The 57,221-nt window shown below is 40.4% G+C and overlaps 7 protein-coding genes and 1 gene segment (V, D, J or C); all 8 read left to right on the forward strand.

Moving 5' to 3' along the window:
* Nucleotides 1–2,694: 2,694 nt before the first annotated feature.
* On the forward strand, nt 2,695–3,745 carry LOC311491610 (uncharacterized protein; the record flags this gene model as incomplete). Its single annotated transcript, XM_084549583.1, has 3 exons — nt 2,695–3,394; nt 3,482–3,519; nt 3,629–3,745. Coding segments are annotated over 3 exons (855 nt in total), but the record flags the coding sequence as incomplete, so codon positions are not given.
* Nucleotides 3,746–7,217: 3,472 nt separating this feature from the next.
* LOC311491619 (Ig lambda-1 chain V regions MOPC 104E/RPC20/J558/S104-like) lies at nt 7,218–7,901 on the forward strand. The segment is given in 1 exon: nt 7,218–7,901.
* Nucleotides 7,902–11,872: 3,971 nt separating this feature from the next.
* On the forward strand, nt 11,873–12,652 carry LOC311491630 (immunoglobulin kappa light chain-like; the record flags this gene model as incomplete). The annotated part of the gene is made up of 1 exon (XM_084549603.1): nt 11,873–12,652. A coding segment is annotated over one exon (780 nt), but the record flags the coding sequence as incomplete, so codon positions are not given.
* A 5,883-nt stretch (nt 12,653–18,535) lies between these two features.
* Nucleotides 18,536–31,280, forward strand: LOC311491639 (uncharacterized protein; the record flags this gene model as incomplete). The annotated part of the gene is made up of 6 exons (XM_084549614.1): nt 18,536–18,635; nt 18,736–18,855; nt 25,862–26,104; nt 30,159–30,512; nt 30,599–30,715; nt 31,243–31,280. The coding sequence occupies 6 exons, from the start codon at nt 18,536–18,538 to the stop codon at nt 31,278–31,280; spliced, it is 972 nt and encodes a 323-aa protein (XP_084405740.1).
* Nucleotides 31,281–34,212: 2,932 nt separating this feature from the next.
* LOC311491648 (immunoglobulin alpha-2 heavy chain-like) lies at nt 34,213–35,422 on the forward strand (the record flags this gene model as incomplete). The annotated part of the gene is made up of 3 exons (XM_084549626.1): nt 34,213–34,267; nt 34,364–35,071; nt 35,367–35,422. The coding sequence occupies 3 exons, from the start codon at nt 34,213–34,215 to the stop codon at nt 35,420–35,422; spliced, it is 819 nt and encodes a 272-aa protein (XP_084405752.1).
* A 4,012-nt stretch (nt 35,423–39,434) lies between these two features.
* On the forward strand, nt 39,435–40,638 carry LOC311491657 (uncharacterized protein; the record flags this gene model as incomplete). The annotated part of the gene is made up of 3 exons (XM_084549639.1): nt 39,435–39,489; nt 39,619–40,332; nt 40,437–40,638. The coding sequence occupies 3 exons, from the start codon at nt 39,435–39,437 to the stop codon at nt 40,586–40,588; spliced, it is 921 nt and encodes a 306-aa protein (XP_084405765.1). The 3' UTR covers nt 40,589–40,638.
* A 7,594-nt stretch (nt 40,639–48,232) lies between these two features.
* Nucleotides 48,233–49,911, forward strand: LOC311491666 (uncharacterized protein; the record flags this gene model as incomplete). Its single annotated transcript, XM_084549651.1, has 2 exons — nt 48,233–48,243; nt 48,709–49,911. The coding sequence occupies 2 exons, from the start codon at nt 48,233–48,235 to the stop codon at nt 49,568–49,570; spliced, it is 873 nt and encodes a 290-aa protein (XP_084405777.1). The 3' UTR covers nt 49,571–49,911.
* A 3,773-nt stretch (nt 49,912–53,684) lies between these two features.
* LOC311491676 (uncharacterized protein) lies at nt 53,685–56,585 on the forward strand (the record flags this gene model as incomplete). Its single annotated transcript, XM_084549661.1, has 4 exons — nt 53,685–53,696; nt 54,110–54,869; nt 54,952–55,059; nt 56,443–56,585. 4 exons carry the CDS (start codon nt 53,685–53,687, stop codon nt 56,583–56,585), a joined length of 1,023 nt encoding a protein of 340 aa, XP_084405787.1.
* Nucleotides 56,586–57,221: the final 636 nt, after the last annotated feature.

The raw sequence follows: 57,221 nt of genomic DNA on the forward strand, positions 1-57,221 counted from the left end.
TGGAACAATCCAAGTTTCCCACTGTAGTATTCAGCACCTTACAATTTACAACAAATTCTAACACTGAACACCCATGTAACAAGAAGTGTTTTTTAGTAGTCATCCAGTGCCGTATATGGCGAGGAGAAAGGCCGGTTAAGGGGGTTGTAGCGGTTTATCTCTTCACATATTGTCACTGGACTGTAGATGACCTTACTGTACCTTAACTGGAGCTTTCCAGTGAGGAGGCATCCGACTCATTCCTCACTTAGGTTGGATATTACAATAACTATTTTAATTTGTGTATGATGACTACTTTGCATAACAGTTGTAAATATTGAGATACTGTATATGTAATTATTTCTGTAAATGAGACATACATAAATAAAGCTGTTATGCATGAATGTTTTTTCCACTATCTGGAACACTCACATCTAAACTTGCTAACATGGCTGCAAAATACCTGCATGCTAGACATTGTATACATGTTAGCATGTAGCTTCAGCATTCAGCACAAGGAACCACTGTGGCCACTAGAATGGCAGATGCGTCTGTATTTTGTCTGTCCGTGTGGTAACCATGTGGTTCTATATGTATCTAACTGGACAAAATTGGACAGTCCTACAACCAATCAGATGCCTGTTCTTAGTGTTTATTGGAGTTAATATAGAGAATGCTGACTCACGCCGGCATTTCATGGTTCAAGAGGAGCAAACCTATCATGGCTTCAGAAATGAGTTCCTGTGAAAGGGTCCTTGTCAATCATAGAGTCCCCACATTTCCCTCACACCAACAAGGGGATATAACACCCTGAACTAAGAAAGACAAATAACCAACCAATAACACCCATACCAGGTAACACCAATCCTGTGCAAACAGTTCCATAGAGTGAGTTTCATCATCACTTACACTATTAACCACATCCTGAAACGAGGTTCCATTTCCACTGCTTTTTTCTTTGCCTGTGTGCCACTGTCGACTGATCTGTTCTTAGTCAGTGTGTTGTGTGTTGCAGCAAGCAATATTAGTCGAGGAGGGGTTAAACCAAATGCTTATAATACTTTTTCAAAGTACCATATCGATTCAAAATTAATCATTTTCTTCACCCTCACTCCACTGTGTGACTGACAAACCAGTGATGCCTGCAGATCAGAGGGCGACAACAATACTCAGAGAATCTGGGGTTACGCTACATAACCAACGTACCACTTCCTAAAGACCTCTTCCTATAAGAATGATCACTGTTGGGATAAAGTTGTAGTGAGATACCAAAAGTATACAAGCAGGTAACACGGTAACGCAAATTGTAAATATCAAGGACAAAAGGTTGACATGCAAAAAGAGAATTAAAGTGACTGTCAGACAACATATGCATTACTACAAGAGTACAAAACATTGAACTCTTACACCTGTTTTTTCTCTAACTAAAACTGATGAAAGCTCTGTGCTAAGGAGGGGAAATCTATCAAAGGCCATCAGTGCATTACCCACTTTGTGAAAATGTGAAGGTGTGACTGGCTCCCACAGCTGCAGGGAGTGGCCGCGAGCCTCTACATGTGGGGAACATGTGTCTGAGTAAAGACGCGTGCAAAATGCTCAGCAGGAACAAAAGCAGACTGAGAGAAAGCAGAGAGTGACTGCAAGGTAAGTAGGCAAGGGCTGAATTAGATTTTTGGATGCTTTATGTTTCCAGGTGAGTGACTGCTACCATGATGCACTCTGGCCCAAACTATGAGCACAGTAGATGAGCCAGCCGGCGGCCATCGTGATTTTCTGTGTGCTTACACGCCCACATACTGTAGATACCTGATCATTCAAAGATAATACTCAGGTACTTTACTTACAGTAAACAGACAAAGACTGCAGGTTTTATCATTTAGTTTTGATACGTGAAGATAATAATGCTATTAATAGTTAGCCACCAATACTAGTAATGGTTTTGTTTCACTTTGATTGCCTGCTTAGCGAATGACTGATGATTTTTAAAATGCTTTTTGGATATTGATAGCTAATATATAAATATAAAAAGATCTCTCTTTTCAGTATCTCATACAACCTGGAATACATTTTGAAATTAAGGTTAACTATTCTATATCAATAATTACAACAAAGTACTGCTACATTTGTTTTAGGATTGATGTCAAGATGAGGAGTCATACTAATCTTCATTACACATCTCTTACATCTCAAATACTTGACTGCACTTGGCTGCACTGAACATGTGATCATGGTCTACAGGACATACAGTGTCATTTCTGTCTGGCCAATCAGACGCCATTCTTGTCTGTTAAGAGCGGAGAAACGCTCCATCTTCTTTCACTCAGCGCAGATATTTGAACACGATGGCACCTTTGGTGTTTGCTTTCTTTCTTTCAAGTCTATCTTTGGGGAGAATGGGTAAGTTAAATTTTTTTGTGACTTCAACTTATGTTTGACTTATGTCTTAGTGTATGGTCACCCACCATCCGCAGTTTATTACATTAACTTTGGAATTGCTTTGTCTTTCATTCCACTTTAGTTCAAACAGCTGACTCAATGGTGTCCTCATCTGTTCATCAAGATATGCGTTTTGTAGCAGCTCGTGTTGGCGACAGCGTGACATTACAATGTTTCTATAAGAGTAATGTTGTTCCATATCTTTACTGGTTGAAGCAAACTCTGGGACAGAAACCAAAAATCATCTCTACTTTCTATTAATACACAAACGCCACCTTTTATGACGAGTTCAAGAACAATACACGCTTCACTCTGCATACGGAGAATGGCAAAAACCACTTGACGATTACAGATTTGCATATTTCAGACTCAGCCATTTACTACTGCGTTTATAATTTACGAACACTAGAATTTCTAGACGGCTGTATTGTCAGTGTAAAGGGTTCCGGTTTGAACATCCAAGCATTGGTCCAACAATCAGAATCTACGACCGTCCAGCCAGGAGGCTCTGTGACTCTGAACTGCACAGTACACACTGGGAGCTGTGATGGAGAACACAGTGTTTACTGGTTCAAGAAAGAAGAGGAATCTCATCCAGGGATAATTTACTCTCATGGAAACAGGAATGATCAGTGTGAGAAGAAACCCAACACACAAACACACACCTGTGTCTACAACCTGCCGATAAAGAGCCTGAATCAATCTCATGTTGGGACCTACCACTGTGCTGTTGCCTCATGTGGACACATACTGTTTGGAAATGGGACCACGCTGAAGTTTGAGGGTAAGAAACAGAGGACCTCTTATTTAGTAGTCCCCCGTTGTCAAACTTCTGAAATTTCTGCTCCTCATTTCTTACTCTCTGCAGATGAGACAAAATCTCTTGTCATGGTGTATGTCTTGAGCGGAGCCTTGGCATTCGCCACCACCCTGGTTCTCTTACTGTGCAAGACTGGGAAGAGGAAAAGCTTCCAATCAGGTACAGACAACTGGTGCAGCATAAATCCAACAACTTGTACTCACTAATTTTTTCATTAAAATTGCTCTTTCTGTGTTTCACAATCAGATTCTTCTCAAGCAGGATTTTCAGCACCCCATACTGAGGTAAATTTGATTTGATTACTCTGAATTTACATCCAAACTTATTTTTATTGGACGGATAATACTAGTTTCAAACAGGAGCCATATTTTGATCTATGTTTGCTGTTAACAGGGTAACCAAGCGGGAGACAACCTCCACTACGCTGCTTTAAGAGTAATCCAGCCGACTAGATCAAGAAGACAGAAGAACATCGATACTGAATGTGTTTACGCTATGGTAGCACGGTAGAACTTGGACATGTTACGTGTATTTCCAATGTCAGTAAAATGACTAATTGAACGTGACTTTGTGTTTCTGGACTTGAAAGAGATCTGATGATCATTACATTTTCCATGCAAAGCCAATCACAGTAGACTTACAGTGATGTAAATACAGTATTTCAGAAGAGATTCTTAAAGTTTTCAAAGACTTTCAGATTATGCTGTTCTGCCAGTCTGGGAAGATGTTGTCTGGCTTACCTTAATGCAGCGTTTGTCACCATTAAAATTATTGTTTGGGCTATGGAGCAGAATTCTATGTCGTATCCCAACACCTAGGGACCCATAAACCCAGGAAACCAAAGAATTTTGCTTTTGTCTTATGTGACTTAAAAAATGTCTAAAATACTTTTTTTCTTAAATGCAATATTATGTTGTGTTTGACATTCTTACATGCTGTACAACAAGCCTTCTTTGTGCTTTGAAGACTATGGCAGAAATAAGCAGCATTTATTAAGTTTAGTCGATCTAAACAAATGATGTTCCTTGTGCATTCCACACCAACTAATAAAAAGCAGATCTGTTTATGGAAATTAAACTTGGAATCTGGACTATGTGTGTGACCCTTTTTTCAGCCATACCTGGCTTGTGCTACAGGATGTACCGGAGAAAGCATGTGAATGAATGAATGAATCATTTGCAGATAGATTCTGTCCAGTAGGACCTTGGGGTGTTTTCTTATATGTTTTTTTAATCTTATATGCTTTATTTTAATTGGTCTGCCCTTTGTTTGATTAGTCGACCAAGCTACTTTTTAAATTATCTTCTATTGATTATTTTATGGGGCGAGTGGCGAGGTGGTTAGCATTGATGCTTCACAGCGATAAGGTCCCGGGTTCGAATCCATGAGCCGACTGGGCCCTTCTGTGTGGAGTTTGCATGTTCTCCCTGTGTCTGCGTGGGTTCTCTCCGGGTACTCCGGCTTCCTCCCACCGTCCAAAGACATGCTCATTAGGTTAATTGGTGATTCTAAATTGGCCGTAGGTGTGAATGGTTGTCTGTCTCTCTGTGTTAGGCCTACGATAGACTGGCGACCTGTCTAGGGTGTAGCCCCGCCTCTTGCCCGATGACAGCTGGAAAAGGTTCCAGCAGACCCCCGCGACCCTTAACAGGAATAAGCGGGTACAGAAGATGAATGAATGAATGATTATTTTCTGAAAAATCCTTTAAATCATATAATAACCATTAATTCCATCATCTTTGTACACTTTCTTTTTGTGGGGTATGAAATATATAAATGAGAGTATCATTTTAAAACTTGAATTTATACACAATGTTATTTATGTGGTGCAGGCCTCTGTTTACATGAAGGTGATGAATCAGCATGGCTTTTCAGGTACAAAGAAATTATCGCACAGAAAACAAGGCTCATCTCCACCTTCTACGTGTTTGACACAAGAATCAGCTTTCACAATGAATTCCAGAACAATTCACGCTTCAAAGTGGATACAAAAAAAAAGCACATGTCACTTGACGATCACAAACGTACAATTTTCAGATTCAGGTACCTACTACTGTGCAACTAGCTATACATTTGCCTTAAATTTTTCAGAAGGGACTATTGTCAGTGTAAGAGGTTTGGGTTTGAACATTAAAGCTTCAGTATATAAGTGAAAAATACTTCTGTATGCAACTGGACAGTCCTACAACCAATCAGATGCCTGTTCTTAGTGTTTATTAGAGTTAGTATAGAGAATGCTGACTCAGCTGGCATTTCATGGTTCAAGAGGAGCAAACCTATCATTGCTTCAGAAATGAGTTCCTGTGAAAGGGTCCTTGTCAATCATACAGTCCCCACATTTCCCTCGCATCAACAAGGGGATATAACACCCTGAACTGAGAAAGACAAATAACCAACCAATAACACCCATACCAGGTAACACCAATCCTATGCAAATAGTTCCATAGAGTGAGTTTCATTATCACTTACATCAATGCTGCTCCCTGTACTAAGCTGGTAATATAGTGAATACCGCTATTAACCACGTACTGAAACTAGGTTCTATTTCCACTGCTTTTTTCTTTGCTTGTGTGCTACTGTTGACTGATCTGTTCTTAGTCAGTGTGTTGTGTGTTGCAGCAAGCTATAATAGTCTAGGAGGGGTTAAACCCTAGGAGGGTGACGACAATACTCAGAGAATCTGGGGTTACGCTACATAACCAATGTACCACTTCCATTAAACTGACTGTCAGACAACATCACCATTACTACAAGAGAATGAAACATTGAACTCTTACACCTCAGCTTCCTCAGAAATGTAACTAAAACTTACAGCAACGCAGGTCGCACCTAGTGCCACTGGTCAGAAATGCATTTCCTCTTCCACATCAATCAGGGAGTGGCCACGAGCCTCTACATGTGGGGAGCATGTGTCCCAGTAAAAACACCTGCAAAATGCTCAGCAGGAACAAAAGCAGACTGAGAGAAAGCAGAGAGTGACTGCAAGGTAAGTAGGCAAGGGCTGAATTACACTCCAGTCACTCACCTGGAGTGACTACTATTATGGTAGCAGTGACTGCTAACACTCTGGCCCAAACTATGAGCACAGAAGATGAGCCAGAAAGTTTGTGGTTTGCAGCAGGATGTGTGCTTACACACCCACATACTGAAGTACCTGATTATCCAAAGAGCACTTACACTAAACAGACAAAGACTGCAGGTAATATCATTTATTTTTGATACATTAAGATACTGATGCTATAACTAGTTAGCCACCAATGCTAGTATTGGTTTTATTTCCCTTAAACAAGTGTCCCACTTAGTGAATGATTGATAGCTAATGTGTCTGTGAAGGTCCTCAGTCATCCAGGTCATGGTACATCCAAAAAGCTTTTAAAAAAAGGCAACTTCTTAAGACTCTACAAGTCAAGTTGCCTTTTTAAAATGCTTTTTGCATATTGGTAGCTAATATATAAATATAAAAATATATCTCTTTTCAGTATCTCATACAACCTGGAATACATCTTGAAATTAAGGTTAACTATTGTGTATCAATAATTACAACAAAGTACTGCTACATTTGTCTGATGTCAAGATGAGGACTAATCTTCATTACACATCTCTTACATCTCAAATACTTGACTGCACTTGGCAGCACTGAACATGTGATCATGGTCTACAGGACACACAGTGTCATTTCTGTCTGGCCAATCAGACGCATTCTTGTCTGTTAAGAGCGGAGAAACGCTCCATCTTCTTTCACTCAGCGCAGATATTTGAACACAATGGCACCTCTGGTGTTTGCTTTCTTTCTTTCAAGTCTATCTTTGGGGAAAATAGGTAAGTTACATTTTTTTGTGACTTCAACTTATGTTCGACTTATGTCTTAGTGCATGGTCACCCACCATCCACATTTTATTACATTAACTGGAATTGCTTTGTCTTTCATTCCACTTTAGTTCAAACAGCTGATTCAATGGTGTCCTCATCCGTTCATCAAGATATGCATTTTGTAGCAGCTCGTGTTGGCGACAGCGTGACATTACAATGTTTCTATAAGAGTAATGTTGTTCCATATCTTTACTGGTTAAAGCAAACTCTGGGACAGAAACCAAGAATCATCTCCTCTTTTTATAAATACACCAACGCCACCTTTTATGACGAGTTCAAGAATGACCCACGCTTCACTCTGCATACGGACGATGGCAAAAACCACTTGACGATTACAGATTTGCATATTTCAGACTCAGCTACTTACTACTGCGTTTATAATTTACGAACACTAGAATTTCTAGACGGCTATATTGTCAGTGTAAAGGGTTCAGGTTTGAACGTCCAAGCATTGGTCCAACAATCAGCATCTATGACCATCCAGCCAGGAGGCTCTGTGACTCTGAACTGCACAGTACACACTGGGAGCTGTGATGGAGAACACAGTGTTTACTGGTTCAAAAAAGAAGAGGAATCTCATCCAGGGATAATTTACTCTCATGGAAACAGGAATGATCAGTGTGAGAAAAAACCCAACACACAAACACACACCTGTGTCTACAACCTGCCGATAAAGAGCCTGAATCAATCTCATGTTGGGACCTACTACTGTGCTGTTGCCTCATGTGGACACATACTGTTTGGAAATGGGACCACGCTGAACTTTGAAGGTGAGTAACCTTTCCAGCAAGAACAGTATAACTTAACACATTTTTATGTTTACTTTCCAAACAATGTCTTTATTAAAACCAAGAAGGATTCTGACTGCTCAGTGTCTGACCTGTCAGGATTCGCAAGTGAGGTGAACGGTCTGGTGTTGGTGTATGTCTTAAGTGGAGCTTTGACATTTGCCACCATCCTGAGTGCTTCTCTGGCTTTCTTACTGTACAAGAGAAACAAATCTACAGGTAACCGGTGTTTAAAAGAGCTGCAAGCTTAAAAACGTTTTCATCTCATTTGGCTTTTAATAAAAACAATTTTAATTTATCAGTTTCGCAACCAGATTCTCAAGCAAGATCTTCTTCTCCTGCCACAACAAATGCAGAGGTGAAGTCTCGTTTATTAACTGCTAAATTGATGTTTTGGAACCTTTTGCCTCACAATTATATGTTGTGGACATTGTTTTTATGCGTATGTGGAACCACATCTGTGATCTACTTTTTTTGCATATTTTGTTACCAGAGTAACCAAGATGCGGAAAGCCTCCATTATGCTGCTTTAAATGTTAACCTGCACCACACATCAAGAAGACAGAGGAACAACACCAAGAATGAATGTGTTTACTCCAGTATTAGAGCTTAAAGATGGACATCAAGTTTACTAAGTGAGTGAGAGAGAACTAATTCAGAACTAATTCCCTCTTTGCTGTTTTTGTCTGTGTGGTCTAAAGCATGTCATTATTGTTACCTTTTCTATACTTTCCTGCCTTATTTTTTGGTAACTGAGGTAGCACAGATTATTTTTTGCTTTATAAGTGGCAACTGTTGAGCCATGAGATCCAGAGATGAAAAATGGAATTAAAGGCATTTCCGTGCACATTTCACATCATTACTGATCAAATAACCCTATCTATGCAACACTTTTAGACATTATTTTGATCTTATGTTCAATCTGTGGTAGTGACATGGCTAGCTTTGTTACACATGATACTCTGTGTACACATTTACATTTATCTACCCTCAGGTAGAAGTAAAATGTAGTTAAAGGGCCTCCCATGCTTTACAACCATCTTCTCACTGTCCTTCATTCGTGTTTGAATCATTAGCATTGTAGTACTTCTCAGTTTTTTTTTTTTACTGAATCATATCGTAACCTTTGTTTTTAATGTCTTATTTTCTACATCTCATATTTTCCTTTGACAGTGTCACAACCAAAATCCAAGTCCCCTAAAAGTCATGGTGTAGAATTTTTTATTTTGTAAATGGGACCACGCCATGACGCCATCTAAGCTATCTAGAGGTAAATCTCCCTGCTCTATCCCCCAGTAGAAAACAGACAGGTTGTTGTGGTTAGCACACTGTAGACAGCTTTTACTATCAACTGCTTGTGCAAGTGGATTCTGTTAATGTTAATTCACTGACAAATATGTGAACCCTCAATGCCCAAAAAGTTTTTAAAAACAGAAAACAGTTACTGGTGTTATAGAAAGTTAAAAAATATATATATGTCAGAAAGCTGAACAGTCTGGCTACTGTGATTAATTGATTGTGATCCCAGGCCTACGCCACAGCTGATATGGCAGCTGAAGCAACAAGTGACTGCCAGGAATCGATAGCTGTAGATTATGAAGTAAGAGTGGAAGCCAAGAAGCAGCCAACATGCTGCTGTAGGAGGTACAGCTAGGTGAGGTTGACACAGTCAACACACCAAGTGCTCCCATGGCTCAAGATGATTGTCTGTATAAAACTTGACATAATGCTCACTTAATATCCCATCTAATGGTACAGCTTGGTATTACAAGACAAGACAGGCACTAGCTGTTAGCACGCTAACTTAAGTAGATATATCTACAATACAGTAATGTCCATATCACTGACATAGGATCATAGCTATTACTTGTTCTATACTGTGCTAATTAGGGGTCCATGCAAATGAAGTTGCAGGATCCCTATTGGTTTTGTTCTTCTTCTTGTTATGATTAGTCTTATTCTGCGTAGCTAAAGTGTCTGCCCAGGACAAACTGCAAGGGTGAAAGGCATCAAACCTGGTAACTTGGTAGAAGTCCTAGCATGTCACTTTGCCAAGGTGTCAGTACACATGGTTGCAGCTAGGTGGCGCTACAATAAGCCAATTTACGTTTTGTCTCATAGCTCTAGAACCTTGTGCCCTAGAAACAATTTTTTTTCTCCCTCTGATTCCTTATATAGCCCTGGTTCTAATGGCTAGGCCACGCCCATTTCCGCCCGCCATTTTTTAAACTCCTCCTAGCCCGTTAATCCAATTCTCACCAAACTTGGTATGTATCATTTATGGACAAAGATAATGAAAAGTTCTCAAAAGAACTTTGGCAGGAATATTGATTACAAAGTTAATGGCCAATTAATTTTGATAGTGTTGCACAATATAACTTCACAGCTAATATTTTGTGAAGTATATACCCAAACCTTATCAAGCTTCATATCATTGATAATAATATGATTCTGTATAAGCACCCCAACTTTTGTGACCCTTGGTCTCTAGGGGACGCTACACAAGCAACATTTCAATATTTCAAAAACTGCAATAGGTAACTTCCTGAAATTAGGCATACGCAATCAGTAACATATTGTGTAGACGCCCATCAAGTTGCATGACATTACGTCTACAGGGGGCGCTATAGGTGACATGGAAACATTTCATGAGCCCTATAAGCCCTATAACATTTGAAGTATTCACCCAATCCTTATGAAACTTAGCGACCGTCACTGTAATGCTTGTGTACAATCATGCCAAGTTTCGTGAAATTCGGGCTGTAGGGGGCGCTACAACCACTACATGTTTATATCTCACAAATCACCACAGTAAACTGCTTGAAATTTGACAACAATAATGTGTGGATGACTCCTTACAAGCCCACCAAGTTTCGTGCAGTACGTTCTATAGGGGGCGCTACTGGCGACTTATGCCTCTGCATCCCGCTCGGGGACGATTTGGCCACGGCATGGACCCCTTTATGATCACTTGCAATCATCTAGTTTAAGATTTTTCTTTAAAGCTACAATGTGGGGCATTTACGTATAAATAAACTTAACGTTGAATTCACACAAGGTTGAGTGAAATAATCAATGCCAAGTAGATCACTTTGCATTTTGCAGTATGCCTTGTGCACTGCTGCAGTGGTAGAAATTTGTTTTAAATCAACCAGCGTCTGTAGCAGCAGAGATGCAACAGACATTTGAAGCAGCCCATTTCAGAGAAACTAAGGTTACAGATGTAATGTCAGATCTATGAATTCACTCTCTCTGGCATGACACTATGAAATCCAAGAAAGGTTTCGAGAAACAGAAATACACATGCATAACTACTTAAAAGGGATACCTCACTTAAAATTCAAAAAATTGTCCATCTTCACTTTACTTTCTATTGTTTTTACCTTACTTCAACAACAAGAACTGTGTGCCTGTGGATCCCAAAGATGAAATTGTACGCTTCACTATTCTGTGTTAAAATAAAAAGGTGTTTAGTCTATCATACTTTCACGCGAGAATCAAATCTTGCACATTGATGTCTCTAGTGTATTTAACAGGTACTGAGTCTGGCAATGCTCTACTTTGCTCTAGTGTTTGCACAGCATACGTTCATACTGATCATTTATTTAAAGGGAAATGCTAAAAACAATAGTATTATGTTCTAAATACTGTCAGTATGTGATTCTATTTATGGAACCAAATCTCAGGGTAGGTGGTAGTGAAATTGTTTCCTATATGGGCCATAGAGTATGATGTGACTTCAGACTGGCCAATCAAAATCAGTCTGGTGAAGTGAAGCAAGTGTGAAGTGAGGAGTAAAGTCAAAGTTCTCTTCATTCAACACTGCGCTTTGACCACGATGATACCTGCCAAGTTTTTTTTGTATTTGACATGGCTGTTCTTGAAGAAATTTGGTGAGTTACATTTTTTCTGATTCTAACACACGTACTTTATGATCACTCCTCCATCTAAATATTTTGGGTGAATTTCTTTTGGTAAATGTAATGTCACATTTGCTTTGTCTCATTTCTTATCAGCTCAGGCGACTAATGAGAATTTCTCCTCATCTCTTCGTCAAGAGAAGCGCTTTATATCAGCTAATGTTGGCGAAAGCTTGACTTTAAAATGTTTCTACGACCACAAGGATGCAACAAGATTTTACTGGTACAAGCAGGCTCTGGGACAGAAACCGAGGCTCATCTCTACTGTCTATATGTTTAACAAAAATGGAACTTTTAATGATGAATTCAAGAACAATCCACGCTTCACAGTGGATACTCAAATCGGTAACAATCACCTGCATATAACAAATTTGCAAACTTCAGACTCGGGTACTTATTTTTGTGCAAGAAAGGTCTCATTAAGTATAACATTTGCAGAGGGCACTATAGTCAGTGTAAAGGGTTCAGGTTTAAGTGTTAATGCTTTAGTCCATCAGTCAGCTTCTAAGACCGTCAAGCCACTAGGCTCTGTGACTCTGAACTGTACAGTGCACACTGGGACCTGTGATGGAGAACACAGTGTTTACTGGTTCAAAAACTCTGAAGAACCTTATCCAGGACTCATTTACACCAATGGAGACAAGACTGATCAGTGCAAGAGGAAAAACAACACACAAACACACAGTTGTGTCTACAACCTGCCGATAAACAGCCTCAATCTGTCTCACACTGGGATCTACTACTGCGCGGTTGCCTCATGTGGATATTTGCAATTTGGAAATGGGACCAAGCTGAAGCTTGAGGGTAAGATACATTCAAGCAAAGGACCTCTTATTTAATAGTCCCCCGTTGTCAAACCTCTGAAAATATTGCTCCTCATTTCTTACTCTACAGATGCGACGAAATCTCTGGTGTATGTCTTGAGCGGAGCCTTGGCATTCACTACCACCCTGGTTGTTGTAATGGTTCTCTTACTGTTCAAGATTAGGAAGAGGAAAAGCTCCCAATCAGGTATGGACAACAGGTGCAGCATAAATCCGACAACTTGTATTCACTGATTTTTTCATTAAAATTGCTCTTTCTGTGTTTCACAATCAGATTCTCAAGCAGGATTTTCAGCACCCTATGCTGAGGTAAATTTGATTTGATTACTTTGAATTTACATCCAAACTTATTTTTATTGGACAGCTAATACTAGTTTCAAATAGGAACCATATTTTGATCAATATTTGCTGTTAACAGGGTGACCAAGCGGCAGACAACCTCCACTACGCGGCTTTAAGAGTAAACCAGCCGAACAGATCAAGAAGACAGAAGAACATCGATACTGAATGTGTTTACTCCAGGGTAGCACGGTAGAACTTGCACGTGTTACGTGTATTTCCATTGTCAGTAAAATGACTAATTGAACATGACACTTTGTGTTTGTGGTCTTGAAAGAGATCTGATGATCATTACATTTTCCATGCAAAGCCGATCACAGTAGACTTACAGTGATGTAAATACAATATTTCAGAGAAATTCTTAAAGTTTCAGATTATGCTGTTCTGCCAGTCTGGGAAGATGTTGTCTGGCTTACCTTAATGCGGCGTCTCTCACTATTAAACTTATTGTTTGGGCTACGGAGCAGAATTCTGTGCCATATCCCAACACCAAGGGACCCATGAAGCAAGGAAACCAAAGAATTTTGCTTTTGTTTTATGTGACTTAAAGGATGTCTAAAATACTTTTTTCTTAAATGCAATATTATGTTGTGTTTGACATTCATGCCGTACAACAAGCCTTTTTTGTGCTTTTAGGACCATGGCAGAAATAAGCGGCATTGTTAGGTTTCCTTAGAAGATCTAAACAAATGATGTTCCTTGTGCATTCCACACCAACTAATAAAAAGCAGATCTATTTATGGAAACCAAACTTGGAATCTGGACTATGTGTGTGACCCTTATTTCAACACCTATCTGTCATTTTGGCTTTTGGCTTGTGCTACTGTATGTACCGGAGAAAACATGTGAATGAATGAACGAATGAATGAATCATTTGCAGATAGACCTTGGAGTGTTTTCTTATATGTTTTTATTTTAATCGGCTTGTTTTTTTGTTTGATCAGTGAATTTAATATCGGGTCCATTAGGTATCTATTTAAAGGGGAACTACTGTTTTTTACAACCTGGACCTTATTTCTGGCATGAAATACGATCATTTATTCACCCATATAACTTTGGTGTCACTTGGAGTCGTTCGTCAGATATTTAGATCTGCGTATATATCCATATAGTGGGAGTGACTGGGGCACCACAATGCAGCCTCTAAATTACGCATTATCTGCCGCGAAACTCTTTAATTTCACCAATATTTTGTTATGATATGCTAGCGCTATTCCCCGTTGAGTCAGGAGTTACCTGTTATCATCATCCGGGTACTGTAGATTGACCTACTAACCTCTGACCTTTACCTGTAATTTGCTACTGCTATTTTTTTGCAACATGGCTGAATATTTTTCCGATTCTGAGGTTGTGGACGATGACTTTGTTTATGATGACATCTTTACCGTTTTGAGCCAGAGTATATGGATGAGGAGATCGTTGAAAGGAGGATGCGGAGGCAGAGAGAGGAACAGCTGGCCAAAGAACAACAAACAACAATTTGGCGTATTAGGTATCTAGTTAAATAATTCCTTTAGTCCTGCTGTCCTATGCCTATTTTTATCAGACGAGCAGGAGGGCTCTGGCTCAGACAGCGTTGAGTGTTTATCGAGGCTAATGACTTCAGTCATGGGTGAACAAGAATGGGCCTTTTGTAGAAAACTATGGGTTCATAATGCAAACGTGCTGGTTTGGGAGGATTCTTCCTGAGTATGGGTGTAGCAAATAAGCAGTGTTTTCCCCTCAACATCCATGGACTATGACCAGGGCACCTTGCCTGACAACGTGCATTGCCAAACCTCTTTGTGTGTTTGTAGGTATGGGCTGAATGCAGAGCAAATTTCCATGAGTGGAAGTGTATGGACGATAAAGATTCTTCTTCAAAACCAAAAGATAAAGGGTGACATGTAAAGCAACTGTGCTTCTGTTTCCTGAGGAAGCGAAACTGGCTGTTTCCATGTTGTCACTATGAGACGGCAGATGCCATTTGCATGAAGTTGAACTTTTCTCAGCTCAACAACTTGCCTCAGCTTACATGAGCATCGCTTGCTTATTTGGTTTTTAGATCTTTGTGGTCGACAGGATGTATGGGTGTGTGTACTTTCACAGTGTCAATGCTCCGTAAGACGAAGACCACTTAAACACTCGAAAACAGTGTAGTCCCTTTCCAGTAAAAAGCATCAAACATAACACTGCTTCACCTGCTGCATACAAAACTAAAAGTACTACTACATATAGAAGAGAAAACGTATTGCAACCAAAAACATTTGATCAAATAACATCCCATTAACCTATACTATATCTTCTGATCACAGTCCTGTCCAGCTTTATCCCGATGAAAACAGCCTCTGTTTCCCTTCACTACAGCCAACATCCAAAGCACAGTTTCGGTGAATGTAGTTTTGTTGCAGCATTGGATAAAGAAAAGGGTCTGAGTGGCAGGCTAACATTCCTAGCCCTGTCAATGATGGTCCTTTGGGCAACACTAAAGTTACTGTTGTTTGCTTTTGATGTGGACTGAGTACGTGGAGTCTAAAACACCACCTGCTAGCCAAACACACAGCTAATACCAAGTGCCCTCCTTCCCCTCACCAAAAGCAGACTGCGGCAGGTAGTTTGTTTAGATAGATGTTTAGATGTTATAGATAGATAGATAGATAGATAGATGGATTAAAAACAGATTAAAAAATGTGCAGCTGCAGTATGGACAATAGTAGCAATTAATCGCAAAATCAGGCGATTAATCGCAATTAAATATTTGAATCAACCCACAATCCTAGTTAATTTACTTGTATTGAGACGTATCGATTGCTTTTCATGAGTTTCTCTCATTGCAACAGCACATATTACCATCATAGTTCCCTAAACAATTAATTTATATAGTGAGTCACAGGGCTGTAGTCAAGACCACCTTTGTTGAGTCCAAGACAAGTCCAACACCAGGACTAGTCGAGACCAAGTCAAGACCGAGTCCAAAGAGGTTCGAGTCCGAGTCAAGACCGAGTCCAGGACAGAAAAAAACAAGTCGTATGCATGATGACAGTATCAAGACTATCGTTTTTGGTTATTATTAGTTGATCTAAAAGCAAAAACAGTGTCACAACTTTTAAGTATAAGCACTCCCCTTGATATCATCTAATCCAGGGGTCCCCAAACTTTTTTTGGGTGAGGGCCACATCAGCTTTCCTTTCTGTGATGGGGGGCCAAAGTGACAACCAGTACTATTGTGGAGATTATAATGATCATTTGTTGCAGCGGAAACAAATGGCCTTGGCACCACTTGTTGGTTTGCAAAAAATGTCATTGAAAGTCTTCACATGTTTATTTGAAGTACCACAGATACTCCTTTTATTTTATAGAAAATAAAAAACAAAAGTTGATGCCAGGTAACAATGAGGTGATGTGATTTTGTAACATGTACAGGTTAATTAACAATTGGTAGGTATTTACAGGTAGTTAATATTAATACAGAATAATAATAAAAATCAGGTGAAGTATTCTTATCTAGGTGAGCTGACTTAAGGCCACACAGTGAAATAATAGTAATACAGAATAATGGTAAGAATCAGGTAGTCTTATCTTGTTGAGCAGATTTTGTATTCTTAGATAAAGGTGACTTAACAATAGTCAAATTTTTCATTTAACAGATATGTTTACTAAGGCTACAGTGAAATAACAGGCTACAGCCCCACTAGCCCCCACGACTCACCGTCTGTTGTGATGCTAGCCAGCTTAGACCAGTCCAAATCCAACTCTTCCATCGTTTGGAGAACTTTACAAAAAACATCCTCTCCTGTGGTTGTATCTGTGAGACTATGTAGAGCTGCCAGCTCCTCAGAAACTTCAAAAACTGAATTGATCCTCGAATAAAAATCAGCAGTTGTGCTGTGTGCTGCACGTCATTGCTCTCGTCCATTGCCAATGCAAAATACTCAAAATCTTTAGCTTTGTTGATGTTAAATTCTTTGAACACCGCCACTGTCTCTTTGCAGATTTGACAAACTGCCTTTTCCTTGCACTGGACAAAAAAAAAAAATCATCTGTCCACTGCTGTTTAAAAACTCCTGCACTCTGAATCTATTTTCCGTTTCCCCAGAAGTTTCGACATTTTGACGTCTAGCTTTCTCCCGTTCTACTCGCCCGCGCAGCGTAGCGCACGCACTTGACGCTTGATTACGAGCGTGACCACGTCGGAATATACCATTGTGAAGGGGGGTGAAAATTAGCTACTACTGTAAATAGTTACCTTAATCATTGAATTCGGATATTTTATAATTTTAAAAAATAGGTCATGTCTAAAGGGATTGTTTGGGATCGTTAAGCGGGCCACTCCAGTTCTTTAGGCGGGCCGGATGTGTTTGGGGACCCCAGAACATGATAAAGACACCTGGACTCGGCCGAGACCAAAAGCCATATTTGGCAAGACCAGTGGCCGAGAGACCGAGACAAGTCCGAGTCCAAATACCAGCGAGTCCGAGACAAGTCCGAGACCATAGAAAACCGGTCTCGAGTCCGGACTCGAGTCCAAGACCGGACTCGAGTACTACAGCCCTGGCGAGTCATTTACACTACTTTTTTATGTTCTTTAATGTATTAAGCAGTTATGTTCTCCATACATCTCCCTGCAACTGATTCTACTCATGAAGGAAATTGACACTGCAGGCGTCACTGAACACATGTGTCCTCTCTGGCCAATGGAAAATGGTCTTGTCTCTTTAGAGTGAAGAGAGTATTGAGATGTTTTTCATTCAACACAACAGTCTGAACACAATGACATCTCCAAAGATTGTATTCAGTCTCACGTATCTGCTCTTGGGTCTAATGGGTGAGTTTTTGTGCTTCATATTCACATGTTTTAGAGTTTATGGTAACTTCTCATGATATAGCTTAATATTTGTTCATTCTGATTACAATTTCCTTCTTTACTCCTTTACTGTGAAAATACTGTAATTTGATTTGTTTCATTTAACTACAGGACAGATGACTGAACCAAAATTGTCCTCGCCGTTACATCAAGAGAGAAGCTTAGTGTCAGCTAACGTCGGTGACAGGATAACTTTGCAGTGTTTTCATGAAGGTGACGCTGCAAGGCTTTACTGGTATAAACAGAGTCTGGGACAGAAACCAGTTCTCATCTCTACCTTCTACAGATTTGAAAGAAATGCTACCTTTTATAATGAATTCAAAAATAATCCCCGCTTCACACTGGACATCGAAAACAGCAAACACCACTTGAAGATATTAGATGTGCGTGTTTCAGACTCAGCTACCTATTACTGCGCAAGTAGCTACGTATTTATTTTGGAATTTGCTGAGGGCACTACTGTCAGTGTACAGGGTTCAGGTTTAAACGTTAAAGCTTCAGTTCATCAGTCTTCAACTGAGACCGTCCGGCCAGGAGGCTCTGTGACTCTGAACTGTACAGTACACATTGGGAACTGTGATGGAGAACACAGTGTTTATTGGTTCAAAGACTCTGAAGATTCTCATCCTGGGATCATTTACACCGGTGGAGGCAGGCATGATCAGTGTAAGAGGAATCCCGACAAACCAACACACACCTGTGTTTACAACCTACCAATGGAGAACATCAGTCTTTCTCAAAATGGGATCTACTACTGCGCTATTGCCTCATGTGGACACGTAGTGTTTGGAAATGGGACCAAGCTGGACTTTGAGGGTAAGTGTTTTAGTTTTGTATTTAATATGGAATGGTCTTATCTGATGAACTATGATTGCAGCTCGTATTAGATTAACCATCTCCATCTCTGGATTTGAAGTTGAGCAGGATCGTCCTATCTTGGTGTATATCTTGAGTGGAGCTTTGACATTCACCACCGTGTTCAGCGTCTTGTCAAGCTTCTTAATGTACAAGATGAACAAGAGAAACGGCTCTGCAGGTAGGTAGTGCTGTTTATGTCTTACATTTCCAATTTAGAATGCATTAAGAATGGATTTTAAATGAATAACGTCCCCATCTTTTCTCCCCAGAGCCTGAAGCGGGATATTCTGTAAATTCTGAGGTGAGTTTCAAATCATTCTGAAAGTCATGTGTGTAGGACAACAAATTTCTGCTGGTCCAGTATTTCAATTTATTTGGTAACCAGGACTGCCAAGAGAAGGACAACCTCCATTATGCTGCTTTAAGGGTAAACCAATCTAACAGATCAAGAAGACAGACGAGCAGCACTAGGAATGAATGTGTGTACTCCAGCGTAAAACAATAGAACTGGACTTCTCATTTGTATGTAAGTTTGATTAACATTAGTATCTGATTGATTTAGACTTAGATTTCAATTTATCTTCCTTTTGTTGCTTCTTTTATGTTAGAACTTGCATAAATGAAAAAAAATCGCTCTGTCTTTCTCTTGTAGATGGACCAGGCATTTGATTTGGTTCCTCCCAATTCTTCTTCTCCAAGGTTTCATTTAGTTCTTGGTTCGCCACAATCTCTGCAAGTTGATGAAAAGCACCTGACTTGTATTTTTCTGTGCTTCAGACTAGCTCAATAGTTATATGGATACATGGCTAATGTCTCTAAAGCGTGCTTTTTTGTGTTATGCCACCAATGCTTGCGTTACTTCTTTAGCAGTGAACATGTTGTTTTTGTGATCAAAGTATTATATGTAAAATGCCAAATTCAATGACTCTGCAGAGCAAGTGTAACAATGTAATATGCACTTAACCTGTCGCCATTATGTACATTTTCTGTCAATAATCATATTTGTGATTTAATGTCACCATTTGACTCCTTGACAAATTTCAGTTTTAAGCGATTGGATATGTTTTTTTGTCAAAAACTTTCTTCGTCTTGCTATTCTGTCACGTAAACAAGACATATGGGTAGTTGTCTGTCAGTCAGTTGTTGCAGGGAGCAACCGATAGCTGCCAGAAGGAGCTGCAACTCATTAGATGTTGTCGTTAGTCTCTTGACAGCGTCCTCTTTTCTCAACAATTTTGAAGGGGTGTCCAGTTTTTGAGCATGTCAGTGTCTTGCCATATGATTAGTTTAATTGTCCTATTGCCTTTGTGCCCCTGAAAAAGGGGAACTGAAATTCCATTCCATTTCATATGATATTTAATTCAATCTCACCATTAAAGCTGAAAGTGTGCGCCCTATATACCTTGTACAACTATAACATTAACATGATTTTGTAAACAGCTAAAAATAGTTGAACATGCTAACAAATAAGGGCTAAACGCTAAAGAGCTGAAAAGACAAACAAGACATCCTCCGAGTATTATCCATGAGCCAAAAACAGATAAAGTTCTGTAAGAAGTGATATTTTACAACACATCGTAGGGCATTTTGAATCACTTGTAATAGTTAAGCAAGGATATTTTTATTTTTATATATGGTCAGAATCTGTTCCTTACCCAAAGCACATAACGACATACAGTGGTTACTGTTAACTATTATCATTGTATGCTATTATTATTTAATACTAACTAGAAAAAAACACCTTAATATATACGTTAGACTAACCAAACCAAATTTACTCAAGAAATAAGAAATAAGTCTTGCTAGTTAGATCAGTATGTGCAAATGACCATGGTCATATATATTTGTTCATAAGTGAATAAACCTGATAAAAACTGAGAATCCATTCATTGCTTCATTACCTCTCACTACATAATTCTTCTCAGAAACTGAGCTTCACTCTTTCGGTGGAAATGAACACGTGATCAAGTTTTTAAACAGGAGACACTGTGTCACGCCTGGCTGGCCAACCAAACACAGGGCTGACGGTGAAAAGTGAACACACGATCGAGGTTCTCTTTATTCAGCACGGCACTTCAAACACGATGGCATCTGCAAAGGTTGTCCTCTACCTGACCTTGTTGTTCTTTGTGAAAATGGGTGAGTACATGAATGCTTTTTGTATCTTTTAGAGTGTATTACCACATTTTCAGATGTGATTAATGGGTGTTTGTCTCTCATTTCACTTCAGGTCTGTGCTCCACATCTGTTTGTCAAGAGAACAGATTTGAATTTGTTAAGATCGGGGGCAACTTGACTCTGCATTGTCAAGACCGTGCTGCTGCAAGGTTTCACTGGTATAAGCAAACTTTGGGGCAGAACCCAAGGCTCATCGCTACCTTCGACACAAATTACACAAATCCTCTGAAATACAATGAATTCAAAAATGATTCACGCTTTTTACTGGATACAAAAAATAGCACATATGGCTTGATAATCACAAATTTGACAATTTCAGACTCTGCTACTTACTACTGTGCAACTAGCGCAACCACAAACACATCAGTCCTGACTTTTGAAAATGGGACTATCGTCACTGTATGGCAGGAAGGTCTTAACTCTGACACTTCATCTGACACCACCCAACCCAAATGCTCTGTGACTCTGAACTGTACAGTACACACTGACTTCTGTGATGGAGAACACAGTGTTCACTGGTTCAAAGTCTCTGAAGGATATTATCCAAGAATCATTTACTCTCATACAGGCAGGACGGATAAGTGTGAGAGGAAAAACAACACACAAACACACACATGTGTCTACACTTTACCAATGAAGAGGCTCAATCTGACTCATAATGGGATCTACTACTGCGCTGTTGTTTCAAACGGATCCATGGTGATTGGAGACAGGATTGAGTTGGACTATAAGGGTAAGTAAGTGGAGGAGCTGTCTCATTTTTTAAGTATAATACTCTGTATTAGCGAGAAGCTCTGTAATGTCTCCCGGTGTCTGACTCTATGCAGAAGAGCTGGGCTTTCTTGTCTTGGTGTATTTCCTGAGTGGAGCCTTGGCATTCACCACCTTTCTGATTCTTTTATTGGCATTCTTAACGTGTCTGATCAACAAGAGACGCTGCTGCGTACGCACAGGTACTGCAACTGTTTTTGTTTTCTCTCTTTACTCTCTTAACAAAGAATTATAGCAAGAGCGCTTCCTTTCTTTCAGATTCGGATTCAAGAATTTCACCCCCTTCCACAACAAATGCAGAGGTATGTTTTGTTGCGTTGAAGTATTGCATTAGCATTCAATCATTTTTGTCGTGCAACATTTCCCATAGATTTTTTTCCCCCCTCAAGTTCATATTGTGATTCTCTATTTTCTGTTTTATCATCAGGGCGAAGAAGACATCCATTACGCAGCTTTGAGTTACCACAAAAGATCAAGAAGACAGGCAAAAAACGTAGAGACAGAATGCGTGTATTCAAGTGTAAGGCAATAGAACGGAGGTTCCTTTATGCTGCAGTGCAGGGCTGTCCAAACTTTTTTTCAGCGGGGCAGATATGGAAAAAAAAAATACAGAGGCGTAGGCCACTCAGGTGAGGTATATCTATAAATAAATGTAGGTAAATTATGCTTGATACATGGTAATGCTTTAAGAGAAAAAAAGCCTGCACGACAGCTTTCCATTAAAGGGTTGTCATTTATTTTGTTACAAAAAGAGCTGGCAGTAGCTTCAGATTGCTTCGTAGTCAGGGAGATGGGCGGAGTGTATATTTTAAGCTCGTTATGCTAATGAGTAAGTGGACTTACTGACACCTGAATACTGTGGAATATATTTTTAACTTTGTTACTGGTAACAGTGTTGTACTCAGTGGGAACAGTGATGCTGTGCTTTAGTGCATTTGTGTGTGTATATATATATGTCTATATAAACATATGACCACTATGTTCAGTTTTCTGTAAAAGACTTTTTGCAGTTAGCCAAAAATGCTTAATAGTTTTGCAGAATTTCTAACAGAATCTCATGTCAGTTATTGCTTTACTTTGCCTATGTGTTTGATAAAGGAATGTTTACAGTCTTAAATGTGTAGTTTCTGTCAACGCCTACAGCTATTAGGGGTCATTCTCTGATGACTGCAGACAAGCAGCAATTATGTTACCCGACAAACGTGTAATTACGTTACGTGACAAATCACCTGCCGGTGACAGCTTGAGCACTGATGGAATGACTAGGAGACATTTAACATCTATCTACTCATAAATTCACTATTATGTGTTTCTGTACATTCATTGATCTTCTGATGATATGGGCCACTTGTCCACCTTTTATCGGGCGTGGGCTATCTGGCGGGGTACACCCTGGACAGGTCGCCAGTCTATCGTAGGGATAACAGGAGCATGACTTTGCACGATGGCAGAGTACCTGGCCCAGACAGAACCCACGCAAACACAGGAAAACATACAACTCTGCACAGAAAGGCCCCAGTCAGCCCATGGATTCAAACCCGGAACCTTCTTGCTGTGAGGCATCAGTGCTAACCACCACTCCACTGTGCCACCCACTGTACATTCAAAGAAGTCAAATACTTCAATGCTACAGGATGCGGTTTACATGTGATCATGCTTTCTTAATAAGACATACCATGGCACGTCTTGTTAACCAATGAAACACAGTCTCCTCTGTGAAGAAAGGAGTGAAGAGAAGAGAGAATTTCTTTTCATTCACGTGATGGCGTCTGCACAGGTTTTCTTCTGTCTGGCATGTTTGTTCTTGGGGAAAATGGGTGAGTTTTGTTTGTGTGACTGTTTATTTCCAATCTTTAGAAGAAAAACTCAAGCTCATTTCTGTTTTCTAATTCTATGGATCAATTGTTTACAACCCCTACGGGCTTTTAGACAGTATAAATGAGTTCCATGTATTCCTTGATCTCTGTCCTGTCTTATCATACGGGAGAGACACTGAAAAAAGAGGCTAAAGTACACTATATTACCAAAAGTATTCGCTCACCCATTCAAATGATCAGAATCAGGTGTTCTAATCACTTGGCCTGGCCCCAGGTGTATAAATTCAAGCACTCAGGCATGCAGACTGTGAAACAAGACATTTGTGAAAGAATGGGCCGCTCTCAGGAGCTCAGTGAATTCCAGCGTGGAACTGTCATAGGATGCCACTTGTGCAACAAATCCAGTCGTGAAATTTCCTCGCTCCTAAATATTCCACAGTCAACTGTCAGCTCTATTATAACAAAATGGAAGCGTTTGGGAAAAACAGCAACTCAGCCACGAAGTGGTAGGCCACGTAAAGTGACGGAGAGGGGTCAGCGGATGCTGAAGCGCATAGTGCAAAGAGGTCGCCGACTTTCTGCACAGTCAATTGCTACAGAGCTACAAACTTCATGTGACCTTCAGATTAGCCCAAGTACAGTACGCAGAGAGCTTCATGGAATGGGTTTCCATGGCCGAGCAGCTGCAGCCAAGCCACACATCACCAAGTGCAATGCAAGGCGTCGGATGCAATGGTGTAAAGCACGCCGCCACTGGCCTCTAGAGCAGTGGAGACGCGTTCTCTGGAGTGATGAATCACGCTTTACCATCTGGCAATCTGATGGACGAGTCTGGGTTTGGAGGTTGCCAGGAGAACGGTACATTTCAGATTGCATTGTGCCAACTGTGAAATTTGGTGGAGGAGGAATTATGGTATGGGGTTGTTTTTCAGGAGCTGGGCTTGGCCCCTTAGTTCCAGTGAAAGGAACATTGAATGCTTCAGGATACCAAAACATTTTGGACAATTCCATGCTCCCAACCTTGTGGGAACAGTTTGGAGCGGGCCCCTTCCTCTTCCAACATGACTGTGCACCAGTGCACAAAGCAAGGTCCATAAAGACGTGGATGACAGAGTCTGGTGTGGATGAACTTGACTGGCCTGCACAGAGTCCTGACCTGAACCCGATAGAACACCTTTGGGATGAATTAGAGCGGAGACTGAGAGCCAGGCCTTCTCGACCAACATCAGTGTGTGACCTCACCAATGCGCTTTTGGAAGAATGGTCAAAAATTCCTATAAACACTCTCCTCAACCTTGTGGACAGTCTTCCCAGAAGAGTTGAAGCTGTAATAGCTGCAAAAGGTGGACCGACATCATATTGAATTCTATGAGTTAGGAATGGGATGGCACTTCAGTTCATAGAATGAGTAAAGGCAGGTGAGCGAATACTTTTGGTAATATAGTGTATGATATGCTTTAGTCATGGTTTTGGAGCTACGCCAGAAGCCAGAATCTGAATCTCATAGAGTCACACATTTGTGCCATCCACTACATGCTATTGTTCAGGTGCTGCAACAGGGTATTGACAACTTGACAACAGGGTATGTGTGTTATAAACATCACACAGGCCTGTTCCATGTCAAACATTGCAAAACTGAACCTTTTCCAAATTAGTGAAGAAACACGACCACTCTTCATTGGTGTGTTGTCGTTGTACTTAGCGGCTGCCATTATTCCAGCTTGGTGTAAATTGGCAAAACTGATGTCCTGATGACTCAAAGAAAAGTGACGACCCCACTTCAGAGAACTGGCGGCTGTCTGGGTGGCAGATGGAGAAAATGTTTTTATGATTTAGTCCTTGTGAAAGTAAATTTCAAATCAACTGTTATTCTCTTGGAGGGATTTTCTGTGCTTTAACAAAACCTAATATTGAGTATGATCTGTCAGTGACATCTGTAAAGAGTTATCACTCAGCAAGTCCTCCCCCTTGCCCAAATACCAAGCCTGACACTATAGCTGTGGACATGTTACCTTAATAGGACATACAGTTTCACTTCAGATTGGCCAATCAAACAAAGTCTTGTCTTTGAAGAGTCGTGACGCTCACGAGCGAGATTCTTTTCACTCAAGTCACCGATTTGAACACGATGACATCTCTAATGTTTGTTGTATACCTGACATGTTTGTTCTTGAGGGGAAAGGGTGAGTTGTGTTTTTGTGACTGCAGTTTATATCTTAGTGGCATTGTTTCTAATCATTTCTCATTTCTATACTATAATTTAATTTATAATGCATAAAATAAACTGCTTTCTCCCTCCAGTTGCTTCAGCTCAGAAGACACATCAGTCCTCATCTGTTCATCAAGAGAGTGGCTTCAAATCAGTAAATGTTGGTGAAAGTATAATTTTGCGATGTTTCTATGGAAATGATGTGACAGGATGCTTTTACTGGTATAAGCAAACTTTGGGACAGAAACCAAAGCTCATTTCTTCTTTCTACATCTATGATGACGATGGAATATTTTATGATGAATTTTTTAACAATTCACGCTTTACACTGCAAATTAAAAACGGCAAAAACCACTTGACTATTTCAGATTTGCGTATTTCAGACTCAGCTACTTATTACTGCGCAAGTGTCATTTCATCCATTGTTGAATTTGCAGAAGGCATTACAGTCAGTGTAAAAGGTTCAGGTTTAAACATCAACGCTTCAGTTCATCAGTCTTCATCTGAGACCATCCAGCCAGGAGGCTCTGTGACTCTGAACTGTACAGTACAAACTGGGAGCTGTAATGGAGAACACAGTGTTTACTGGTTCAAAGACTCTGAAGATTCTCATCCAGGACTCATTTACACTCATGGAGACAGGAATGATCAGTGCGAGAGGAAAAACAACATACAAACACACACCTGTGTCTACAACCTGCCAATGAAGAACCTGAATCTGTCTCATAATGGGATCTACTACTGTGCTGTTGCCTCATGTGGACACATACTGTTTGGAAATGGGACCAGGCTGGAGATTGTGGGTGAGTTACTTAATGTGAAAGGTTGTCTTATTTTTAGTAGTATTTACTCCAACTGTAACACAAGTGAAAACTCTGTAATGTCTCCTGCTTTCATAATTAGCAGAGAAACTGGACTTGGTGTCTGTGTTGGGTGTGGCCGTCACATTCACCACTATCTTAGCGGTTGTCTTAGCATGTGTGATCACCAACAGAAACAGCTGCTTCTGCACAGGTAATTGGTATCATAGTGTGTATATAGTGCAAAATGCATTGAATGTCATTTGTTAATAAAGTTTATTCCTGTTTTTCAGAGTCTCAAGAAAACTTTTCAGATCCATCCACAAAACTTGCAGAGGTAATTTATGCTTAAAAAAAAAAAAAAAATTGTTTTTTATTTCTGTTAAAAAGTTTATGGTTTACTGTTTCCATCACCAGGGTTGCCAAGATGAAGATAGCCTCTATTACAACGTGTCAAGGGAGAACAACAGATCAAGACTGGAGGACGACACCTGGAGTCAATGTGTGTACTTCATTGTAAAGCAGTAGAGCTGAACGTGTTTCTTCTTTGTCTCAGACCTAATAATTTCTCTTTTAACGTGATGTGTAAATTCTTGTCTCGTTGTCATTGTTTCAGCTAAGTGTGATGACTGTATAACCTTGATTTCCAATAAACTTGTTAAACACGCTTTTCAAATATATTAAAGAGCATTTCTACCCCTTGTGATCATGTGCTGATTGTTTGACAGGAAAGAAGCCTTTACGGCTCAAGAACAATTCACAATGAAAGACCTACAACCTACATGAGAACAAAATGTTCGTCACAGTCGCCACGCACAGCAACACACCCAGAGCTCTTTCCTTTTATCGTCTCCATGTGGTTGTAGTCAAAATGTGATAACCTGTGGCTGTGTGAGACTGGTACTCTGCATCATAATCTCTTTCTGCTAACTGTGTCTACAAGCATACAGGCAGAGAACATATTATTATTTTGCTAGTGTGGTGAAGATGGCCTTGTACAAATATCTTGGTTAAAAAACATGATTCTTAGAAACAGAGCACTTCCAGAACAATTTTCTGCCACAACTGTTGATTTTTAACACTTTTTTGACAAACTGAAGGATTACGTGTTCATTTAACAGTTGTTTAGAGAGAAGCACCATTGCATTGCTTTAACTGTATTGATCAGTTAATGCATGAAGTTAATGCTAGACACTTGAATTCTGCTGTAAAGTGCAGAGCATCATCTGGACTTGGATCAACCACAGAAGAGAAGACAGTATTTTCACTTCATCTGGTGCTGTTGTCAATATACTGCATGCTACCTACATTCAAACACTTTGTGAGGCAGATTTAAACGTTCAAGTCAAATTAGTGAATAATCTGGCCAAAGGGGAATCTATAAAACAATAATAATAACCAAGATTAAACGTGTAGTTTCTGTCAACGCCTACAGCTACTAGGGGTCATTCTCTGACGACTGCAGACAATCAGCAATTACATTACCCGACAAACGTGTAATTACGTTACGCAACAAATCACCGGTAGGTGACAGCTTGAGCACTGATGGAATGACTAGGAGACATTTAACATCTATCTACTCATAAATTCACAATTATGTGTTTCTGTACATTCATTGATCTTCTGATGATATGGGCCATTTGTCCGCCTTTTATCGGGGGGGGGCATTTGTCCGCCTTTGAGGGCTATCGGGCGGGGTACACCCTACACAGGTCGCCAGTCTATCGTAGGGATAACAGGAGCATGACTTTGCACGATGGGAGGAAGCCAGAGTACCTGGCCCAGACAGAACCCACGCAAACACATGGAGAACATGCAACTCTGTACAGAAAGGCCCCAGTCAGCCCATGGATTCAAACCCGGAACCTTCTTGCTGTGAGGCATCAGCGCTAACCACCACCCCACTGTGCCACCCACTGTACATTCAAAGAAGTCAAATACTTCAATGCTACAGGATGCGGTTTACATGTGATCATGCTTTCTTAATAAGACATACCATGGCACATCTTGTTAACCAATGAAACACAGTCTTCTCTGTGAATAAAGGAGTGAAGAGAAGAGCGAATTTCTTTTCATTCACCTCAACAACTTGAACGCGATGGCGTCTGCACAGGTTTTCTTCTGTCTGGCATGTTTGTTCTTGGGGAAAATGGGTGAGTTTTGTTCGTGTGACTGTTTATTTCCAATCTTTAGAAGAAAAACTCAAGCTCATTTCTGTTTTCTAATTCTATGGATCAATTGTTTACAACCCCTACGGGCTTTTAGACAGTATAAATGAGTTGCATGTCTTCCTTGATCTCTGTCCAGTCTTATCATACGGGAGAGACACTGGAAAAAGAGGCCAAAGTATGATATGCTTTAGTAGTGGTTTTGGAGCTACGCCAGAAGCGACTATCTGAATCTCATAGAGACACACATTTGTGCTATTCACTACATGCTATTGTTTGGGTGCTGCAACAGGGTATGTTTTATTTTAATAGACTTTTTATAAACGTCACACAGGCCTGTTCCATGTCAGAAAAATGCAAAACTGAACCTTTTTCCAAATCAGTGAAGAAACACGACCACCCTTCATTGGTGTGCTGTCATTGTATTCAGCCGTTGCCATTATTCCAGCTTGGTGTAAATTGGCAAAACTCATGTCCTGATGACTCAAAGAAAAGTGACTACCCCACTTCAGAGAACTAGTGGCTGTCTGGGTGGCAGATGGAGAAAATGTTTTTATGATTTAGTCCTTGTGAAAGTAAATTTCAAATCAACTGTTACTCTCCGTTATTACACTGTCCGTTATTTTACACATTGTAATTAATACAAACATCACCCCTTTTTGAACGTCTCGGTCCCGCCCCAATCCCGTTGAATATTTGCTCTATCTCGTCCCTATCACGTTACCAACAGTGAAAATGACTCCCGTACCGCAGGACACCCACAGGAATACCGTGACTCGCAGGCGTCCTAAAAAACTGTAACCCTCTAATTCGATCCGCGCCCTACGCCCCCCCCTGCAATGGCTCTGCGACCCCCCTAGGGGGCGTGCCCCCCACTTTGGGAACCACTGCCTTAATGGGACATACAGTTTCACTTCAGATTGGCCAATCAAACAAAGACTTGTCTTTGAAGAGTCGGTGAAGCTCACGAGCGAGATTCTTTTCACTCAAGTCACTGATTTGAACACAATGACATCTCTAATGTTTGTTATCTGCCTGACATATTTGTTTTTGAGGGGAAAGGGTGAGTTGTGTTTTTGTGACTGCAGTTTATATCTTGGTGGCATTGTTTCTAATTGTTCCTCATTTCTATACTATAATTAACCTTATAAAGTATAAAATCAATTGCTTTCTCTCTCCAGTTGCTTCAGCTGAGAAGACACATCAGTCCTCATCCATTCATCTTAATAGTGGCTTCAAATCAGTAAATGTTGGTGAAACTATAACTTTGCAATGTATGTATGGAAATGATGACTCAGCAAAGTTTTACTGGTATAAGCAACCCTTGGGACAGAAACCAAAGCTCATTTGTTCCTTCCACATCTCTGATAGCACTGGGACATTTTATGGTGAATTTGTGAACAATCCACGCTTCGCACTGAAAGTTATAAATGGTAAATACCACTTGACTATTTCAGATTGGTGTATTTCAGACTCAGCTACTTATTACTGCGCACGTACAATTTCAGAAAATTTAGAATTTGCAGACGGTGTTACAGTCAGTGTAAAGGGTTCAGGTTTAAATATTAAAGCTTTAGTTCATCAGTCTTCATCTGAGACTGTCCAGCCAGGAGGCTCTGTGACTCTGAACTGTACAGTACAAACTGGGAGCTGTGATGGAGAACACAGTGTTTACTGGTTCAAAGACTCTGAAGAATCTCATCCAGGACTCATTTACACCAATGGAGACAGGAATGATCAGTGCGAGAGGAAAGACAACACACAAACACACACCTGTGTCTACAACCTGCCGATGGAGAACCTGAATCTGTCTCATAATGGGATCTACTACTGTGCTGTTGCCTCATGTGGACACGTACTGTTTGGAGATGGAACCAAGCTGGAGATTGCGAGTGAGTTACTTAATGTGAAAAGTTGTGTCATTTTTAGAAGTATTTACTTCAGTAAATACTAAGTATTTACTGTATCCTGCTTTCAGAGTCCACAGAGGAACATGACTTGGCGTCTGTGTTCAGTGTGTCTGTCATATTCACCATTATCTTAAAGGCAGTCTCAGCGTTTGTGATCACCACTTTCTACAGCTGTATCTGTACAGGTAATTGGTGTCATAATATCTATATAAAGCATGTGCACTGCATGTTAATTGTTAAAAAGGTTTACTCCTGTTTTCCAGAGTCCCAAGAAAGATTTTCAGATCCATCAACAAGACATGCAGAGGTAATTTATGGCTCTGTATAATTTAAGTGCTCTCTCACTTATTTCTGTCAACAAGTTTATGGTTTACTATTTCCATCACCAGGGTTACCAAGATGAAGATAGCCTCTGTTACAACGTGTCAAGGGAGAACAGCAGATCAAGAAGACTGGAGGACGACACCTGGAGTGAATGTGTGTACTTCTTTGTAAAGCAGTAGAGTTGGACGCGTTTCTTCTTTGTCTCAGACTTAATAATTTCTCTTTTAATGTAGAATATGACGTGTAAATTCTTGTCTCGTCATTGTTTCGGCTAAGTGTGATGACTGTATGACCTTGATTTCATTTCCAATAAACATGTTAAATATGCTTTTCAAATATATAAAAGAGCTTTTCCAACCCTTGTGACCATGTGTTGATTGTTTGACAGGAAAGAAGCCTTTACGGCTCAAGAACAATTCACAATGATAGACCTTCAACCTACATTAGAACAAAAAGTCGCCACGCACAGCAACACACCCAGAGCTGTTTCCTTTTATCGTCTCCATGTGGTTGTAGTCAAAATGTGATAACCTGTGGTTGTGTGAGACTGGTACTCTGCATCATAATCTATATCTGCTAAGTGTGTCTACAAGCATACAGACAAAGAACATATTGTTATTTTGCTAGTGTGGTGAAAGTGGCCTTGTACGAATATTTTGGTTAAAAAACATGACTCTTGAAACTGAGCACTTCCAGAACAATTTTCTGCCACAACTGTTAATTTTAAACATTTTTTTGACAAACTGAAGAATTATGTGTTACTTTAAGGGATTGAGAGAATCCCCCTAATCTTTAAACTAAGTACACATTTTAATGACCGTCTTGCATTAACTAAAAAAAAGGCAATGTCAAAACAACAGGGCTTTTCTGAGTTCATGTAAAGTTGACTTTTTAGACATGGATGGTCTCACAGAAAAGCAATGCTACAAATGTTACATGATAATCGTACAAGATATGTTGCATGGCTGCAGATTAACCTACCCAACAACATAGAAAGTAGTTTACATTTCCCTTAGTAGTGGCATATTTTCATAGTATGATATTAGGACCTTTACTCAAGCAAAGGGTCTGCATACTTCTTCCACCACTGCTTGATTAGCTGTTTAGAGAGAAGCACCATTGCATTGCTTAAACTGTATTGATCAGTTAATGCATGAGGTTAATGCTAGATACATGGATTCTGCTGTAGAGTGCAGAGCATCATCTGGACTTGCATCAACCACAGAAGAGAAAATAGTATTTTCATTTCATCTGGTGCTGTTGTCAATATACTGCATGCTACCTACATTCAAACACTTTGTGAGGCAGATTTAAATGTTGGAAGCAAGTTAGAGAATAATCTGGCCAGCGGGGAATCCATAAAACAATCATAATAACTATATTTTTCTAGCAGTGCAGTGCAACCAGATATAACATACTCTCAATGTTGTGCTATGGCTACGATATAAAATCACTTTTGTTTCCAGTGTGATAAGTGATTCAGGGTTTTTTTCTACATGACCTCAGTAATCAAAAATGACTTGTAATTTAAATTTGTATTCATCATAAAGGTTTCCAGTATGCCCACTTTCAGCGGGATATAAGTTCATGTAGCCGTACACCGCCTTAAGTGACCATTCTTCTACAATAAAGTGAAGCTGCTGAGCTGAACATGAACACTTACAAGATATGAACCATCAAGTCACTGAGTCTTGATGGTCTCTTCTTAGCCAGGGGGACGAAGCTGTGTTTAAGTCTGTTTGTGCCGGCTCGCATGATTCTGAGCCCGCCAGAGTGAAGGCTGGTGAAGTGTCCTGGGTAGGCGGGGCGTCCCAGATCTTTGTGGCCAGACAGAGGAGGCGGCTCGAGTAGATCTCCTCTAGGTGTGGGAGTGGGGAGCCAATGATTCACTGAGCTGTTTTGATGACCCTGCTGAAGTTGTTTCTTCTGGGATGCAGTGCAGCTGGTATACCACACTGTATGTACATAGGCCAGAACACTCTCTATTATGCAGTGGTAAAAGTTTTTCAGCAGAGGTGGAGGGAGTTTGTTCCTCCTCAACGTTCTCAGGAAAAAGAGACGCTGCTGGGCCTTTTTAATAATGTGGGTGGTGTTCACAGTCCAGCAGAGGTCCTCTGAGATGTATAGTCTGAGAGACTTGAAATGTGTGGCCCGTTCCACTTCTTCCCCATTAATGCTCAGGCCATGAGCGTGTTGGAGCCATGGGTGGCAACGCAGTCATGGGTGTACAGTGTGGGCAAGGTCATCCTGGATCTTTGTGGCCCATTGGAGGAGACTGGACAGCAGTGTCTCTCAATGACAGCAGTGTCCATACACCAACAGTTGTCAAAAGAGACACACATGCCCCCTCCTCTACTCGAGTCCGATGTGCGGTCTGCCCGGAAAGTTGTACGGCCTTCTAGCTCCACAGCTAGGTCCAGGATGTTCTCATGCAGCCAGGTCTCCGTCATCACCATGATGCTGTTTGTCTGGTTTACAACCCCTACAGGCTTTAAACAGTAAAAATGAGTTGCATGTCCTCCTTGATCTCTGTCCTGTCTCATCATACGGGGGAGACACTGGAAAAAGAGGCTAAAGTGTGATATGCTTTAGTCATGGTTTTGGAGCTACGTCAGGAGCGACTATCTGAATCTCATAGAGACACACATTTGTGCCAATCACTACATGCTGTTGTTCAGGTGCTGCAACAGTGTTGTTGTGCTGCTATGTCTTATTTTAACAGACTTTAGATTTCACACGGCACACAGGCCTGTTCCATGTTAGATATTGCAAAACTGAACCTTTTTCAAATCAGTGAAGAAACACAACCCCCCTTCTTTGGTGTGTTGTCACTGTATTTAGTGGCTGCTGGTATTCCAGCTTGGTGTAAATTGGCGAAACTGATGTCCTAATGACTCAAAGAAAAGAGACTACCCCACTTCAGATCACTGGCGGCTGTCTGGGACATAGATGGAGAAAAAGCATTTAGATTTAGTCCTTGTGAAAGTAAATTTCAAAGTCAACTGTTATTTTCTTGGAGGGATTTTCTGTGATTTAACAAAACCGAATATAGAGTATGATCTGTCAGTGACATCTGTAAAGAGTTACATGGGTAAGAATTCGTAGTAATTTATATTTTGGTGATTTAAAATCTAAGGGTGATTTAAAGAGCCATTATGTTCTTTAAATAGCTCTCAACAGGTCTTAGGTCCTGCCCCTTGCCCAAATACCAAGCCTGACACTGTAGCTGTGAACATGTTTCCTTAATAGGACGTACAGTTTCACTTCAGACTGGCCAATCAAACAAAGTCTTGTCTTTGAAGAGTCGGTGAAGCTCAACAGCGAGATTCTTTTCACTCAAGTCACCGATTCGAACACGATGACATCTCTAACGTTTGTTGTCTACCTGACATGTTTGTTCTTGTGGGGAAAGGGTGAGTTGTGTCTTTGCGACTTCAGTTTATATCTTTCTCATTTCTGTACTTTGATTTACCATATAAATTATGACATAAATTGCTTTCTCTCTCCAGTCGCTTCAGCTCAGAAGACGCATCAGTCCTCATCTATTCATCAAGAGAGTGGCTTCAAATCAGTAAATGTTGGTGAAAGTATAATTTTGCAATGTTTCTATGGAAATGATGTGTCGGCAAGATTTTACTGGTATAAGCAAACTCTGGGACAGAAACCAAAGCTCATTTCTACTTTCTACATCCGAGATGACAATGGAATATTTTATGATGAATATAACAATTCACGCTTTTCACTGCAAACCAAAAATGGCAAAAACCACTTGCTTATTACAGATTTGCGTATTTCAGACTCAGCAACTTATTACTGTGCATGTAGAATTTCAGTCGTTTTTGAATTTGCAGAAGGTGTTACAGTCAGTGTCAAAGGTTCAGATTTGAATATTAAAGCTTCAGTTCATCAGTCTTCATCTGAGGCCGTCCAGCCAGGAGGCTCTGTGACTCTGAACTGTACAGTACAAACTGGGACCTGTGATGAAGGACACAGTGTTTACTGGTTCAAAGACTCGGAAGATTCTCATCCAGGACTCATTTACACTCATGGAGACAGGAATGATCAGTGCAAGAGGAAAAACAACGCACAAACACACACTTGTGTCTACAACCTGCCGATGGAGAACCTGACTCTGTCTCATAATGGGATCTACTACTGTGCTGTTGCCTCATGTGGACACATACTATTTGGAAATGGGACCAAGCTGAAGTTTAAACGTGAGTCGAACTGTCACAGATGTTTTTTTTTATCTGATTAACAGTTATGATTATTCCGTAAAGATAATATCGATGTATGTCATTACATGTCCATGTCATGCAGGTGAGGTTTCTGTTTTCTTGGTATATTTCTTGGATGGCGCTTTGGCATTCACCACTATCCTTGCACTTTTACTGGCTGCCTTACTGTACACATACAAGAGAAACAGCCAGCAAGCTACAGGTAAATTGTACTGTTTATTGCGTAATTACTGAATTTTAACATTATGAAACACAGCTTTTCTTTGTGTTTCAGAGTCTCATGCAGGATTTTCGGCTTCATACACAATGAACTCAGAGGTATCCAAATAACTTTCAAAATAATCTTACTACTGAAATTGTTTCTCCTTACGTATATGCTACATTGTAAGTTGCTGTTTTCTATTTTATTAGCAGAGTTGCCAGGCTGAAGAAAACCTCCATTACGCTGCTTTAAGGGTGAAGAAGGCCAATCGACCAAGAAATCAAACAGATGACACAATGACAACATGCATCTACTCTGGTGTAAAGTGATAAAACTGTTTCAGCTTTGTCTCTGTATAACAGGACATGAGTAGTTATACTTGGTGTGTAATTTCACTTAAATTGTAAATAATTACTATAAACTGAACAAAAAAAGAACTCTCTGGCTCCATATGAAGCACTGGTTTTGATCCCAAGCAGAAATGTATCCTGAATTCTTTTGTGGTTTTGGCAGATTAAACAGATAAAATGTGCAAATTTTACAGTCAGAAGTCTACCATTGTAAGAAAGTATCAAGGCAGTGGAATTGTCCCTTTGTATTTAAATTTGGTCACAGTCAGACTGTAGAATGTCCTGATTTGTACCACAGGGAAAAGTCTTTGTAGAATCCACAGGCTTAATTTCTATTATTTCTATTATTTCTATGTCATGTTGAACGGATATAACTCTAAATCATCCAATAATGAATATATGGAGCATTTATCACTTAAAATTGCAGATAGTTGTGTTTTTGTGAAGCACTTTGTACTATTGATTGAAAAGTGTTATTCAAATAAAGACTTCATATTGATGGATGAAAGTGAGACTATTTGCTGCTCGGCCCACCTACCAGTATTTTTATTATTAATTGTGTTTACATGCCACGCAGGATCTTTTTCTTTCCAACAGTTCCATGTGGTTCATTGTTTTATAACTGTTATAATAAATTGCATCTTGGTTCTTAAACTTTAGCCCTGTGTATATTTAATAGCCAACTATTAACGCATTTTCTCATTGTGCTTAAGTATGGCCCGGGTATTACTCATGTTATGGGGGCCACATTACTTTAACATACAACATTCAAGGCATTACTTAAGGTCGGGGTTTAAAGGTTTATTCCATTTCATTTTCTTGCAAAAAGCTGCATTACAAGCAAAGACAAGTGGAATTGTCAAGCAGTCTTGGTCAAGTAGAGATTAGGCCTGGGTTAAAAAAATAGTTTTTCTGATTTATATTGATCTTAATTTGAAGGATCCAAAATTGATTCATAAAATCCTCCTTTTAAATACTCGGCGTTTCCTGCATCCTCTCATTAGAAATTTTGCTGTGTTCTGGAAGTAGTTTAGTTTTAAGTAAAATTGTTCCAAACTGAAATATCTCCAAATGAATTGATTGTGGATCGGAAAAACTCTTTGTCTTTAACTGTCTGTGAAGGTTCTCAGTCATCCAGGCCATGGTATATCCAAAAAGCATTTGAAAAAGGCAGCGGGACTTGTAGAGTTTTTGAGAAGACGTTTCACCACTCATCCGAGTAGCTTCTTCAGTTCTAGGGGACTGGTAGGAAGTTAGAGGTTTAAATAGGAAACTCTGTGGTTAACCCATCAGAAATTTGCTTGACTTGTTTCTGTCTTGACTTGTTTCTGTTTTCTGTAGCGTGGTGGTAAGCACTGATGCCTCACAGCAAGAAGGTTCCTGGTCGAATCCAAGCCGACTGGGGCCTTTCTGTGGAAGTCCTCCCTGTGTCTGCGTGGGTTCTCTCCGGATACTCCGGCTTCCTCCCACTGTCCAAAGACATGCTTGTTAGGTTAATTGGTGATTCTAAATTGCGTGTGAGTGCGAATAGTTGTCCGTTTCTCCATGTTAGCCCTACAATAGACTGGCGACCTGTCCAGGGTATAATGGTACAGTGAGGGGAGCATTTTAAAACAGTAAACACTTAAACAGTAGTGCAAATGGTATGCATGTGAAGCCCAGGTGAGATCAGCAGAGATATGGACACCAAGGATCTTAAAGCTTTCCACCCTCTGAACCTCGTCAACCTGTATACAGAGAGCAGACTGCAGAGTGTGCTCGGATTTCCACTATAAGTTCCTTGGTCTTAGAGGTGTTTAAGTCCAGGTTATTGTCGCCGCACCACTGCACAAGATGCTGAACCTCTTCTCTGTAGGCTGATTCGTTATTCTTGGATATCAGTCCTACAATGGTGGTGTCGTCAGCAAATTTGTGTTGGTGGTGTGAATGGGGGCACAGTCATGGGTGAATGGTGAGTACTTAGAAGAGGGCTAAGGACACAGCCCTGCGGGGTGACGGTGTTGAGGATGATGTTATGTCACTCATCCTGATGTCCTGGGATCTATTGCTTAGGAAGTCCAGAATCCAGCGGCACAGTGGACTGCCTAAGCCCAAGTTGCTCAGTTTTTGAACCAGTTTATGGGGGATGAAAGCACACAATCTACAGCCTCCTGACATAGGTGTTGTCATTATCTAGGTGCGAAAGAGTTGTGTGGAGAGCCGTGATGATTGCATCCTCTGTCTACCTCTTTGCCCCTATGCAAATTGGTGTTGGTCTAAGGCCCCGTCCACACGTACCAAAACGATCTTTTCCCCCTCTGTTTTCCCTGGCATCGTTTCAAGAATATTTGCGTACACACGGATTCGTCTCAACACGACTCAAAACGCTACTTCATATTCCAGGCCTATAGGTGGCGCTGTTTCAGTTTCAGAAATTCACCAAATACGGAGAGGAAGAGCCGGAGCATGCGCATAAAGCTTGAGCGCTGTTTACAAATCAGCTTTAGAAGAAACCAAACTCAAGGAGAAATGATATTTTGCCCTAGTAACCATAATAGGCTCAATATCTTCTCCAGCAGGAACACTAGCATGTAGTCCGCCATTGTTGTTGATGTTGTTATGAGACGTCTCGCGGGATATAGGAGGTGGAAGGCTATTCAAGGGGTGTGTCGATGACATCATCGAAACGCACGTATGCGTTTTTCGCCGTTTTCGCTGTCCACATGAAAACTCAAAGGCTGCGTTTGCGAATTTTTTCACCCTGGGACCAGGTTTCAGAAAAGTGCGTTTTACGGCAATGCGTTTACAGGATTCGTTTGGACGATCGGCCAAAAGGATGCAAAACATCTGTGTTTAAACCAAAAAGTGTCTCCCTGTGGACGGGGCCTAAGTCAGCAGGGATTTTAGTTGTCACTTAGACAGTTCACTGTGCTCTTTGTCGGTACTGGGATTATGGTGGCTGACAAAGCAGGTTGGGACAGCAGACTGAGAAGTTGAAAATGGTGGTAAATACCTCTGATAGTTGTTCCGCACACGACCTTTCCAGTGACACCATCAGGGCCAGCCACTTTCCTCATGTTGACTCTATGAAGGACGACTCTGACATGGTGTTGCTGCAGCTGTAGGGGACAGTCCTTTTGTTGTGGTGTGGGGGAAGTGATGTCTGCACTGATCTCATGATCAAAGCGTGAAAAGAAGGTGTTGAGGGTGTCTAGGAGGGTGTGGTCCATGGTGTCCGTGTCCATGTGGCTCTCTCTGTAGCCAGTATCTTTATCCCCTGCCACATTGATTTGGAGCTATTGCTACTGAAGTGATGCTATTCTATCTGAGCTTGGCCTCACTGATGCCCCTCCTAAAGCTCCTCTGAGCATCTGTGTAGGCCTGAGAGTCCCTGGTTTTAAATGCAAAATCCCGTAGTTTGAGTAAGACCCTCACCTTGCCATTGAACCATGGTTTTTGAATGAGAAACACTTTAAAGAAACCAACTGCTGAACAAAAATGTGGAACATGACATATCAGTGATATCTGTAAGGGCTTACATGGGTGAGAATGTGAGGTTATTTATATCTTAACAAACGGTCAAGGAGGTAGCTAAAGTCAGCTTAAAGCGCTACTACGTTTTTCAAATGTCTTTCAACAAGTCCTGCCCCTTGCCCAAATAGCAAGCTTGTCACTGTGGTTGTGAACATGTTTCCTTAATGGGACGTACGGTTTCACTTCAGATTGGCCAATCAAACAAAGTCTTGTCTTTGAAGAGTCGGTGAAGCTCAACAGCGAGATTCTTTTCACTCAAACCCCCGATTTGAACACGATGACATCTCTAACGTTTGTTTTCTACCTGACATGTTTGTTCTTGTGGGGAAATGGTGAGTTGTGTTTTAGTGACTGTGGTTTGTATTTTCTCAGTGACACTGCTTCTAATCGTTTCTCATTTCTATACTGTAATTTATCTTCTAAAATATGAAATCAGTTGTGTATTTGCTTTCTCTCTGCAGTCGCTTCAGCTCAGAAGACACATCAGTCCTCATCTGTTCATCAAGAGAGTGGTTTCAAATCAGTAAATGTTGGTGAAAGTGTAATTTTGCAATGTTTCTATGATGGAAGTGAAGAGAAAGCATGGTTTACCTGGTATAAGCAAACATTGGGACAGAAACCAAAGCTCATTTCTACTTTCTACATCCATGATAGCACTGGGACATTTTATGATGAATTTTTGAACAATTCACGCTTTTCACTGGAAACAAAAAATGGTAAAAACCACTTGCATATTTCAGATTTGCGTATTTCAGACTCAGCTACTTATTACTGCGCACGTAGAATTTCAGTAAAGTTTGAATTTGCAGAAGGCATTACAGTCAGCGTAAAAGGTTCAGATTTGAATATTAAAGCTTCAGTTCATCAGTCTTCATCTGAGACCGTCCAGCCAGGAGGCTCTGTGACTCTGAACTGTACATTACAAACTGGGACCTGTGATGAAGGACACAGTGTTTACTGGTTCAAAGACTCTGAAGATTCTCATCCAGGACTCATTTACACTCATGGAGACAGGAATGATCAGTGCAAGAGGAAAAACAACACACAAACACAAACTTGTATCTACAACCTGCCAATGGAGAACCTGAATCTGTCTCACAATGGGATCTACTACTGTGCTGTCGCCTCATGTGGACGCATACTATTTGGAAATGGGACCAACCTGAAGTTTAAACGTGAGTAGAACTGTCACAGATGTTTTCTTCAGAATCAGAATCTTCTTATCTGATTGACAGTTATGATTATTCCGTTAATGTCATTACATGTTCATGTCATGCAGGTGAAGTTTCTGTTTTCTTGGTATATTTCTTGGGTGGCGCTTTGGCATTCACCACTATCCTTGCACTTTTACTGGCTGTCTTACTGTACACATACAAGAGAAACAGCCAGCAAGCTACAGGTAAATCGTACTGTTTATTGCGTAATTACTGAATTTGAACATTATAGAAACACAGCTTTTCTTTGTGTTTCAGAGTCTCATGCAGGATTTTCGGCTTCATACACAATGAACTCAGAGGTATCTAAATAACTTTCAAAATAATTTTAAATAACTAACTTTAAATAACTTAAAAAAAAAACTTTAAAAATAATGTTACTGCTGAAATAGTTTCTCCTTACGTATATGCTACATTGTCAGTTGTTGTTTTCTATTTATTAGCAGAGTCACCAGGCTGAAGAGAACCTCCATTACGCTGCTTTAAGGGTGAAGAAGACCAATCATTCAAGAAGTCAAAGAGATGACGCAGAGGACAAATGCATCTACTCTGGTGTTAGGCAATAAAAATTATCATATTTTAGGTGTGTCTCAGAGTAAAAGGATCTACTCTGGATGCATCTACTCTGGTATCAACTAATAAAACTGTTTTAGCTTTGTCTCTGAATGACAGGACATGAGTAGTTCTACTTTGTGTGTAATTTCACTTAAACTGTAAATAATTACTATAAACTGAATAAAAAACTAACTCTCTGGCTCCATATGAAGTACTGGTTTTGATTCCAAGCAGAAATGTATCCTGACTTCTTTTGTATTTTTGGCAATTTAACTGAGATAAAATGTGCAAATTTAACAGTCAGAAGTTTACCACTGCCAGAAAGTATCAATATAGTAGAACTGTCCCTTGTTATTTGAAATTTGATCACAGCCACACTGTGTAACTGCAGAAGGTCCTGATTTGTACCACAGGGAAAAGTCTTTGTAGAATCCACAGGTTTAATTTCTATTATTTCTATGTTTATTTGACACAAAATAAAACAAACTAGTGTGTCAAATACTGAATGTATATAACTCTAAATCCTCTGTCGACCTCTTTGCCCCATTGCAAATTGGTGTTGGTCTAAGTCAGCAGGTATTTTAGTCGTTACTTAGACAGTTCTTTGTCAGTACTGGGAATTTTGATGGCTGACAAACCAGGTTGGGACAGCAGACTGAGAAGTTGAAAATGGTTGTAAATACCTCTGATAGTTGTTCCGCACATGACTTAAGGACCTTTCCAGTGACACCGTCAAAGCCAGCCACTTTCCTGGTGTTGACTGTATGAAGAAAGGCTCTGACATGGTGTTGCTGCAGGTGTAGGGGACAGTCCTTTTGTTGTGGTGTGAGGGAAGTGATGTCTGCACCGATCACACGATCAAAGCGTGCAAAGAAGGTGTTGAGGGTGTCTATGAGGGTGTGGTCCATGGTTTCTCTGTCCATGTGGCTCCCTCTGTAGCCAGTATCGATATCCTCTGCCACATTGATCTGGAGCTGTTGCTACTGAAGTGATGCTATTGTATCTGCGCTTGGCCTCACTGATGCCCCTCCTAAGGCTCCTCTGAGCATCTGTGTAGGCCTGAGAGTCCCCGGTTTTAAATGCAAAATCACGTAGTTTGAGTAAGACCCTCAACCTGCAAGTAGAAGGGTCTGCACTGTAGCATCATGTATTCAATGTCCGGAGAATAGTAACTGTCCAAATACTAACCCAAACTGATAAAGTGAGTATAGGCTGTCATGGAGCTCAGCATTAAAGTATGTTGTCCATCAGTGGTTTTACTTGAGCTTTTGATAAACTGGAGAATTTCAAGCTCCTATCATTGTGTCTCTTATTTTCACACCACACAAAATTTCTCGATGCCACAGGATTCAGAGAAGATGTGATCATACTTCCTTAATAGAACATAGTGAGTCACGTTTGCTTGGCCACTCAAAGCCAAGCTTGTCTGTAGAGTGAAGACAGAAGCAAGGTTCTTCTCATTCAGCTCAAGAATTTGAACACGATGGCATCTCCTAAGTTTATTTTCTTGGGAGAAATGGGAGAGTTTGTGTTTTGGAGAGTGCATTCTGCATGGCATTGCTATTGTGTTATTTACTCACTCATTAGATTAAATGGATTGTGGAGTTTTGCTTAATTTCTCCATTTATTTTAGCTCAGAAGACTCATTGGTTTACATCCATTCTTCAAATCAGTAAATGTTGGTGAAAGCTTAATTTTGCAATGTTTCTATAATGGCGATGTAACACAAAAGGTTTTACAGAAGGTTGGACGCCTGGACGGAAACCAAAGCTCATTTCTACTTTCTACATATTTGCTGAAACAGAATTTTATGGTGAATTCAAGAACAATTCACGCTTCACGATGGAAAATGAAAACAGTGAAACAGTTACTTGATTATTTCAGTTTGCGTATTTCAGACTTAGCTAGTTATTACTGGATAAGTAGAATTTCTTCCATTTTCGAATTTGCAGTGTTACAGTCAGTTTAAAGAGTTCAGGTTTGAATGTTAATGTTTCAGTTCATCAGTTTTCACCTGAGACCATGCAGCCAGGAGACTGTGACTCTAAACTGCACAGTACACTCTGGACCTGTGATAGAGAACTCAGCGTTTCCACCATTTCCATTTGAGTAAAAATAATGCCACTATCTTTATTCTGTGTTATTTCGTCATATGTATGCCTTTATTTGTGATCATTTACTGCTCTCTGAGACACACAAATGGCCAGTTCAAATGGCTTTTGGGAAGCGAATGCCCATTTTGAGGTATTTCTAAACAGCTTCTCCAAAGTACAATATCACTTCACCAGATTTTGACCCAGGGGAATATGGACGGACCAACGGATGCTTTACATGATCTGTCAGCTGACCTGTCTGAACTACCGCTAAGCTCAATGCCAGTTACAATAAGGCAGGAACATTCACTGCTTAATTACAGTGCAAAGAAAAGCCTTAATCACTGAGCCATGTGTTGGATGTGATTATAATACTTTAGGTAACATTTTCTGCATTTTAAAAAAATGAACTGCTGAACAAAAATGTGGAACATGACCTGTCAGTGATATCTATAAGGGCTTACACGGGTGAGAATGTGAGGTCATTTAAATCTTAACAAACGGTCAAGGAGGTAGTTAAAGTCAGCTGAAAGAGCAACTATGTTTTTCAAATGTCTTTCAACAAGACCAGCCCCTTGCCCAAATAGCAAGCTTGTCACTGTGGTTGTGAACATGTTTCCTTAATGGGACGTACGGTTTCACTTCAGATTGGCCAATCAAACAAAGTCTTGTCTTTGAAGAGTCGGTAAACAGCGAGATTCTTTTCACTCAAGTCCCCGATTTGAACACGATGACATCTCTAACGTTTGTTTTCTATCTGACATGTTTGTTCTTGTGGGGAAAGGGTGAGTTGTGTTTTTGTGACTGTGGTTTGTATTTTCTCAGTGACACTGTTTCTAATCGTTTCTCATTTCTATACTCTAATTTATCTTCTAAAACATGAAATCAGTTGTGTATTTGCTTTCTCTCTGCAGTCGCTTCAGCTCAGAAGACACATCAGTCCTCATCTGTTCATCAAGAGAGTGGTTTCAAATCAGTAAATGTTGGTGAAAGTATAACTTTGCAATGTTTCCATGATGGAAGTAAAGAGAATGCATGGTTTTACTGGTATAAGCACACATTGGGACAGAAACCAAAGGTCATTTCTACTTTCTACATCAGTGATAGCAGTGGGGCATTTTATGATGAATTTGTGAACAATGCACGCTTCACACTGGAAACAGAAACTGGTAAAAACCACTTGATTATTTCAGATTTGCGTATTTCAGACTCAGCTACTTATTACTGCGCACGTAGAATTTCAGTAATATCTGAATTTGCAGAAGGTGTTACAGTCCGTGTAAATAATAACACTGCAGTTCATCAGTCTTCATCTGAGACTATCCTGCTCGGAGGATCTGTGACTCTGAACTGTACAGTACAAACGGGGACCTGTGATGAAGGACACAGTGTTTACTGGTTCAAAGACTCTGAAGATTCTCATCCAGGACTCATTTACACTCATGGAGACAGGAATGATCAGTGTGAATGGAATCCCAACACTCAAACACACACCTGTGTCTACAACCTGCTGATGAAGAACCTGAATCTGTCTCATAATGGGATCTACTACTGTGCTGTTGCCTCATGTGGACACATACTGTTTGGAAATGGGACCAAGCTGGAGTTGGTGGGTGAGTTACATAATATGAAAGGTTGTCTTATTTTTAGTAGTATTTACTCCAACTGTAACACAACTGAAAACTCCATAATGTCTCCTGCTTTCATAATTAACAGAGGAACTGGACTTGGTGTCTGTGTTGAGTGTGGCCATCACATTCATCACTATCTTAGCGGTTGTCTTGGCATGTGTGATCACCAGCATCAACAGTTGCCTCTGTACAGGTAATTGGTGTCATAGTGTGTATATAGTGCATATGCATTGAATGTCATTTGTTAATAAGGTTTACTCCTGTTTTCCAGAGTCCAGAGAACGATTTTCAGATCCATCCACAAGACTTGCAGAGGTAATTTATGCTTCAATAAAAAATATATTTTTGTTTCTTATTTCTGTCAAAAAGTTTATGGTTTACTATTTCTATCACCAGGGTCATCAAGATGAAGATAGCCTCTATTACAATGTGTCAAGGGAGAACAACAGATCAAGAAGACTGGAGGACGACACCTGGACTGAATGTGTGTACTTGATTGTAAAGCAGTAGAGTTGGAAGTGTTTCTTCATCGTCTCAGATTTCATAATTTCTCTTTCAATGTATAATATGACGTGTAAATTCTTGTCTCGTTGTCATTGTTTCAGCTAAGTGTGACGACTGTATGATCTTGATTTCCAATAAACATGTTAAACATGCTTTTCAAATATATAAAAGAGCATTTCTACCCCTTGTGACCACGTGCTGATTGTTTGACAGGAAAGAAGCTTTTACTGCCCAAGAACAGTTCACAATGATAGACCTACAACCTACATAAGAACAAAATGTTTGTCACAGTCGCCACGCACAGCGACACACCCAGAGCTCTTTCCTTTTATCGTCTCCATGTGGTTGTAGTCAAAATGTGATAACCTGTGGTTGTGTGAGACTGGTACTCTGCATCATAATCTATATCTGCTAAGTGTGTCTACAAGCATACAGACAAAGAACATATTGTTATTTTGCTAGTGTGGTGAAAGTGGCCTTGTACAAATATTTTGGTTAAAAAACATGACTCTTGAAACTGAGCACTTCCAGAACAATTTTCTGCCACAACTGTTAATTTTAAACATTTTTTTGACAAACTGAAGAATTATGTGTTACTTTAAGGGATTGAGAGAATCCCCCTAATCTTTAAACTAAGTACACATTTTAATGACGGTCTTGCATTAACTAAAAAAAAGGCAATGTCAAAACAACAGGGCTTTTCTGAGTTCATGTAAAGTTGACTTTTTAGACATGGATGGTCTCACAGAAAAGCAATGCTACAAATGTTACATGATAATCGTACAAGATATGTTGCATGGCTGCAGATTAACCTACCCAACAACATAGAAAGTAGTTTACATTTCCCTTAGTAGTGGCATATTTTCATAGTATGATATTAGGACCTTTACTCAAGCAAAGGGTCTGCATACTTCTTCCACCACTGCTTGATTAGCTGTTTAGAGAGAAGCACCATTGCATTGCTTTAACTACATTGATCAGTTAATGCATGAGGTTAATGCTAGATACATGAATTCTGCTGTAGAGTGCAGAGCATCATCTGGACTTGCATCAACCACAGAAGAGAAAATAGTATTTTCAATTCATCTGGTGCTGTTGTCAATATACTGCATGCTACCTACATTTAAAAAGTAAAAGTTTGTGAGGCAGATTTAAATGTTGGAGGCAAATTAGAGAACAATCTGGCGAAAGGGGAATCTATAAAACAATAATAATAATCAAGATTAACTGTTTTGGTGTGAAATGAAATCAAAACTGGGGACATGAATATTCAGTATAGTTTATTTCTAGCAGTGCAGTGCAACCTGCAGTAGACCAGATACAACATACTCTCAATGTTGTGCTATGGCCACGATATAAAATCACTTTTCATTCCAGTGTGATAAGTGAGTCAGGGCTTTTTTTTTTTTTGTCTACATGACCTCAATAATCAAAAATGACTTGTATTTTAAATGTTTATTCATCATGAAGGTTTCCAGTATGCTCACTTTCAGCGGGATATAAGTTCATGTCGCCGTACACCACCTTAAGTGACCATTCTTCTACAATAAAATGAAGCTGCTGAGCTGAAGATGAACACTCACAAGATATGAACCATCACGTCACTGAGTCTTGATGGTCTCTTCACAGCCATGGGGAAGAAGCTGTGTTTAAGACCGTTTGTGCCGGCTCGCATGATTCTGAGCCCGCCAGAGAGAAGGCTGGTGAAAAGAGAGTATCCTGGGTGGGTGGGGTCGTCCCGGATCTTTGTGGGCCGTCGGAGGAGTTGGTTGGAGTACATCTCCTCTAGATGTGGGAGTGGGGAGCCAATGATCCATTGAGCAGTCTTGATGACCCTGCTGCAGTTGTTTCTTCTCGGATGCAGTGTAGCTGGCATACCACACTGTACATCCATAGGCCAGAACACTCTCTATTATGCAGTGGTAAAAGTTTTTCAGCAGAGGTGGAGGGAGTTTGTTCCTCCTCAACGTTCTCAGGAAAAAGAGATGCTGCTGGGCCTTTTTAATAATGTGGGTGGTGTTCACAGTCCAGCAGAGGTCCTCTGAGATGTATAGTCTGAGAGACTTGAAATGTGTGGCCCGTTCCACTTCTTCCCCATTAATGCTCAGACCTGAGTGCAGTGTGGTCCTTGACTTCCAGAAGTCAGTGATGATTTATTTAGTTTTCCTGGTGTTGAGGTTGAGGTGTCTGTCACTGCATCAGGCTGCCAGTGCTTGGACCTCCTCCCTGTATGGTGCCTCGTCATCGTTGTTGATCAGACCCACAAGGGTTGTATCGTCTGCAAATTTGATGAGGGTGTTGGAGCCATGGCTGGCGACGCAGTCATGGGTGTACAGGGTGGGCGGGGTCGTCCTGGAGCTTTGTGGCCCATTGGAGGAGACTGAAAAAGTAAAAATTCCAGGTCTGGACAGCAGTGTCTCTCAATGACAGCAGTGTCCGTACACCAACTATTAATTGAGACGCACACGTCCCATCCTCTACCCGAGTCTGATGTGTGGACTGTCCGGAAAATTGTACGGCCTGCTAGCTCCACAGCTAGGTCCGGGATGTTCTCAAGCAGCCAGGTCTCTGTCATCATCATGATGCAGCTGTCTATCTTGTTTACAACCCCTACAGGTTTTTTGACAGTATAAATGAGTTGCATGTGCTCATTGATCTCTGTCCTGTCTTTTCATACGGGGGAGACACTGGAAAAAGAGGCTAAAGTGTGATATGCTTTAGTCATGGTTTTGGAGCTACGTCAGGAGCGACTATCTGAATCTCATAGAGACACACATTTGTGCCGTTCACTACATGCTATTGTTCAGGTGCTGCAACAGTGGTGTTGTGCAGCTATGTCTTATTTTAACAGACTTTAGATTTCACACGGCACACAGGCCTGTTCCCTATCAGACATTGCAAAACTGAACCTTTTTCAAATCATTGAAGAAACACAACCCCCCTTCTTTAGTGTGTTGTCGTTGTATTTAACAACTGCCATTATTCTAGTGTGGTGTAAATTGGCGAAACTGATGGCCTGATGACTCAAAGAAAAGAGACTACCCCACTTCAGAGAACTGGCGGCTGTCTGGGACATAGATGGAGAAAAAGTATTTAGATTTAGTCCTTGTGAAAGTAAATTTCAAAGTCAACTGCTATTCTCTTGGAGGGATTTTCTGTGATCTAACAAAACCTAATATTGAACAAACACATAGAGTATGATCTGTCAGTGACATCTGTAAAGAGTTACATGGGTAAGAATTCATAGTAACTTATATTTTGGTAATTTAAAATCTAAGGATGACTTGAAGAGCCATTATGTTCTTTAAATAGCTCTCAACAGGTCTTAGGTCCTGCCCCTTGCCCAAATACCAAGCCTGACACTGTAGCTGTGAACATGTTTCCTTAATAGGACATACAGTTTCACTTCAGACTGGCCAATCAAACAAAGTCTTGTCTTTGAAGAGTCGGTGAAGCTCACGAGCGAGATTCTTTTCACTCAAGTCACCGATTCGAACACGATGACATCTCTAAAGTTTGTTGTCTACCTGACCTGTTTGTTCTTGTGGGGAAAGGGTGAGTTGTGTCTTTGTGACTGCAGTTCATATCTTAGTGGAATTGTTTCTAATAGTTTCTCATTTCTATACTTTAATTTACCTTATAAATTATGAAATAAATTGCTTTCTCTCTTCAGTCGCTTCAGCTCAGAAGACACATCAGTCCTCATGTGTTCATCAAGACAGTGGCTTCAAATCAGTAAATGTTGGTGAAAGCATAATTTTGCAGTGTTTTTATGGAAAAGATGTGTCGGCAAGATTTTACTGGTATAAGCAAACTCTGGGACAGAAACCAAAGCTCATTTCTACTTTCTACATCTATGATGACGATGGAGCATTATATGACGAATATAACAATTCACGCTTTTCACTGGAAACCACAAATGGCAAAAACCACTTGCTTATTTCAGATTTGCGTATTTCAGACTCAGCTACTTATTACTGTGTATGTAGAATTTCAGTCGTTTTTGAATTTGCAGAAGGTGTTACAGTCAGTGTAAAAGGTTCAGATTTGAATATTAAAGCTTCAGTTCATCAGTCTTCATCTGAGACCGTCCAGCCAGGAGGCTCTGTGACTCTGAACTGTACAGTACAAACTGGGACCTGTGATGAAGGACACAGTGTTTACTGGTTCAAAGACTCTGAAGATTCTCATCCAGGACTCATATACACTCATGGAGACAGAAATGATCAGTGCAAGAGGAAAGACAACGCACAAACACACACTTGTGTCTACAACCTGCCGATGGAGAACCTGAATCTGTCTCATAATGGGATCTACTACTGTGCTGTTGCCTCATGTGGATACATACTGTTTGGAAATGGGACCAAGCTGAAGTTGAAACGTGAGTCGAACTGTCACAGATATTTTTTTATCTGATTAACAGTTATGATTATTCCGTAAAGATAATATCGCAAATGTCATTACATGTCCATGTCATGCAGGTGAGGTTTCCGTTTTCTTGGTATATTTCTTGGGTGGCGCTTTGACATTCACCACTGTCCTTGCACTTTTACTGGCTGCCTTACTGTACACATACAAGAGAAACAGCCAGCAAGCTACAGGTAAATCGTACTGTTTATTGCGTAATTACTGAATTTTAACATTATAGAAACACAGCTTTTCTTTGTGTTTCAGAGTCTCATGCAGGATTTTCGGCTTCATACACAATGAACTCAGAGGTATCCAAATAACTTTCAAAATAATCTTACTACTGAAATTGTTTCTCCTTACGTATATGCTACATTGTCAGTTGCTGTTTTCTATTTTATTAGCAGAGTTGCCAGGCTGAAGAAAACCTCCATTACGCTGCTTTAAGGGTGAAGAAGGCCAATCGATCAAGAAATCAAACAGATGACACAGTGGCAACATGTATCTACTCTGGTGTAAAGTGATAAAACTGTTTCAGCTTTGTCTCTGTATAACAGGACATTAGTAGTTCTACTTGGTGTGTAATTTCACTTATGTGCAAATTTTACAGTCAGAAGTCAATATAGTGGAAATGGCCCTTTTTATTTGAAATTTGATCACAGTCACACTCTATAACTGCAGAAGGTCCTGATTTGTACCACAGGGAAAAGACTTGAGTAGTTATACTTTGTGTGTAATTTCACTTAAACTGTAAATAATTACTATAAACTGAACAAAAAAAGAACTCTCTGGCTCCATATGAAGCACTGGTTTTGATCCTAAGCAGAAATGTATCCTGAATTCTTTTGTGGTTTTAGCAATTAAACAGATAAAATGTGCAAATTTTACAGTCAGAAGTCGACCATTGTAAGAAAGTATCAAGGCAGTGGAATTGTCCCTTTGTATTTAAATTTGGTCACAGTCAGACTGTAGAATGTCCTGATTTGTACCACAGGGAAAAGTCTTTGTAGAATCCACAGGCTTAATTTCTATTATTTCTATGTCATGTTGAACGGCTATAACTCTAAATCATCCAATAATGAATATATGGAGCATTTATCACTTAAGATTGCAGATAGTTATGTTTTTGTGAAGCACTTTTGTGAAGCACTTTGTACTATTGATTGAAAAGTGTTATTCAAATAAAGACTTCATATTGATGGATTCAAATAAAGACTTCATATTGATGGATGAAAGTGAGACTATTTGCTGCTTTGCTCACCTACCAGTATTTTTATTACTAATTGTGTTTACATGCCACGCAGGATCTTTTTCTTTCCAACAGTTCCATGTGGTTCATTGTTTTATAACTGTTATAATAAATTGCATCTTGGTTCTTAAGAACGCATTTTCTCATTGTACAACATTCAAGGCATTACTTAAGGTCGGGGTTTAAAGGTTTATTCCATTTCATTTTTTTGCAAAAAAAAGCTGCATTACAAGCTAAGACAAATGGAATTGTCAAGCAGTCTTGGTCAAGTAGAGATTAGGCCTGGGTTAAAAAAAATAGTTTTTCTGATTTATATTGATCTTAATTTGAAGGATCCAAAATTGATTCATAAAATCCTCCTTTTAAATACTCGGCGTTTCCTGCATCCTCTCATTAGAAATCTTGCTGTGTTCTGGAAGTAGTTTAGTTTTAAGTAAAATTGTTCCAAACTGAAATATCTCCAAATGAATTGATTGTGGATCGGAAAAACTAACCGTCTTTAACTGTCTGTGAAGGTTCTCAGTCATCCAGGCCATGGTATATCCAAAAAGCATTTGAAAAAGGCAGCGGGACTTGTAGAGTTTTTTGAGAAGACGTTTCACCACTCATCCGAGTAGCTTCTTCAGTTCTAGGGGACTGGTAGGAAGTTAGAGGTTTAAATAGGAAACTCTGTGGGTAACCCATCAGAAATTTGCTTGACTTGTTTCTGTCTTGACTTGTTTCTGTTTTCTGTCGTGTGGTGGTTAGCACTGATGCCTCACAGCAAGAAGGTTCCTGGTCGAATCCAAGCCGACTGGGGCCTTTCTGTGGAAGTCCTCCCTGTGTCTGCGTGGGTTCCCTCCGGATACTCCGGCTTCCTCCCACTGTCCAAAGACATGCTCGTCAGGTTAATTGGTGATTCTAAATTGCATGTGAGTGCGAATAGTTGTCCGTTTCTCCATGTTAGCTCTACAATAGACTGGCGACCTGACCAGGGTGTAATGGTACAGTGAGGGGAGCATTTTAAAAAAGTAAACACTTAAACAGTAGTGCAAATGGTATGCATGTGAAGCCCAGGTGAGATCAGCAGAGATATGGACACCAAGGATCTTAAAGCTTTCCACCCTCTGAACCTCGTCAACCTGTATACAGAGAGCAGACTGCAGAGTGTGCTCGGATTTCCACTATAAGTTCCTTGGTCTTAGAGGTGTTTAAGTCCAGGTTATTGTCACCGCACAAGATGCTGAACCTCTTCTCTGTAGGCTGATTCGTTATTCTTGGATATCAGTCCTACAATGGTGGTGTCGTCAGCAAATTTGTGTTGGTGGTGTGAATGGGGGCACAGTCATGGGTGAATGGTGAGCACTTAGAAGAGGGCTAAGGACACAGCCCTGCGGGGTGACGGTGTTGAGGATGATGTTATGTCACTCATCCTGATGTTCTGGGATCTATTGCTTAGGAAGTCCAGAATCCAGCGGCACAGTGGACTGCCTAAGCCCAAGTTGCTCAGTTTTTGAACCAGTTTGTGGGGGATGAAAGCACACAATCTACAGCCTCCTGACATAGGTGTTGTCATTATCTAGGTGCGAAAGAGCTGTGTGGAGAGCCGTGATGATTGCATCCTCTGTCGACCTCTTTGCCCCTATGCAAATTGGTGTTGGTCTAAGGCCCCGTCCACACGTACCAAAACGATCTTTTCCCCCTCTGTTTTCCCTGGCATCGTTTCATTTTCAGTATTTGCGTACACACGGATTCGTCTCAACACGACTCAAAACGCCACTTCATATTCCAGGCCTATAGGTGGCGCTGTTTCAGTTTCAGAAATTCACCAAATACGGAGAGGAAGAGCCAGAGCATGCGCACTGTTTACAAATCAGCTTTAGAAGAAACCAAACTCAAGGAGAAATTATATTTTGCCCTAGTAACCATAATAGGCTCAATATCTTCTCCAGCAGGAACACTAGCATGTAGTCCGCCATCGTTGTTGATGTTGTTATGAGACGTCTCACGGGATATAAGAGGTGGAAGGCTATTCAAGGGGTGTGTCGATGAAATCATCGAAACGCACATATGCGTTTTTCGCCATTTTCGCTGTCCACATGAAAACTCAAAAGCTGCGTTTGCGAATTTTTTCACCCTGGGACCAGGTTTCAGAAAAGTGCGTTTTACGGCAATGCGTTACAGGATTCGTTTGGACGATCGGCCAAAAGGATGCAAAACATCTGCGTTTAAACCAAAAAGCGTCTCCGTGTGGATGGGGCCGAAGGCAGCAGGGATTTTAGTAGTCACTTAGACAGTTCACTGTGCTCTTTGTCGGTACTGGGATTATGGTGGCTGACAAAGCAGGCTGGGACAGCAGACTGAGAAGTTGAAAATGTTGGTAAATACCTCTGATAGTTGTTCCGCACACGACCTTTCCAGTGACACCATCAGGGCCAGCCACTTTCCTCATGTTGACTCTATGAAGGACAACTCTGACCTGGTGTTGCTGCAGCTGTAGGGGATATTCCTTTTGTTGTGGTGTGGGGGAAGTGATGTCTGCACTGATCTCATGATCAAAGCGTGCAAAGAAGGTGTTGAGGGTGTCAAGGAGGGTGTGGTCCATGGTGTCGGTGTCCATGTGGCTCTCTCTGTAGCCAGTATCTTTATCCCCTGCCACATTGATCTGGAGCTATTGCTACTGAAGTGATGCTATTGTATCTGAGCTTGGCCTCAGTGATGCCCCTCCTAAAGCTCCTCTGAGCATCTGTGTAGGCCTGAGAGTCCCCGGTTTTAAATGCAAAATCCCGTAGTTTGAGTAAGACCATGGTTTTTGAATGAGAAACACTTTAAAGAAACCAACTGCTGAACAAAAATGTGGAACATGACATATCAGTGATATCTGTAAGGGCTTACATGGGTGAGAATGTGAGGTTATTTATATCTTAACAAACGGTCAAGGAGTTAGCTAAAGTCAGCTTAAAGAGCTACTACGTTTTTCAAATGTCTTTCAACAAGTCCTACCCCTTGACCAAATAGCAAGCTTGCCACTGTGGTTGTGAACATGTTTCCTTAATGGGACGTACGGTTTCACTTCAGATTGGCCAATCAAACAAAGTCTTCTCTTTGAAGAGTCGGTGAAGCTCAACAGCGAGATTCTTTTCACCCCCGATTTGAACACGATGACATCTCTAACGTTTCTTTTCTACCTGACATGTTTGTTCTTGTGGGGAAAGGGTGAGTTGTGTTTTAGTGACTGTGGTTTGTATTTTCTCAGTGACACTGTTTCTAATCGTTTCTCATTTCTATACTGTAATTTATCTTCTAAAATATGAAATCAGTTGTGTATTTGCTTTCTCTCTCCAGTCGCTTCAGCTCAGAAGACACATCAGTCCTCATCTGTTCATCAAGAGAGTGGTTTCAAATCAGTAAATGTTGGTGAAAGTATAATTTTGCAATGTTTCTATGATGGAAGTGAAGAGAAAGCATGGTTTACCTGGTATAAGCAAACATTGGGACAGAAACCAAAGCTCATTTCTACTTTCTACATCCATGATAGCACTGGGACATTTTATGATGAATTTTTGAACAATTCACGCTTTTCACTGGAAACAAAAAATGGTAAAAACCACTTGTATATTTCAGATTTGCGTATTTCAGACTCAGCTACTTATTACTGCGCACGTAGAATTTCAGTAAAGTTTGAATTTGCAGAAGGTGTTACAGTCAGTGTAAAAGGTTCAGATTTGAATATTAAAGCTTCAGTTCATCAGTCTTCATCTGAGACCGTCCAGCCAGGAGGCTCTGTGACTCTGAACTGTACAGTACAAACGGGGACCTGTGATGAAGGACACAGTGTTTACTGGTTCAAAGACTCTGAAGATTCTCATCCAGGACTCATTTACACTCATGGAGACAGAAATGATCAGTGCAAGAGGAAAAACAACACACAAACACACACCTGTGTCTACAACCTGCCGATGAAGAACCTGAATCTGTCTCATAATGGGATCTACTACTGTGCTGTTGCCTCATGTGGACACATACTGTTTGGAAATGGGACCAAGCTGGAGTTGGTGGGTGAGTTACATAATATGAACGGTTGTCTTATTTTTAGTAGTATTTACGCCAACTGTAACACAACTGAAAACTCTGTACTGTCTCCTGCTTTCATAATTAACAGAGGGACTGGACTTGGTGTCTGTGTTGAGTGTGGTCGTCACATTCACCACTATCTTAACGGTTGTCTTGGCATGTGTGATCAACAACATCAACAGTTGCCTCTGTACAGGTAATTGGTGTCATATTGTGTATATAGTGCATATGCATTCAATGTCATTTGTTAATAAGGTTTACTCCTGTTTTCCAGAGTCCAGAGAACGATTTTCAGATCCATCCACAAGACTTGCAGAGGTAATTTATGCTTCAATAAAAAATATATTTTTGTTTCTTATTTCTGTCAACAAGTTTATGGTTTACTATTTCTATCACCAGGGTCATCAAGATGAAGATAGCCTCTATGACAATGTGTCAAGGGAGAACAACAGATCAAGAAGCCTGAAGGACGACACCTGGAGTCAATGTGTGTACTTCATTGTAAAGCAGTAGAGCTGGACATGTTTCTTCTTTGTCTCAGACTTAATAATTTCTCTTTTAATGTAGAATATGACGTGTAAATTCTTGTCTCGTCATTGTTTCGGCTAAGTGTGATGACTGTATGACCTTGATTTCATTTCCAATAAACATGTTAAATATGCTTTTCAAATATATAAAAGAGCTTTTCCAACCCTTGTGACCATGTGTTGATTGTTTGACAGGAAAGAAGCCTTTACGGCTCAAGAACAATTCACAATGATAGACCTTCAACCTACATTAGAACAAAAAGTCGCCACGCACAGCAACACACCCAGAGCTGTTTCCTTTTATCGTCTCCATGTGGTTGTAGTCAAAATGTAATAACCTGTGGTTGTGTGAGGCTGGTACTCTGCGTCATAATCTCTTTCTGCTAACTGTGTCTGTGTTTCTAATTCTTAGAAACAGAGCACTTCCAGAACATTTTTCTGCCACAACTGGTGATTTTTAACACTTTTTTTGACAAACTGAAGGATAAGGTGTTCCTTTTAAGGGTTGAGAAAATCCCCCTAATCTTTAAACTAAGTACACATTTTAATGACCGTCTTGTATTAGCTACAAAATGCATTGTCAAACAAATTAGCAACAGTTGACTTTTTAGAGATGCATGATTCTCGCAGGACAGTAATGCAATGTATCTTACAAGATACAATGTATTGCTGCAGATTAACCTACCCAACAACATAGAAAGTAGTTTACATTTGCCTTAGTAGTGGCTTATTTTCATAGTGTGGTATTGGGACCTTACTGGTTGTGAGTGTGGACAGGTGTTTTGGTGTCTGAAATCAATGAATATCAAAACTGGGGACATGAATATTCAGTATAGTATTTTTCTCGCAGTGCTGTGCAACCTGCAGCAGACCAGATATGACATACTCTAAATGTTGTGCTATGGCCACACTACAAAATCACTATTCTTTCCAGTGTGATTTTGTCTACATGACTTCAATAATCGAAATTGGCTTGTATTTTAAATTTTTATTCATAATAGAGGTTTCCAGAATGTTCACTTTCAGTCTTGATGGTCTCTTCACAACCATAGGGAAGAAGCTGTGTTTAAGTCTGTTTGTGCCGGCTCGCATGACTCTGAGTCTGCCAGAGGGAAGGCTGGTGAAAAGAGAGTGTCCTGGGTGGGCGGGGTCATCCTGGATCTTTGTGGCTCGTCTGAGAAGATGGCTCAAGTAGATCTTCTCTAGGTGTGGGAGTGGGGAGCCAATGATCTACTGAGCAGTCTTGATGCAGTGTAGCTGGCCTACCACACTGTACATCCACAGGTCAGGACACACTCTGTTATGCAGTGGTAAAAGTTTTTCAGCAGAGGTGTAGGGAGTTGGTTCCTCTTAAACGTTCTCAGGAAAAAAAAAAAAGACGCTGCTGGGCCTTTTTAATAATGTGGGTGGTGTTCACAGTCCAACCCAGGTCCTCTGAGATGTACAGTCCAAAAAATTTGAAGTTTGTGGCCCCCTCCACTTCTTCCCGATTAATGCTCAGGCCTGAGTGCAGTGTGGTCCTCGACTTCCGGAAATCAATGATGATTTCTTTTGTTTTCTTGGTGTTGAGGTTGAGGTGGTTGTCACTGCACCAGGCCGCTAGTGCTTGGACCTCCTCCCGGTATGGTGCCTCGTCATCAGTGTTGATCAGACCCACAAGGGTTGTATCATTTGCAAATTTGATGAGGGTGTTGGAGCCATGGATGGCGACACCGTCATGGGTGTACAGGGTGGGCGGGGTCGTCCTGGAGCTTTGTGGCCCGTTGGAGGAGACTGAAAAAGTAAAAATTCCAGGTCTGGACAGCAGTGTCTCTCAATAACAGCAATGTCC

This window comes from Chelon labrosus (assembly GCF_963514085.1).
Source record: "Chelon labrosus genome assembly, chromosome: 1".
NCBI lineage: Eukaryota > Metazoa > Chordata > Actinopteri > Mugiliformes > Mugilidae > Chelon > Chelon labrosus.